The sequence below is a fragment of the Chionomys nivalis genome, chromosome X (genome assembly GCF_950005125.1).
Source record: "Chionomys nivalis chromosome X, mChiNiv1.1, whole genome shotgun sequence".
Taxonomy (NCBI): domain Eukaryota; kingdom Metazoa; phylum Chordata; class Mammalia; order Rodentia; family Cricetidae; genus Chionomys; species Chionomys nivalis.
Window position 1 is genome coordinate 14,622,473 of NC_080112.1, and position 72,089 is coordinate 14,694,561.

The window sequence follows — 72,089 nt, forward strand, 5'->3', positions numbered from 1 at the left end:
CTGACAAAAAGCAAGTGCTTCAGCAAATGCTCTTAACCACTGAGCCATCTCTGGAGCTCCAGCTAATATTTATTGGGCAACTGCTATATGCTAGTGCAGTAGGCATTAGTGGTAGTTCATATACTTTTAAGAAACTTTTCAAATGCAAATATACCTATTTCAAAATGTAATCAGCATTATTGGTAATGCTACACAGGGAATGCCTACTTGAATATTTGTTGAAGGAATGGAGAACAAAAAACTACACATTCTTAACATCTCAAAGGCTTTTGAACATGGTCCTCTCAAATTCCCTCATACAAATGGAGATATTAATTCCTCAAAGGGTATTGTTGCGGAATTCCCCTCTGTATGCTGTGAATACCATTGGCTAATAAAGAATCTGCTTTGGCTCTATTGCAGTGAAGAATAGGGCAAGGTGGAAATTCCAAGCAGGTAGAGGAGGAGAGAGTAGGTGGAGTTAGAGAGAAACCATGTAGTGAAAGACAAGACAGACACCGGACACTGCACAGAACCCTTACCTGTAGGACACAATAGATTAATAGAAATGGGTTAATTTAAGATGTAAGAGATAGCTAAAAATATGCACAAGCTAATAGACCAAGCAGTGTTTTAATTAATACAGTTTCTGTGTGATTATTTTGGGTCTGTGCAGCTGGGAAATGAATGAGCAGCTTCCACCTACAGGGTATGTGACTTATCCAAGGACATACACATAGTTCATTAGACCTGCAAGTGGATTCAGGACATTGTTCTCTTCAGATGTAGAGCAAATCTCATGAAGTTGGGGGACATTGAAGCATAAAGACAATATTACATATTTCATCAGATGCATTCTTTTCAGGGTTTTGCTGATTGTGTTCTTTGGGCTATGCCTCTAAATGATTTAACAAGAAATGGAGAAATTTGGAATGATGTTTATTGATACTTCTTGCAAGACAAAAAAGAGGCAGTAAGTAGTAGAACTTAAGTAAAATCGGCAGTAGTGAGTACGGTTTGTTTGGTGGGAGCAGGCGGCAGTGCCAAAGGGTTCAAATCATGCTTTTGACATTTGTTCCATTTATGCATCATTAAGTAGTCAATATCAAATAAGTTTATACAGAGATCTAGATAAGAGTTAAAATACAAGTTCATTAAGTCACAGGTGAGAAACATGTTGGACTGTCAGCAACCCTCTAAAAATTCAATATAACAAGATTAATTATAGTAACAAAGTTCACAGGTGAGCTGAAAACCAGAAATGGGCCATTTGGTTGACCATTTGCAATGACTCCCATCTTTGAGCCTGCTGCAGGAGACATGACACTTATACTGGTTGTTTCGCTTGGGCAAGTTGTCTTGTTGATTGGCACTGGAGAATGCTGGAGACACACTGTTAAACTAGTCCTTGAACCCTCAGCTAGTTCTAGGCTAAATATGGACTAAAGCACTGTTTTAAGATCAATTTTGCATGTTTTCTCAACTTCCTTGTTCAATAACTTCATGCTAATAGCTTGAAGTCTACCAAAGTAAGGGGATTTCTACAATAGAAATGAGCAATTGTTACAAATAAGGTTCTGAGGTATTTTTAAGAGATCTTCTTGCTCAGATATTTACCAGTATGCTACTATACACAGTGTAATTATATGGCTAAATTTATCATTCACTTTTTTTCTTTCTTGTTCGTTTTCTTCAAGATAGGGTTTCTCTGTATAGCCGTGGCTGTCCTGGAATTCACTCTGTAGATCAGGCTGGCCTCAAACTCAGAAATCCACCTGCCTCTGCCTCCTGAGTGCTGAGATTAAAGGCATGCACCACTCTGTCTGGTTCATCATTAACTTTCTATTACCGTGAATTTTTTTTATCAGATGGGGGCAATGTATTTTGATCAATGTTGTTGCTTTTTATACTTGCAATGACATGTAAATTTGCCTTCTCAGAACCATCCCTGGTCAGGCCTCCATAATCACCAATTATACATTCTTAGGGAACTATCCTGGATAGTGTATTAAAGGGAAAGTTCCTCTTATGATTTTAGTCAGTGTACCTCATCCCCATATTATTCAAAGTAAGTTTGAGACCAATCTGGAAGTAAGTATGGGGTTGGTGGTAGTGTATATATGTGTACGGCATTAAAAAAGACTGTCTTCTTTCTCCAAAGGCTGGGTAGAAGAAGCGTGGGAGTGGGGGAGGGGAACATTGATTTGGGGGTTGGGAGTTTGGAAAGATGCAGTATCCAGGGGGAAAAAAAGAGAGGAAGTAGTGCATTTGATGAGTTTTGACCTATTAGCTGCTCCTGTGTGCTGCTGGCCTTAAATGGTCTAATGATTCTGGATTCACAATCAATAAATTTGAGAGAGGCAAGGGATCTCTAAAACATAGATTGCTGCTAAGAAGGAGAACAGGATAAGTCATCACAGTTGAGGACTAGGGTTCCTGCTGGGCACCATGGAAAACATCACTTTCTCATTTTACCAAGGGCTGGACTTAGGGAAACAGTAAAATCTCTTACCAAACTATTTCTTTAGTGATTACATTTGATAACCTACTCGATCTAGTACAATATAGATTCTAGATGGGTTCTTCCTCTGCACAGAGAAACCAGTATTTATCAAACTTATATATTTAACAAGAGTTGGAAAAAATGACTAGTTAGTAAAGGGCTTGGTCTATTTTCAATCCCAGTGAATTTCCTTTGTAAATAGGTTTTTCATTAAGTTAGCTTTGTTTTTTCCTTAATCCAGTTGACATACCGAGAAACTTTAGTATATATTCCATATTTTCCTTTTATAGCACACTCTTCACCCCAGCTAATAATGCCAGTTAAGAAACTGGTCCCTTCCACTTCAGTAACATGGGGTCCCCCGCTATCTCCTTCACAAGAATCTTTGCCTCCCTCACGGTAACCAGCACAGAACATGTTGTTATAGATGCTGAATGTTGTGGACCGAAGGCATGTGGCTCGGTCGACCAGTGGAACTCTCAGGTACTGAAGAATGGAAGCCTGTCTCCCTTTGTTGAAGACTTTCCCCCAGCCACTTACATAGCCAGAACCAAATTTAAGGAAGATGTTGGTATATTCCCTATTGGCAACACAGATAGGTGTTACATAGCTGTTTAGTAGTAAAGGCTTATCCAGCTCCAGCAAGGCGATGTCATGGCTGTACTTATTAACAGCTGCATTGTAGTGGTAATGAGGGATAGTTTGAATCACATTTCGCCTTTGCTCCGTGTCTTCCTTTTCATCAATGTTATAATCACCTGTTGAAAACAAATCTCATAGTTTATTGTCTTTTGCATAGACACATTTCCTATGGGTCTACATTTGGCTTGGGGTCAGTGAACACTAGCAACCAAGTCTCAATGATCTAATACAGTGGGTGGGAAAATTCATGCACCAATAAATAATTGTACTATGCTGAGAGTGCCTTATGGATTCACAAAAAGAAATATGGGGCTAGGAAGGTGGGATAAGTTAGAATTTGAAATTATGACCCTGCTACCATTAGCCCAATTTATTCAGTAGCAATCCTATTGGACCTTTGTACAATAGGATCTGTCCATCATAATGCTGATGTTGCCAGTTATTATCTATTTTGTTTCCTTACCTGCAACAACCTCAATTTTATCACCAGGTTTAAGGCAGTGGGCAGCAGTTACCACCCATTTTTCATTAATGATGGCACCTCCACAGAATGCCTTAACCTCACCATTTAAAATGACCTGTGGAAATAAAATTAAGAATCTCACTGCAGATGGTATCTGATCCAGAGAAAAGTGAATACATATGCTGTTTTTGGGAGTGGGTAAAAGTTGGCTGTTAGGTGCTGGCAGAAGCAGAGGATTTCTGGAAAGTGTCGGTTCTGCAGATGAGTTAGTAGTGTTTCTGGAGCACAAACCAAACTACTGTTTTAGTATTGATCTCGAAGTGAATGCAGAATGAGAGCTAGTGTGGCAGGGATAGTGCTCGGGGTAAGGCAAATCTGATGAGTGGCTATTTTGTGTGATGTGGGGCCCTTGAGTTCCTTTTACCATGCTATTTAGAGCCTCCTGGTACAAGCTTTTCAAGGAGCTACAGTGGATATGGGAGAAAATACTAACTCCGCAGGATGAATAATCAGTATTGAGTCTCTTGCCTTCTATGAGGACCTATGAGGACATCTCTTTGCTACAGGTCACTTGAAAGAAAAAAACTGACCAGTTTCTCAGGAGTTGTTTCAAGCCTCCCAAATGAGAATGTTATGAAATGAGACCTAAGGACTCCACAGGGGCTGCGTTTCCTAGTCACCTAGGTGCTGATCACCAGCAAGACTCACACGTTCCTTCCAGCTCCCTTAATCACAGCCAGAGTCCTCTGGGTAGAGATGGAGGCTGTCCTTGTTCTAAAAAGTCTGCTTTGCTGTGCTTGACTTTGAGACAATGTGGACAAAAGTATCTGGAATGTGACCTTAAACAGGGACGTTATTGGATAAGAGGCTAATCCATTCTTTCTTGTCTACATTCACAGCATAAACAAAGAGGACCATCAATTTTTTCTTTCTCTCTCTCTTCCTTTTCTTTTTCTTTTTTTGCCACATCAATGTCTAAATCAACTTAGAGAATTTCAGTTCCAATGTAAACAAAGGCATTTTTTGGTCCTCACTTTCAGAGGTAAAGCTGAGAAGTGTGGACACTAGAGGGCACACTTAACATTCAGTAAACTCTTTGCAGAAGCCCACTAGCCTCTGTGAACTGATGCCCTTAGCCTAAGTCTTAAGTAGTTCTTCAGTGAAACCTGTCCCTAAACACGACAAAGGGGTGGGGGTGTTGGTTCCTTTGCATGTGGGGCACAGATGGTCCTTTTGAAGGACTTGTTCTGGGCCCAAATTCAAGTTACTTAATGGCCACTGTGTCCTGGACTCTGAAGCACGAGCTTTGTAGCTAAAGTCCTGAGGGGCTCACCCAACTGTCACAACCCTCTGACCCCTTTCCCACTCTCAGGCTCTCTGGCTCTTTTTAGCTATTGCTTTACATTTTGAAAAATTGCAAAAATGCAGAAAAAAACAATAATGATATAATAAACACCAGCATTTCTACCACCCAGATTTAACAATCTTTCTGATTTTATGCATTTATTGAATGATTATTTGAGGCTAATGATTGTATTACTTATACACATTTGTAACTCAAGACACAATCATTGTGAAATATTACTCTGTACATGCTCAATGAGCAAACTGAAGTTTAAAAATACATAAACACTCATGCTACTGAGATGACACAGTGGGAAAAGTGCTTGCCACCAAGCCTAGTGACCTTAGTTCAGTTCCTGGGACCCGATTCCTGCAAGCTGTCCTTTGACCTCCACGTGTGTGCTGTGGTGTCACACACATTTGCCTGGTGGCCCCAGTGTTTATGTTCCTGAACATTCAGAATATCTTAGACGTGGTCTGAGAACCAAATGTCAGAGAAAATCCCAGTTTCTTATAAAAACAGATTGGGGGAGTCTTAGAGATTTAATGAGAATATTTTGTGGGTAGTGCTGGAGAAAGTGGAACTCCATTCCTCGAGTGCTTACATTTGAGAAGTGTTACATAGCTAGTGAATCCAGATTCTCATGGCTTGGTAATCTTTATGGGTTAAAAATGTTCACTCAGGCTGGGAACATGCTTTCTAGGGTCAATGGGAAGCAAAAATATGATAAAAGCCAGGATAAAACTGCTGTTGAAGATATTGAAATAAAAAGTGTTCCATTTTCTTCTAGGGTAGCTTTTCTAACCCATCATTTAAAGCTTATTTAGTGCTATCTTCCTTCCAGCATGGGGATATTTGCTGGCTGACTCCAAGCCTTCACATGTGGTCTTGATATCCCACTGTCCACTAGCTCCAAATGATCCACACAGTCCTCACACCACTCCCAACAAGGGCAGGGAGGCCAGTCTTCCCTTGATAGACTACCACACCCATCAAGGGAGGTGATTCCCAAACAAATGCACTTCCATATTAGAATGTGGATGGGCCCTGGAAGCTCCTGCTTCCTCTTCGAATGTGCTGGGAGAGGCATATTCTGGGTCCGGAGATGCAATGGGATTATGCATCTTTCCACAAATGATATAAAGTATGTGCACTTGACCTCAATTTTCCCTCTGCTTGTGCCAACCACGTTAGGAAGGGAGCACAGCCATGGCATTTGGGTTGAAGCACTGAGAAGAAGTTTTCCTGAGTACCATAGGTTGGGGGTTGGCAGTGGTCCTGGGTAACTAGGCTCTATGAGGCACCATGGGTAGGAGAATGGGAGGTGAAAAAAGATGTGACTGCAACAAGCCAGGGTCCCAGGCCCTCACCACATGTTCTATTGTCTCCTTAGACTTCTGTTATGGAGAACAAATACAAGCCACTTAAACCTTTGATGTGAGACTCTTCTCATTATAGAACACTGGACAAGTTCAAAAGATGAAGTGGCTGACTCTGGTTCCAAATAATTTTACCATCAAGGAAATTTGGGTAACATGGTTCTATCCTGAATATTACAATCCAACATGTCTTTCTCTGGAAGTAGAATTAACATGACAAAATGTAATGTTTTTTAGGTACTAATGTAGGATTACTGAACACTTCCCAGCTAGTGGGTTAGGGTAGGTCAACGTGAAGGATAGCCAGTCCCTGGGCACATAGACAATAACATGTTTTATATGACTTTCCCAAAGGGATGCTGCCTAGAGATTCTGCTGTTTTCCAATGCCTGACTGAGAAATATGGTTGTGTCCTTTTAAGCCTGAAGAGCGTTCTTTGCCAATTCCTAATTGGTATTAGAAATTTTAGCGAACACCTTTGCCAAGAAAAAGGAACTAAGATATATTTACAATTAAAATATTACAAATGCATGGTTTGGAATGCTTGCTTGGCCACCTAAGGACCATAGCTATCTCAATATTAGCTACTTGGAAGATGAGCTATCTGCTGAGCCAAAGAAAAGTTCTTGCAACACTTCGGAGAATGATGGGGAAAAATAGGAAAGCATATATTCTGAGCAAAACATCTGAGTTCTGATCTGTCAATTATTTTCATGGCCACAGTCTAGAGCCTTCTTCTGTGCATCACCGCCCCCTCTCCAACACACCTATATACAATGACAAAATACAAAAGTTTGTACTTCTGTTCTCCATGGCAATGGCAGCCCACAATAGCAGCTGTCTCATTGTTTGTTCTCTTTTGCACCTTTAATTTCAGCCTAGCCTTTCCCTGAGTTCACTAAAACCCTTATTCTCTTTTGTCATCTGTTCTAGCTTTTTAATAACACCATTTATTCTAATTTTCTATTATACAAAGTAAAATACATGATGTACTGTTTGCTAGCCTATGGCTGTTACTCACCAAATTCATGGCAATAGGTTATTTTGTTGGGTACATAAGGGATACTCACTTTGGTTTATAATGGTTAACTATAATCATTAAATACAATGGCCATTGATATGTACTTCATAAAATAATACTGCAGGTTAATAGCTCAAATGGTCTGTTAAAACTAGCTTCGTAGATGTAGGTGAGATTACACGTGTTATTTTCTTTCTTCCCCAAATTGGAATTTTATCATCTGAGCTAGGAATAATACAAGATTGTCTTTTCCAGGTAAGACATTTCTTTTAGTTATTTCTGCTTTTCTTTTCTTTCTTTTTCTTTTTTGAGACAGGGATTCTTTGATAGCCTGGTTGTTCTAGAACTAGCTTTGTAGACCAGGCTGCCCTCAAACTCACAGAGATCCGCCTGCCTCTGCCTCCTGAGTGCTGAGATTAAAGGTGTGAGCTACCACCACCTGCTCTTGTTTTGTTTTTGAGACAGAGTCTCTCTATGTAGCCCTGGCTGTCCTGGAACTTAGTATGCAAACTAGACTGGCCTCGGACTCACAGATACCCATGTACTTCTGCCTCTCAAATGCTGGGACTAAAGGTGTGCATAACCACACATAGAGAAGTAAACCATTTCTGTAGAACTATGATCGTCATGTAAAAGAAAACATCTCTGGCTTATTCATATTTTAAGTTTGCTGTTTGTCATGGGGTTGAAGGAGTAGATCTGTGCAGGTCACTTCAGTGATAGCTTGGGTATTCATCTGGGGAAGCTGAGAATGGGGAAATGAAGGTATTTAAGGAGAACATTTATGCCAAGACTACAAAACCAAGATAAAAATCCATCTTTTAAAAAAGCAGCTATTTCTTAGGTGGAGCTAAACAGGCCTTAGCAGAAAGCAGAAGAGATTTGCGCATGCTCAGAGCTGTCAGCCTAGCCATGACTGTGGGAGAAAAACAATGAAATTAAAGCTTTAGACAGGCACCTTTTTGTTTTCTCAAACCTCTACTTTAGAGTTGTTGATGAAAGTGATCTAGTAATATAGGCGTTACAGTTTGCCTTTCCTGCCCCCTAATGTTCCAAAGCTTTTATTCTTTCCTATATAGCTGTTTTAGTTTCTCAGTCGGCTAGATACCGTCTTTAAGAAAAATGTGTTTCTGTTACCGTGTGGTGCACTTAACTCTCTAGCTTCCCCTCTTACGCCCTCAAGTGCTCCTTCCAATCCCTGCTTCTTTTCCAAGGAGCTCTGATCCCCTTGCACAAGAACCAAAAGGAAAGATCTATTCTGCTTGGTTTGTACCTTTGGCCTGGGTGGAGAGGAAGGGAGGATTCTGAGCCTGAACTGGGTAGCTGCGCAGCTCAGGACCCCTAGATTTCCAAGGGAGTAATCCTGTCAACCTGTCCTGATAGGTCCCTTAGGCTCTTGCCGTAGGCCAGGCAAATGAAGTGGAAGCCCGGGAATAAGGTGAGAAATGAGAGTGACATGGTGACCAGGCTCCCTGAGTCCCCTAGCCTGTGCCCATGGATTTTCATCTGGATTGCTGCTCCTGCGGTCAGAAGGGCTCGGCCACTCAACAGTTCCAAAGCATTTGCTCAAACAAGTCTCATGTGAAATCTGCCCAGCTAATTTGAAGATTGCAGTGTCAGCCAAGCTATCGGTTTCTGACAATAAAAGTCCATACTTCAGTAGAGACAATATTTTGGTGTGAAGGATCATTAAAATCATTGAAATCAGTACCAAATTTTGATCATGGCCTAAGGGGTTTTAAACTAGACAAAACTATGACCTTTTCTATCCACCAGAGATACATGCAACTATGGAAATATTCTCTTTATACCTACCTTGTCCGGAATACTTGTGGCCACTATTCCCTGGAAGTGTGGCAGAAATGACAGAGGAACTGAATCTTTTTAGCCAGTAAATTTAAATGACCACATGTGCTGATTATGGGCCAGTCCAATTTCATGTAAGAAACTGACTAGCTCCTTGTGTTGAGGTGGGAGGAGTTGGCCTGTCTCTCCTCACAGATGGAATCACTTAAGCTTTGGCTAAATGTATAGTTAAGTCCTGGGTTTGCTACTAATCTAACTGTTGGTTATATATATATTCAGGGAATACTGTATATGCGGTTTGTGTGCAGAACACACTTGGAGGGCTGAGTAGATTGAGTCGATTGTTTGGCATTTGAGGGGCTGGTTTCTGTATGCTTCCTTTAGAACCATGGTTTTCCAGGCTACAGTATACACCAGAATGACCTGGAGTGCTTCTTTGACCCCAGCAGCTTGCTGAGCCCCTCCCTCTAGTGGTTCGAATCCAGTGAGAACTGGATGAGGTATGAGAGTGCATAGCTAACAAATTCTTGGTGATCTGGACGTACTGCCAGTCTTGGAAAAACGTGGCAATAGATCAGGCCTCATATGTTTATTCCAGGAAACTAGGTTTTGCTTTCACCCTTTCCATGTGAGTCCTTTTCTCTATTCCCATCAGGTTGTCTGGGCCTAAGGACTTCTTTACTATTTTCCTCCCCCCAGGGGCTGAAGGTATTTGGTGAGTCCCAGTCCCAGTGTGTGTGTGTGTGTGTGTGTGTGTGTGTGTGTGTGAGAGAGAGAGAGAGAGAGAGAGAGAGAGAGAGAGAGAGAGAGGGAGAGAGAGAGAGAGAGAGAGAGGAGAGAGAGCTCATTTGTAAGCATTGCTATTGCTGAGCAGTTTTCAGAATCCTACTGTGCTATTTGTTTGGTACTGAATTCCTTTTTGACCCTGTCTGGTAGCCATCCCCGGACATGCCTTCCACCAGATGCTTACCTATAGGGGCTTTTCTTTTGCTGAGTGGTGAAATCTGCCTAAATACATCTCACAATCCCCACAGGTCTTTCTAATGTCCTAGCACCGGTCCTCATCTGGCCTCTCTCTTGCCATCTGAGCTCGAGCTTTTAAGTGCACTGTCAATAGAGAGTACCTGCCAAGGGATTTGACCTGGTTTGGTGTTTTCTCCACCAACAACTCGACGGAAGTCATCAAATGGTTCACTATTTTCAGTGACATTATCCAGAATGGTGCTGTTAGTGAAGTCATCCAGAAAGAAGTCAGCCTCAGTAGAGTTTTCATAGTCCATATCAGAAAAAGTAGTCTCTACACGGGTGAACTTAGAACCGTATGAAACAGAAACTCTTCCACATGGAAATGGAACTACAGAAATAGAAAAAAAGAACATTATTCTGATATTTCACAGTAGGAAATGGAACTGCATTACAAACATTGAGAAGGAAGCTCATTCGTTGCTGTCACTTTGGAGAAGCAGGCCCATCAACGCTGAAAGAAACTAAAAGGCTGACTGTATTATTTTTTATACAAAGTTTTTAAAGCTTCCATGGGTGAGAGCATTCGGCTCTGGAATCCACCATCTTTATGGAAATAAAATAGGTGTTCTGAAATCAAATCTTATTACTGTCTCCCGAGCTTCTTAAAGTCTTACTGTCCTCTAATGGAAATCCGGAAGGAATTCTGTGTAACTTTCCTTTTAGGATAAGGTGAAAGGGGCTTCTACTGATTGCTATTAACAGGCTTTCTTTTGTAGACCATTAATGCACCAGAGATTCCAACATGGAATTTTTGAAGAGAGCTCATTGTGATTCATTTGTGTTTGTCAAAAATTTACCAAATGGGTATAGGTTACAAATATGATAACCAAAGCTATATTTACTTGGATCTGACTATCTTTCCCCCCTCCCCCTGCTTTCATTTATTTCCCAACAAATCAGCTGCTGATACACTGGGGACCACCAGAATGGCAATTTTTTAGTCAAACAAAGTCACCTCACACTTCATTTTCATGTTTTCCTCTTATTCCAGTTACATCTCTTATACCAGCTATTTCTATAGCAATCAGCCATGGTTAAGTATCATGAAGACAGTTTGTGGTTGAAAAAATAGAAAATTAGTTTAAAATACATATGCATAAATATACAGGATCAACAATGTCTTGAGAAAAAGGACTGTTATCTTTGAAAAGGCAGAGCGGCTTATTTTAGGGTTGGCCTACTTACGCTGCTAAAGTAAGGCTTCATTCAAATGGAACTCTTAATAGTTGGAGGTGCTTTTCAATCTTAATTTTCCTCTCTTAGAACATAGAAAGGCTTCTAAGGGCTAAGCTTCAGTGCCAGCTGCCTTCATTGGAAGTTAGCCTTTTAAATGTTAATTGCACGCGCGTGCACACTCGCGAGCACACACACACACACACTCACTTCTCCTAAGGCAAGCTGTGCATAAGGCAATGTATGTGAAGAAGCAGGCAGAAGGTGAAGCATCTGAGACTCTCCCCTTTGCTTGTAGCAGACACACTCTTGTATGCTGGGCCTGTCTTTAATTTCCTCTGCCTGGTACATTGCTGAGATAGGTATCAATCCCACATTTATAGAGAAATGGTTCATAATTTAATGTACCAATTTAATAAAAGATCTTGCTTTGGAAATGCAAGAGAAACTGTACCTGGCTTGCTTCAAAATTGTTCTTCTTTTTTTTCATTTGTGGGTGTGGTATATGTGTGTGGGTATGAGTGCCCAAGCCTGCAGGTGTGGAACTCAGAGGTGGACATCAAGTGTCCTCATTTATTTCTCGGCTTTATAAATTACTTTTGGAGACTGGGCCTCTCACCAAACCTGGAGCTCACTATTCCTGACTGGTCCTATCTTTCCCTTCAGTGCTGGGGCCGTGGCTTTACACTGCCTGGCTTTTCTGCACTGGGAATCTGAACCCAGGTCCTCATGTGTGCACACCAGGCATTTTACTTTCCTTCTTTTAGTCCTGTAAAGCTTGTCTCCCTCCTCCCCAAATCAAAATTATGTCTTCAGAGGTGACCAATGAATGTGGAGCTGTTTGAAACACAACAATTATCTGTCAACATGGTGGCACGCTCACACAACTATGAAACATTACTTTGCCCTTTACTGTAAAGGCTGTGTGGCTCGGGCTAGGAGAGCATAAACTATTGCTGGATCCAGTCTGACCGAAAGTATAGAACCCCAGTTTATGACTCAAGTCAGGAAGTAATTTTAATAGATGGAACTAAGTGGCCTCCAACAGACTTAGACTTAACACTTAGTATCTTTTCATTAGAAATTTACTAATCAGCCAAGTATTTATATGACTTTTATGCTATGGTAGTATATTATTAGTTAGATCTGCTGAATCTCAAATATTGCACATAGATGTCACACATGTCAATTTCTTTGTGATACAGAAATCAGAGAAAAAACATGGTCCCAGAAAAGAATTCAGGCTGTACATAATTATTGAACTTAAGTGATGGTGCCATTTGGAAAATTAATTTGTTCATGTCAAGCTACTAATCTTTTGTTCAGTTTCGAAAAGGAGTAGATACAAGTAAGTATTGAAATAAGGTGTTTGGGGGGGGGGCTGAAGAGATTTCTCAGTGGTTAGGAGCACTGCTTCTGCAGAGGGCCTGAACCTGGGTTATAACTAGAGTTATGGAGGGTTAGTGAAGCACCTACGTGTTAACTCACTCAGTCTCCATAACTCCACTTCAGGGGATCTGATGCCCTCTTCTTACTTCCATGGGAATTGCACACTTGTATAATGCATACATGCACACAAGACACTCATATATATAAAATAAAAATAAACAAATCTTTTTACAAGTCTAAAATAAGATAGTTTAAGTGTTAAAGATTCAAACACAGATTTTTGTTAAACAACTTATTTAGAGTTTGACCTGCTGGTTCACAAGACTTCTGGTCTTCTGCAAGTTGGTATCCCTCAGTGCAGGAACAAATTACCTTGTTATTAGCACCATTTTTACAAAACTGCGTGCACCTGCCATTTTTAATGTTACATGTTGCATCTAAAAGAAAAGAAAAAAAAAACTAATGTCTTATCTGACATATATTTCAAAAATACACAGAACTATTGGCTCACGTGTAGGTTAAACATTAGTTGAAATAATCTGGTAGCCTTGAGCTAAGAGTAGAAAATGAGGTAAAATAACACTCTCAGTAATTCATGAAGATGGTGTTGGCAATATTTTGATTCTGCATATGGTCAAATAATTCGATATTGTACTTTGACTAAATCATGAGCTACGACTAGATGCTTATTTATTTACGTATAACACTGGTTCAAATGCCACACAGGTTAATGCATATGGCGTTATCAACCCACACAAGTCCCTTAATGTTCCCTCCCAATCATACTACCCTTCCTCTTTTAAAGACTCTATCACTGCTTGGGCTTCAAACATGGTAAATAGCTTTGGTAGTTCATGAACTTCTTGTAAACAACATATATATTCTTCTCTTTTAGCAATGTATTTGTGTGATTCATCTATATGCTTTTGTACATCTTTCTTTTATTACTAAGCACTTCATTTTCACTCTGTTCCACAACTTATTTTCCATTTATTCTGGCATAAACACAACTGGTATTTACATATTGCTTCCATATCAGCATCATTTCCATATGTTTATTTATTTTAATTGTTTAAAGTTCATGTGATAAATAGTTCATAGTGCTTACTGGTAGCCCAGTAAATCAGGAGAGGAAAATAAACTGTTATCGGGGAAGGGAATAGAGGAACCAACCTGAGATTTTGTTTTTGCTACCAGTAATCCACTAAGTGCATGATAAAAAAATGGCATCTGGTCTTTTGCATTTAGTTAGTTTTTAGGACCTTTTCCCTCATGAATGTTGATTGCATCTCTGGCTCATTTCCTGTTCCTAGCTATCATATCATTGCTACAAAGCAATACTAAAGTGTTCAGCCAAAATCAAATACCACTTGTAGAGAATGTTCCATCAATAGGAGATTGTGATAAGTTAACAGAGGTGGGTGGTGAGAACAGACTAGTTGCGTCCAGGGCAAGTGTGACGGGAATGAGTAAACTTGGTGTGATTTCTCCATTCTGCTTCTGTGTCCTTGGTTAAGCAACCAGACCTCTCAATCATTTCCTTATTTGCCATTGCCCTTTCTGGCAATGTGTGTTGCTGCTGTTCTTGATCCCTGGCCTGGTTGGTGCACATGGGGGGATGTGTTTGCTGTAGCATCAACGGTCTTTTGCCTGCGGCCAAAGGCTCAGGAGTCTAGAAATAGAATTATAGCACAAGACATTCTAGGGGAGAGGTCAATAGAGCGAGACCTAGGAAAGAGCACAGAGCTCATTCGTCAGCTACTGAGCACTTAGACGGCAAACACTAGGTTGGGTATTGGATTTTCCTTGGTTTTGACAGCATCAGGTTGCCCGCCAGAACCTTAACAAAATTTTGTTCTGTTGAATAGGTTTGCCAGAAAACATGATGCTATTCAGCTAAACAAAACATTTTTCCTATTCAAAAAAAAAAAAAAAACCATAGTAAACGAGAAAATTGGATCTGTGGTGTCCTGCAAAAATTAAAACAAAGCCAAAAACAAACAAACCCCAACACCATAAAAAACAACCTCAGAGAATATTCTTTTGTTTGTAATTTTTTCTTCCCACTCTGTTTTTCTGTCGGGAAATGTTTCTTGTATTCTTTAGGAGGAAAGGGTGGCTAGAGTCTCAAAGACCTTGATCTTCCTGATAATGGGTATTTGGATTTCTTCTGCAGCAAAGGAAATCCAGAGATCTTTATTCTAGCCAAAGGGAGCCAGTAGCCAATTAATTCTTGTTTTTTTTTTTTTTTCTGACTAGAAGGCATGCCCCAAATGTTTGCTCCCCACTCTCCTGACTAAGAGCTCTGATAAACGGGGTGGGCGGGGGGGGTATTAATCAAAAAGCCACACTAGTGGAAATCCAGGCATTTCCTAGGCAGGGTGAGGCATAGGCCCACACACCTGGCTGCTGTGCGGCCTCATGACTTCTCAGGGGCGCGTTCAGTCAGCTTGAGGCGAGAAGCTTAAGTGGGAGTTTGTATATACTTTGTTGCTGCTCTCTTCTAGTGATGAAGAGCATTCTGACAGAATTCCCATTTTGTTTCTGAATCAGCTGAGCTGAATTTTTTTTTTTTAAACCCTTTATCGAATTGGTTGGATCTGATCAATATACCCCAGAGGCTAAGTGCGGTGCTGGCTGTAGTACAGCTACAGAGCCCTGGCCAAACAGAAACGTGGGAACCGAGGGGCATTGAAATGTTGCCAGCACTTTTTCTCTATGGACCGTAACCTCTTTCGTATTGTTAGAGCATTTCTGAACTTATGTTCGTATTCCTTGAGGCTGTTCTTGTCCTCCTTTTAAACTGTCTGTTTTAAAACGAGATAGAGAACCGGAGAGCTGGCTCACTGGTTAAGAGCATTTGCTGCTTTTCCCGGGGAACCAAGTTAGGTTTCTAAAACCCACGTGGATGCTCACAGCTACTTTTAACTCCTGTTCCAGAGGATCCTCTGCCACCTTCTGGCTTCTTTGGGTATTGCATGGACATGGTAACCAGTTATTCATGCTGAAAAAACATCCTTAAGCATAAAATAAAAATAAATATATCAAGTAGATAGACATGGTTTTACAATTATTTCATCACTATGTTTTTATATGCATGGGTAAGTTTTATATGCATATAAATTTATTTACCCCTGGCATATCTGAGCCTGCGGATACTGAAGAAGTACAGCTACTTGTGAGACACCATGTAGGCTCTGGGAACTGAACAGGTCCTCTAGAAGAGCAGCCAATGCTCTTAACTGTTGAATCATCTCTCCATCCCAATCTTTATGCTTGCAATGATCATCTACTACACTGTGTCCTTCAATTATAACAGACTGAGTTATCTATTCCCTTCACTCCAATAGTTTCATCATTTGAGGCAATAATGAGTAACTACTCAAAGTATTCCCGTATATACCTGGCATAGGAGGACTAAATTTCACTAAGTAAGTCTGAATTTGAAATTATAATCTTTCAGAACAAATGGCACTTTAGAGATCTTGAGCCAATTAACACAGCCCCAGGAGGGGAAACCCAAGCTGTGGTTTATTGCTACACCAGGGATGCTAAACAAATGGAAGTCCAGCCTGAGCATTTTAGTTCCCCCGCGTGCATTCATTCTTTCTTTTTAAATTCCTTTGTCCTTTCAACTTTTCTTTTCATTCTGAGATCTTTCAGATCTCAAAGGAAGATGATCAATGAACTTTCCCGTGGTCCTGAACAATCTTCCAGGGACTTTTATCCCCTTTCTCAACAGGACAAGTGCAGCTGCCGCCTTTCATTTCATCTCCTGCCTTGTTCATCTGTCAGAGAGATGGCTATATAGCCTTAAGAGTGTCCTGATACTTTTCTATCCTTTATCCTTAGCCATGAAACCTGTGCTGTTAAATTCCTTCCCTCAGATTGCACATCTATTCTCCTAGGGTTTCAGAGAACAAAGTCTTTTCTTGGTAGCACATGCTTTTCTCAGTCACAATGTCTGAAATACTGCATCCAGAGTAATCAGCAGGTAAAGGACTTTGGGGTTTACTGCTCAAATCACAAATATCTCAAAAAAAAAAGATTCTAGGCAGTTAAAAGCTAAATAAAACCTTACATTTGCAAATTACTTTTTCCCTGTTACTCTTTGATATAATCAATACTGTTGAATTGAGGAACAATCTCTGATTTTTATAACAAATTTAACATATAAAATGCTTTATCCATCTGGAAGAATTCCTATTACGTTGGAACCTGTCATGCCCAGATCTATATAGACTATCTACTTCCACAGCCTAGATCAAAAGCAACTCAGCCACAAGTTCAAATCATTTTATAGATGCAGTTTTGTGCACAGTTCATCTGAAGTTCACTTCCTGGCTTAACCATTTATACCTCTTCTGTTTATGCTGTAGTCTTCTAATGTTCCTTAAATGGGGATAATAATGGTACTGAGCACATATGACTGTATTAAGGATTAATAAGTAAAGGGAATGGAACATTACCACTCAATACTAGACTGAATTCATACCCTGAAAACTGACTACAGAGGACATGAATGTTTATAAGTTTTGAAAGTTTGTTTTAGGAGAAATGTGTGGTACATAAATATTTCAATTTCCTGTTTCATCTGGTTTAAGAAGGAAACTTTGAACCATGAATAATAAAAATGTTACTTACCTAATTCACAGTTCCTTCCTTCAAATCCAGCTTGGCACCAACATTCATAGGAATTAATATCATCCTTACATTTTCCACCATTTAAACAAGGATTTGACTCACACTGATCTCCATCTTTAAGACAGGTTAGAAAATGGAATTATCAGATAAATTGCTTAGAATGCCCAGTCCTCCCCTGAATAGATGTCTGATTTTAGGGTCAGAGAAGAACCACCGTGCTGCAAGCTAATTGCATATGGGCAAGTGATGCACTTGTTTTTCTGAGCTTCTAAAATCCACTGAAGCAAAGGCCAGTGCCATCCTGAAAGTTGCACATAGGGAGACACACACAGTTTATTCAGTCCAAAGGAAGAGGGGAGATATGTTTGCATGGTAATTACTATATGAGCAGACAACAAGAGAGATTGTTCATGTTTCTTTATGGAATGGAAACAGGTTAACCGCAAATCAATCAAACTCATCCACTTCAATAATTACTATTTATATTTCATATGAGGACATTTTAATGCAGGTATTGCAGAGCAAGCTGTGTTAGACAATAAAGATGTTTTCACCCAAGGAACTGGCAGCGCAGGTACAGGGCAAATGTATCAACTTACCTATCATATGAAGCAAGAGTCTGTGAGAACAGGGAAGGTGTCAGAAGCTTAAAGATAGTTGTCTGCCTACCAGTTAGGTTTCAAGTGGACAACCATGGTCAGAGCATCATCAGAAACTTAAAAGTACTGTTGGGTGTGCTTTATGAATGGATTTGCTGTCTCCATTCTGTTTTCTGAAGTTTCTACATTTATGGTCTTTGAAGACAATGACAGCAAAACAAAGAAACATAAAACAGGAAGAAGGAATAGGCAAGAGGGGAGCAGAAGGAAACCTTTAAGTCTTCTTCCTTAGTGTTGGGCCTCCATTCATACTATTAAGAAAGCTTCTCAGGGAGAGGGTGAATCCAACCAGAAGGAGAGAGTTATGCATTTTGAACTATAGAAAAATTGCGAACAACTCTTGTAGGACTCCACATATGAGAAGGAAACAATGAGATAAAATGGTATCAAAGATCAAAGAGAGAAAAAAAAGGAGGAATCAAAGAGAATTTTCCAGTTATTAGTCATTCTTATATATAGCCAAACTCCTGGGTACATAATTGTGTAGGTTCTCATATTCTTTCCCTACTGTCTGATAGCAGCATGTGTCTATTGTCTATGTTCTGTTGACTAAGGGAATAGAATCCTTTTCAGAAATAAACTCTCTGGAAAATTGGATTGCTGTAAAAATTAGACCTTGCCCTCTCTGCCCCTTGATCCAATGTGCTTTTTCACAGATACTGCAATTTGTTCCAATTCTATGAAAACAAAATACATTATCTCTGGTTTATTATTATTGATGCTCAGAACTGGTCTAAAAACGAGCTACATTTGCACTTTATATTATAGACCAATGAATCTGAATTATTTAGGGTGTTTCAGTGGAAGGGTCTGGGCTTGCAGCCAGCCACACAGGAAACTCATTTGCTGAGACATATCTTCAAAATGAGTGTCATTATATTTTGCATTTAGTCCTCCTTTGGGTTCCTATCTTTGTGTACTATAGACCACGAGAAAAACCATAGTTAGTAGGGGTCAAAGACAACAGGAGACAAGACAAGACAAGACATGTGAGATTCTCTTTTAATTCTGCTGGGTTTTGGAGCTGGAGAGGTTGTTCAGTGGTTAAGGACACTTGCTTCTTCTTCAGAGGACCTGGGTTCAGTTCCCGCCACACACATGGTTGTTTATTACAGTTTATAACTCCAGTTCCAGGGGATCTGATGCCACTTTTCTTGCCTCTGTGGTTACCAGGCACACGCATGGTACAATACATACATACAAACAAAATACTTACGTATATCAAATGAAAAGAAATAAACCCACAACAACAACAGCAACAGCAACAACAACAGACTACTAGGCTCCTATTTAATGAATAAGAACCTTCAGATTCCAATGTTGTGAGGTGTTGTACTGAAAGAAAGGGGTTGGGAAGAGAACTTGGATTTTCTTCCAGGTATTGTGACTCTCCAGCTGGGTAACCCAAGGCAAATCCCTTACCCCTTCTATGCCTGTTTCCTTCTCTGTGAAGCAGAATTCACAGCGCTTCACATGTGGGAATGTGTGAGGGTTAAATGTGCTAGGCATTCTGTAGACTGCTTCTGTGAGCTGTACTCTACAAGGTGCCTGAGAGACGCTAGTTTCCTCAGGCTCTTTGTCTGCTGAGGCCATGTTAGAGAATGACACAGCAGTAAGGAGCCCGGGCCCAGGCTATTTCTGAGTAGCACAGGCTAGTTTTATCAAATCTTAACTACATGTGAAAACAGGCATGTTTTTTTTTCTGTGCTTGTTTGTGTTTAGGTTTTGGTAGTGACAGAAGTATGCCCTTGATGTTTCATGGGTATTTCATGCTATTTCAAGGTATAGCAAACATTGCATCTAGCTCACCAAGGAAGCCATTGCCCAACTTCATAATATTTTGCAGGGACTGGGACAGGGGCAGGGGTTGGCTCTGGGTCAGGGGCTGGGACTGGGGCAGGAGCTAGGGCAGGGACAGGGGCTGAGACTAGAGCAGGGACTGGGACTAGGGTAGGGGCTGAGGCTGGGACTGGTTTGTATGTTAATTGGCAGCGTGAAGGAATCATAAAAGTTCAAGTGTAGCTAAAGTAAAGGCTGATATGAGTTTTGCTTCTTTGGTGTGCGTGTGTGTGTGTGTGTGTGTGTATGTATATATGTATGTATGTAGAAGTCAATCCTGGGTGATTGGTAATCTTTTTTTGATTATTACTGCTAAATATAATGCATATCCAAGAAAAAATATTTAACTACAACCTACTAGGGCCTTTTCTGTTCTTTGTATGTATGATTTCAGGTTTATTAAACTAATAGATCTTAGAAAAGAATCTACTATTGCCACTTTGCCGGACGAGAAAAATTTCTAACTTTATCCTAAATCATTTCTTTAGTGTAGTTACCCGGCAAGTGTGGCTACCACCCTTCATCAAAGAAGACTCTCTGTATAGCAAATGGGGACAATCACAGAAAACACCACTGGACACAATGCAGAGATCAATGGATCATGGGGAGGGCAGACCCAGTAAATACATTTGTATCACAGCCTCAGTGAGCATCACAGAAGAGGGAACAGAAAGACTGTAAGAGCCAGAATACCAGAAAGTCTGCTGTGAAATAGTCTCTCCTAGAAATGGCTACATACACAAGATCTAGACAATGGCAGTATTAATGGACATGTTAATGTGGGAGGGGGAAAAAGTCTCCATCTTAGACAAAGACTTACAGGCAACTGCCGAGAGAAAGAGAGAGAGAGAGAGAGAGAGAGAGAGAGAGAGCGCTCTCTAAGAATCGTCCTTCTTTATTAATTATCTAGTACAAAATGGTCAGTCCTGAAACTGTACCAAATACATACAAATAACAAAACTGGTTGGTGATGAGAATTAAACTCAGGTTTTCATCTATGCTGGCTGAATATTTTGTTGTTTGTTAACTTGACAAAAGCCAGTGTCATCTTAGAAAATAAAAATGAGAAAATCTCAATTGAGAAAATGCCTCCATCACACTGGCTTGTGGGCAGGTGTGTGGGGCATCTTCATGATTAATGATTGATGTGGGAGGGCCCAGCTCCATGTGGGTTGTGTAAGAAACATAGTCGAGCAAGCCAGTAAGCAGTTCTTTTCATTGCTCCATCTTTGGTTCCTTCTCAGACTTCCCTCAATCTGACCAGTAAGTAAAAGTCAAATAACCCACAAATACCAATCCCAGAGAACCTGGACAGCAATGAGGACCCTAAGAGAGACATACATAGATCTAATCTACATGGGAAGTAGAAAAAGGCAAGATCTACTGAGTAAATTGGGAGCATAGGGATCTTGGGAGAGGGTTGAAGAGGACGGGAGAAGCAAAGAGAGGAGCAGAGAAAAATGTAGAGCTCAATAAAAATCAATAGAAAGTGAGGGAAAAAAGAAAGTCAAATAACCAATTTCTTCCCCGAGTTGAATTTTGGTTATATGTTTATTAAAGCAACAAAACGTACTTCGCTAACAGAGGTATCACTTCCCCAAGCCCATGGTTTGCATTAAAAAACAAAACAAAAGAAAAACAGAAAAACGATCCATAAACTTCAAAGTTTTAACTTCAGTGTAAATAGAGTTTGGATGAAGTTTTAGGGGCAACTCAGAAAAAAAGAGCATGGCAGCATTCATCCTCGAGAAGGAGGAAAGACAGAGTGAACCTCTTTCATGACTTCAAATGGGACATGGAGAAACAAGAAGGAATTCTGAGGGTATGGAACTGCCTATTTTCCTCCACAAAAGGAACTGTAGAAAAATCAAATTGGACCTTAAGTCGGTGGAGGTCAGTGAATAGGCATCCCAGTTCATTTGTTTCTGTCTAAGCAGATAGTGTGAAGGAGGTGAACCTGTGAAAGTTCCCTCAAAATTCTACATCTGGATTTAAATTCTTTAAAATTTGTATTTGCAGGCAAAATTTCAAAATGTACAAAGATATAATGTAAGAAGCTGGTTGTTGTGCAAGCATTACATTTCTTTCAGATATTAACTGCCTGCCTCCATTGTAGATACTGCTGTAGGTGTCAAGACCCATCCAGAAGTGAGGTTAGTTCTTAACAAAACTAAGCTTGCATTCTATAGGGTGGGAAAATGGACAATAAATTGGTGTTGAAAATGCTGCAGGTTGAGTAGCCTCAATTTCAAAGCTCAAATTCCAAACCACGCCAAAATCTAAAACTTTTGGGGTACCAACGTGATACTATGAGTGGAAAATCCCATGCTGTAAAATTGCTTCATAAACAAAATTATTAAAATTATTATATGACATGATCTTCAGACTACATATTTAAATACATTTGTTTGCAAGTATGTTAGATAAGGGGTACCAAACCTGTAGTTAAAACAAACAAACAAACAAACCAGGGCTGGAGAGATGGCTCAGCGGTTAAGAGCATTACCTGCTCTTCCAAAGGTCCTGAGTTCAATTCCCAGCAACCACATGGTGGCTCACAACCATCTGTAATGAGGTCTAGTGCCCTCTTCTGGCCTGCAGACATACATGTAGACAGAATATTGTATACATAATAAATAAATATTAAAAAAATCCCAAAAACCAGGACACAAGTGTCTAAAATGGCAGAGCTGCCAGGGAACAGGTTGAATTATTAATATATGATAAAGGGAGAACTCATTTAGTTGGAGGAATTTGGACAAGGTAAGGAAGTGAACCTAGCAGAAGCTGGGAAGAGTCAGCAAACAGGGATAGCAGATAACTAACTCCTGTAACATGGGAACACTGCTAGCATGTGCGGTGGGGGGGGGTTGTGGAGTGAGAGTAGTAGAGGTGGGTCAGAAGGGCATCAGGAAGGGCTGGACAGTCAAGCCATGGAGGGCATCGAAGGCCATCCCAATGATTAGGATTCAACATAGAAAGCATTGGTAGTCAGCATCTTTAACTCCACTAATGACAGCGAACTTTCATTCAGCTCTGAGATGTAATTGTTTTGCTTTCTTTCTATGTTTGTAGTTTGTTACTGAGATTTTACAACCTCTACTTATATAAAGAAAAAAAGCACAATTCTCAAATGTCTCAGATAGCAGCTAGGAAATAAAATGAATTGCTTACCAACGTACTGCTTCCAAAACTCAGTCTGTAAGAAAAAAAAGAGGACAACTTAATGATAGTGTTTAAAGAATTTTTGATGTGGATTCATTTTCTTTTATAACATTTGTGCTTTAATATGTACTGATATTTTAAGATTTCAAATACAATTTTCTATCTTTTAAAATTGGTTTAAAATAGTTTTCATTTTATTTTATGCGTATGGGTGTTCTGGCTTCCGCATACATGCACTATGTGCATGCAGTACTCACAGAGGCCAGAAGAGGGTGTTGGAGCTCCCAGAGCTGTAGTTAGAGATGTTTGTTAGCTTCCATGTGGACACTTGGAATCCCACCTATGTCCTCTGGAATAGGACACAAAACCATCTTTCAAGTTCCCCATTCCCTTTTCAAAATGAAGGTTTCCATATTTTGCTTGGGGACGTATTGTTCTGGTATGATGTGGGTATACTCACAGTTTTTTCAGTGTTTTCAAAAACTTCTCGCGCTTCTTCAAAGCTACACCTTTCCTCTACACATTCTCTCTCAAGGTTTCCTTGAACAAACTCTTCCAGTTTCCCTGAATTATATCTTTTTGGACGGATAAGAATTTTGGTGGCATTTTCACGATCAAGGAAAACTGAAATTTAAAAGAACCTTTCTTTAGTTTTAAGAGAGAGAGAGAGCACTCTGAAAATGAAATATTTCTTTTAAGAAAACGTTTATTTTCAATCCAAGTAATTCTATAGCTAATTTCTCTTTGGGGAATGGAGCCAAAATCTTCAATGTTCTCACGGTACTATATACACATTGAGATTTAGCAATTAAAATTCAATTTTACTTTTAGTCAGTAGAGCTCTAATAATCAAAGGTCACATTTTCAGCCATATTTGTATTTAACTTTGGATGAAAAAGAAAGTTCTCAAATAAGCAATAACTTCACACTTCGTCATCACTTGCAAATAGCTCAGTGCGGGATCCTTGCAAGGTGATCTATCATCACCATGACTGGGCTGCTTCCAGGACATAGTCTCCCAGTGACTTTGCAACAAATATCTGGTGAAGAACAGAAGCCTGTCTTTATTTGTTTTGATTTTTGTTTTGTTTTGTTTTTGTTTTGGGAGGTAGATAGATAATAAATAGATAATAGGTAGGTAGGGGGTAGATGAGAACACTAAGCTGGAAGTTGGGTAGATAAAGAGATAGGGAGGATCTAGGAAGAGTTGGGGAGGAGAAAGATGATCAGAGTATTTTATACCAAAATATATTAAGCAGCAACATCAACAAAATCCTAACTGTAGGCCAGCTGCAAATGGGACCCCAGTGCCTCTCATGGACTATTGAGAAACAATCATGCAGTAATTGAGTTTATCTTCAGGAAGATGATGTTTTTAGTTGGTATATGAATTCCAGTGCTGGAAACATTTCACTGAAATTTATGATGTGGTTTCTTTTAGGTATGGATGCCTGCCTACTCTGTAGGACACTTCTGGGTTTTTTTTCTTTTTTTTTTTTTTGATTTTCGAGACAGGGTCTCTCCGTAGCTTTTTGGTTCCTGTCCTGGAACTAGCTCTTGTAGACCAGGCTGGCCTCGAACTCACAGAGATCCTCCTGCCTCTGCCTCCCGAGTGCTGGGATTAAAGGCGTGCGCCACCACAGCCCGGCTTGGGTTTTTTTTCTTTTTTTTTCTTTCTTTTTCTTTTTTTTTTTTTTTGAGTACTGAAGACTTTGAATTTTCTGCCTTCTTCCCTTTCCTTCTCCTTGTGTCTTTGTATCTATTCCTATTTCTCTGTATCTCTCCCTCTGCATATATACATGTATATGTGTAGGCATATATGTGTATATGTTTACATATGTTGATGTATGTATATAATGTACATAATCAATAACAGGAACCCGAAAAGCTGCTTGGAGTTGCTCCTTTCCTTAGCAGCTATACTGGGGCTAGAGAGATTATTCAGTGGCTAAAAACACTGATCTCACAGAGGATCTGGGTTTAATTCCCATCACATAATCATCACATCACATAAGTATTTGTATCAGGTAGCTCACCACTACCTGTAACTCCATCCAGTACCAGGGGATCTGATGTCCTCTGACCTCTATAGATAGGTACCAGCATGGATGTGATGTACATAAACTTAATCTCATACGCAGGCACAAATAAAAATAATAAATAAATCTTAGAGACAGCATCAATGTAGCTGATAATATTTCAAACTGAACTCTCTAGGGCATTTAGTACTAGGTTTTCATTAACAAAAACAGGGAGGGTAGAAGAAATGGAACTTAATTTTATTACCTTATTTTTTTTTGTGGCAGTAATTTCCTTTATGGAACATTCTAGTCCATTGACATCCTTGATCTCTGAATCCATTTGGGAACACTTCTCCAATCCCTGAATTTAAGTATCTTCCTATCATTCTTCCCTTGCTAACTTCCCCAACTCATTTCATTCCTTGTTAGCACTTTTCTTGCCAGGCAGTCTCGAGGCGAGGCAGGTTTGTATTTCACAAAATTGCCTATGGGTACCTTTGTGTATTTATATCTAAGTTCCCACCTCAATTTATTTGCTTGGTTCAAGTCATTCATATAGAACATCTGTGATGGTACTAATTTATAATGTGGACGAATGGAAAAACAAGGTTTGCAATTAGATAGGACAGGATTTGAATCATCATGTATCTGACTTTTTTTTTTTTTTTTAACTGTGTGAACATAGATAAGACATATAATGCCTGGACCTTAACTTTCTCAAATATAAAATGGGTGTAGCAACAGTGTAGTGTGTACTCATCATCATGTTGACAGGATCTCTGAGATAAATTATAAGCCAGTGTATCCCTGGTTACTCTCTTCCCCCCATGTTTCGCATGCTGTTTTTCTTTTCCTCTGAGTTTTCCTCCTTTCTCCAGCTCTGCTACACACTTTGTAGTGCCTTTACTTCCTCCCTGCCCTCTGTGCAAGGAAATTATTATTGTCATTATTGGTAGCAATCTTATAAAGAATCGTTTTGACTTCATGTATTTCCTGACTGCTTCCTGTCACACAACAGAGGATTAGCCCTGGATTTCGAGTCAAAAGCCAGACTACAGACCCTGTGCTGTGTTGGTATCAACACACAGCACTCGACCCTTCAGATCCTCTATGTATGTCTCCTAACCCTTTCGTGAGCATGTGGCTATTGAATCACTTCAGCTGTTTCATTATTACCACTTCCGTTGTCCGTCTTCTTTCTATGGCTACTGTCCAGATTCTGATCTTTTGATTCCTTTGGATAATTGTAAGAGACTTAAGGTTGGACTCGCTAGCCTGGAGCCTCATCAGTTCTAGAGTGTTGCCAGACTGAGCATTGTAACACAGGGAGGGGTGTGCTTCTTACACTTACATTTGTTACACATCCACATTGCTCTCTACTGTCCAATCTCTTTAGATTAGGACCCTTTTTAAAAAGTATTATGATCTAGTTCATCTCATTTTCTTGCCTCACTTCTAACAGTTAATATTCAAACTAGACAGAACATCTGGAATACTTACATTACTGTGGATGTGGCTCATTCTGTGTGAGGGTTACTATCTACATAAAATGCCAACATTAGTGATTATTTTTATTGCTCTCTCTCTATGATTATATATATATATATATGATGTTATACATACACATGTGTATGTGGAGTGTGTAGATGGGTGGATGTGTGTGTTCTGATTAGTTTTATATTAACTTGACAAAAAGCTAGAGTCATTTTGGAAGAGGGAACCTCTTTTGAAATATACCCCCATAAAATTGGCCTGTGAGCAAGCCTGTGGGGTATTTTTTTGATTGATAATTTATATAGGAAGGCCAGGCTCACTGTGGCCTGTGCCACCCCTGCACTGGTAGTTCTGGGATGTGTAAGAATGCGGACGGAGCAAGCCTTGAGGAGCAAGATCGTCATGGTACCAGGCACCTTAACAATAATGAATGTCTTAACATACCTGAATGCATGAAAGACAGTTTCGATTTGTATACTTAGTAAAATCAAATTCATTTCACAGACTAATTTTGATTTCCAATTCTAAATTGGCACACTAAGGCACTAGTCATGAACATGCAGCAGCTCCATGACAGTTTAACAGAAGACAGTGCTGCATGAATACTGTCCACCCCAGGAACATTTCCCTGGCTTCCTGACCGCAATGATGCTAAAATCCTGTTGCTTTTCTCCTTAGTACATCTCTTTAGGATTATCTCTAGTCATCATTGTTGCAGCTCTGAAATCTTGACTCTTCTATTATCTTACCATTATCCAAGGTCTTCTGGTGGGCAGCAGTCCTCTGACGCACAGCATCCCCTTAGCACTAATTTATAAGAAAGTGTTAGGTTCTTTTGTCCTCACTTAGGTGTGTTGAATGACCTGATTTTATGATCCATGCAATGAGCTGTCCAACATGTATTTTTCATCTCTTACTCTACCCACTTTGCTAGAGCAGTTTAACCTTCACATTTTCATGTCATCACTTCAGTCTTTCAGTCTGATTCCACAGTTGACATCATGTCTGGAGTGGGAACCAGAAGAGCAGCCTGTTTTCTAGGGATGTCCAGGGTTGGCACCCCTGATCCTGGCACTGTCAGCTGCTGGAGTTGATGTTACAAGTAAGCATGATAAATGCATCTTGAGTGAGCAGGCTGTTTGTCTAAATGGAGTAAGTTTTTCCCTGCGCGCCTCTCCCTGGGGAGGAAAGTCACTGTTGTTGCAAAAAGGAAACCAAACAAAAACCCACTGTGTTGTACTTTGCATGAACTAAGTTCCTACTCCTTCTAGCCATTTGTATACTTGCATTGTCCCCTAGGGAGGTCGCTAAGTAAGTACTAGGGTTCTCTAAACAACAGCTCTGAGACTTGTGAACTCACAGAGGAGCTTATTTATTCCCATCCATGGAAAAGCTTAATAAACAGATAACTTAATAAAGGTTGATCTTCCAATTTTAACTGAGAAATTCAACAGTAAATATATACTTTTATACATTCTAACAATGCCTTGCCATCTACTTCTAAAGCATTGAAACACATGTAGATCAAGAAATACTTTTTCTGTAAATAAGACCACTGTGGTTTTGATGTTTCCCCTTTTGATTTCAAGGTGGTGTGTCTAAAATCCCCAAATAACATGGTTTTCTGTTTCTTCAGCAATTTCTTTGTTAAGAGATTTTTCCACTTTCATTTTTTTAAAACCAAGGACACAGAAATTTTAAGAGAAATTGTATTGTCAAATAATCAGAATAACTGTATCTATTAAATACAAATGAATCATAAGCACTGTAAATGTAGTTCATTTTTAAAAGGAAGGTGAAGTTACCAGACAGCCAATATTTGCCAGCTGACATGCTGCCTGCTAGAATCGAAACTATAGCGTTAAATCACGGAATCTTGGTTAGTTGAAAACAACGGTTCTAAATATTTCTATATCTGAAAGAGAAGCAGACTCAACATAGCTTTGAAAAGGAAACAAACCTGCACATTCAGCGCCGAGTAGATACCCCAAAAGGAAGACAGTGATGAGGCCTGGTGATTCTGCCATGATGGTGTTCAGGTGCTGCATGACCTTTGTTAGTGGATTGTGCAAGTGTCGGGGCTGATCAATCATTCCAAAGTACAAGTTGAACTGGATTTACTTCTGGGAAATTCCTGTTCAGATCCCTCAGTGGGCCTTTGGGCTCTTTCCAGAGGTTTCTTGGGTCAAATGAAGAGAATGAGCAGGATTCATCATTGAAGCGCACCTTGGGTTTCATGGACTTCTGTCACTGGGGCAGGGCTACTGTTGGCTGACAGCAAGGTTTATCAGTTGGAAATAATTTTATTTTTGTCATAGAGCAATACTATAAAACTTAAAGATTAAAAGGGAATCTTTTATTTGATCCTTTATATTAAAATATGTTAAGTATGTTTATAAACTGAATTTACAAATTATAATTCTGAAAGATCTTCTGTTCCCTTTATTGCAATAATTTACAATCTTTCTTGTGCCATGTGCCAGTATAGTAACACATATAGATCCTGTCTCTGAGCACATGTATATGTACAGGTGTATGTACTTATGTAGAAATATACATGTATATCCATACAACATCCATGCAATCCCCATCAAAATTCCAACACAATTCTTCACACATAGGACAGTTTTCAGCTTCAAATGGAAACACACACACACATGCACACACACACACACACGCACACACGTACACAAACTCAGGTTAGCTAAAACAATCCTGAATAATAAAAAACTGCTAGAGTATCACCATCTCTGACTCAGATTGTACTACAGAACTGTAATAAAAATAGTATGGTAAACATAGACATATTAATACATGAAATCAAAGACCTATACATAAATACATACACCTACGGATGCCTGGTTTTTGGTAAAGAAGCCAAAAATAGACACTGGAAAAAAGACAGCCTCTTCAAAAATCGGTGCTGGTTAAACTGAATGGCTGCGTGTAGAAGAATCCAGATAGATTTATACCACACAGTACTCAACTTCGTATGGATCAAAGGTCAGATGCACTGGAGTTGATAGAAAAGAAAATGAGGAATAACCTTGAATGCATTGCCACAGGAGATGACTTTCTGAACACTCAGATCAACAGCTAATAAATGGGACCTCCAGAAACTGAAAACCTTCTGTAAAGCAAAGGATACTGTCAATGGGACAAAGCAACAAATTACAGAGTAGAAAAAGATTTTACCAACTCCACATCTGATAGAGGACTAATATCCAAAATATATAAAGACCTCAAAAAACTAGACATCAAGAAAACAACTCAATTAAAAATGGAATACAGATATAAACAGAGAATTCTTAAAATAGGAAACTCAAATGGTCAAGAAAGACTTAAGGAAATGTTCAATGTCCTTAGTCATCAGGGAAATGCAAATCAAAACTACGTTGAGATTTCATCTTACAATGTTCAGAATGACTAAGTTTAATAAAACACCTCATGCTGGTAAGGATATGGAGTAAGAGGAACACTCATACATTGTACATTCACCATGAAAATCAGTGTGGTGGTTCTTCAGAAATATGGAAATCAATTTACAACAAGAGCCAGTGTTGAGGGAGCTGCGGGCCTCTTCCCACAGCCCAGCTCCCGCATGGTTAGCTTTATACCCAAAATAACAACACACACATTGTATTCTTTTAAACACTGCTTGGCCCATTTCTATTCATGTGTGTAGCACCCCAAGGTGTGCTTACCGGGAAGATTCTAGCCTATGTTCATCCTGGGTCGGAGCTTTATTGCGTCTGCCGGGGAGAGGGGAGCATGGCGTCTGCTCCAGAGAGCAGAGCTGTCGAGTCTGAGCTCACTTCCTCTTCCTCCCAGCATTCTGTTCTATTTACTCCACCCACCTATGTTTTAACCTATGAGGGCCAAGCAGTTTCTTTATTACTTAACCAATGAAATCAACAGATTGATATATGACACTCCCACATCAAGCCAGTTCTTGGACATATACCCAAAGGATACTTCTTCTTCTTCTTCTTCTTCTTCTTCTTCTTCTTCTTCTTCTTCTTCTTCTTCTTCTTCTTCTTCTTCTTCTTCTTCTTTCTTCTTCTTCTTCTTTTTTCCACAGAGACACTTGCCCAACCATATTCACTGCTGCTGTATTTCATAAGATCTAGAAATTGGAAAAAAACCTATATGCCCTTCAGCAGAATGGATAAAGAAAATGTGGTTCATCTATACAATGGAATATTAGTCAATCATTAAAAAAGAAACCATGAATTTTACATATAAATGGATGGAACTAGAAAGAAACCATCCTGAGCAAGGTATCCCAGACCCAGAAAGGCATATATTGTATGTATTCACTTACATGTGGATATTAGCTGTTATGCCAATGATAACAAAGCTACAATCCATAGAGCCACAGAATTTAGGTATAGAATAAAGGACTAGGGAGGACAGATAGTTCTCCTTAGGAAAGGAAATAGAATAGATAGTTGTGGATAGATTGAGGGAGTGGCCAAAACAGGAGAATCAAGTTGGGGGGATGGGGTGAGGGAGGGGGAATGTGGAAAGATACAGTTAAAATTAAGGGCCATTTGAGGGGTGGTATGGAAACCTAATACAGTAGACACTTCTTAAAATGCATACATATATGAGGGCAATATAAAGAAAATTGCCTAATAATGGGGGAGCCAAACCTCCAACTGGACATTTCTTATCACCAAAGGAAACTTCAAGTACCAGATTACCTCTTATTGAGTTGTTGGCCAAAGAGGTCGCATAGGAAGCCCTGAACAACCCAGACTGTTGCCACTCTCCACAAGCGGATAGTATGCTCAGTTGCTGAAGAGAACACCTACATAATTCTTTGACATATATAAGTTGAGCCTAACTACAACCTTCACACCAATGTGCTAGTGTCTTTGGTACAGGAAGGTACTCTGCACCCTAACAAAGGGGAAAGAAACACCAACCCAGTCACAAACCATTTGATCTACAATGGTGTTCTGCCTGCTAGATGAGCCAGTGCAATGGCGGCACAAAGGTTATGGATGTAACCAATCAATATCTGTTTTGACTTAAGGCCCCCTCCATGATATGGAACCCATTCCTGACACTGCTCATGTGATCAAGAGCCCGAGACTAGACAGCCTGGGGGCCCAGGGTGGATAAAAGACTGTAGCAACATGTGACATTCTGCTATTACTCACAGATCAGTGCCTTGCTCACCCATCATCAGAGAAGCTTTCTCCTGCAGCAGATGGGAAAAAACACAGAGACCCACAGCAAGAAATTACATAGAGAAGGAGAGACCTTAGAACACTCAGCCCTAAATGGGATGTCTACAACAAGTCCCTTCCGTGACAGCTCAGGGAACACTGTGTAGGCAAAAAAAGTTTAAGAACTAGAGGTGATGACACTTATTTCTAACAAAAAAATCTCAGAAGACTATATTTCAAATTACCTGTATTTCTTTGCGGTATTTGTAGTCATATTTTATTTGTATTTTAATAAATAAAGCTTGCCTGAAGTTCAGAGAATAAAACAGCTGTACCGATCAGCCTTACAGTGGTGACACATGCCTTTAGTCGCAGTAACCACACTAGTTTGCATAGAAACCAGGTGGTAGTGGTACATGCCTTTAATACCATCCCTAGAGAGGAATATAAGACAGGAGGAGACAGGTGTCAGTCATGGTCTAATTCCCAGATTCCTGGAGGTAGGATAGCCATTTTCGGACTGAGGTAGAGGTAAGAGCCAGTGGCTGGCTGTTTTGTTTTTCTGACCTTCAGGTTCAATCCCAGTTTCTGTCTCTGGGTGCTACAGGTGTTTTTAGAAACTTATTTTTATTTTAAGTGTATGTTTATTTGCTTGCATGTATGTCTGTGCTCCATGTGTGTACAGTGTCCAATGGAAGCCAGAAGAGGGTGTCAGAGTCCCCTTAGAACTGGAGTTACAGACAGTTGTAGGTTATTATCGATGTGTTGGGAATTGAAGCCTGATTCTCTATAGGAACAAGTGTTCTTAACTGCAGAGCCCTCTCTCCAGCCTCATGTGATATTGCTCTGATATATTTTACTTCTATATATTTTAGAAATCTTAAATTATATCATTTCAACTTTTGCTGCTTGTAAACAGCTAACAGTCTTTCAAAGAAATTACAAATGAGGGAGATCTGTTATGTTTGAGCAGATATCTCCATTCTGGAGCTTTTATGTATGGAAGCAAAATCCAATCAGCTGCGCTATTTCCATCACTCTGAAGAATTTTCATAGTGTAGGAGCCATGATACATTTTTCTCAGTTTGTGTATATTTGAAAATGTCTCTGTTTTACCTTCATTAAAATACTTGGATGGTTATAGAATAAGGTTGAGAAAGTTTCTCTCATTCAGAATATTAAATAAGTTATTGTCTTCCAGCAGGCATTATTTCTGATGAGAAGGTGATAATATTTTATTACTTTTTTTTTCAGAAAATGACTATAATAATATGAGGTGTTCTTGAGATTCATTGAGATTTGTGGACCTGTGGTTTGGTATTTATTAAAATGTGGAAAAATTTTAGAAGAATGGAGATCATGTGATAGAAAAATGTTTCCTTTTATGAGACACGGATTCTGTGTGTATGTGTGCAAACACCTGTGTATACATGTGTGGAGGCCAGAAATTAAATTCAGATGTCCTCCTCTATTACCTTTTTAAAAAATTTATTTATTTTTACATATCTACCACAGTTTCCCCTCCCTTCTATCCTCCTGTTCCTTCCACCACCTGCTTTCCACCCCACAATCCACTCCTCGAAGGGGTAAATCCTTCAATGGGGAGTCAAAACATCCTGGCACAACAAGTTGAGGCAGGACCAAGTTCCTCCTCACTGCTTCATGGCTGAGCAAGGCATCCCACCATAGGGAATATGTTCCAAAACGCCAGCTCAGGTGCCAGGGACAGATCCTGGTCCCACTTCCAGGGACCCCACAAACAGACTAAGCTACACAACTGTCATCCACATGCAGGGGGTCTAGGTCAGTTTCATGCAGGCTTCTCGGCTGTCAGTCTAGAGTTCTTGAGCAGAAGAATCTCAAATGGCCCAAAGGCATTTAAGGAATTGCTCAACATTCTTAATCATTAGGGAAATGCAAATCAAAACGACTCTGAGATACCATCTTACACCTGTCAGAATGGCCAAGATAGGTGCATATCATCATGCCTGGCTTTTGTGTTTATTTTTTTATTCTTTGAGAGATTTCCTATACGTATTCAATGAAATAAGATGAAATAAGCCACCATTTACCTTTCCACACCCTATCACTAACACATTCCCTTCTCAATTTTACATCTCAAATTTAGATCTTCCAACTTTGTCTTTTTTTCTTTTTCTTTTTTTAAAAATATTTATTTATTTATTATGTATACAATATTTTGTCTGTGTGTATGCCTGCAGACCAGAAGAGGGCACCAGACCCCATTATAGATGGTTGTGAGCCACCATGTGGTTGCTGGGAATTGAACTCAGGACCTTTGGGAGAGCAGACAATGCTCTTAACCTCTGAGCCATCTCTCCAGCCCCTCTTCTTTTCTTTTTAAAAATATCTTACGAAGTTCAACTACTTCTGTGCTTTTGTGTATGGAGTTGGGATCAATTACGTGTGTGAACTGTGGGAACCCTTCCAGGAGGACTGCTTTTTCATATGGGTGAGTACTGGGATCTGAAGTTACATCTCCACAACCCCAATCTGTCTTTCTGCATTCCTCACAGCACTAAATGAGACTTCCTCTTGCACACTTCCTTCCAAATACTTGGTGTTGTCAGTATTCTGGATTTTGGCCATTCTAAGAGGTTTATGTAGTGATGCCTCATTGTTTCCATTTGAAATTCCTTAGTGACAAAATGCCCAACATTTTTTTGTCACCTGTGTATCTGTGGAGAAATGTGTCTTAAGGTCCCTGTCCCATGTTTTAATGAGATTCTTTGTTTTCTTGTTATTGAAGTTTGAGTTCTTTATTTTGGACAATGGCCTCTGTTCAGATGTTTCTTTACAGGCATCTTCTCCATCTTCTCCCACTCTGTGTCTTTTCACTTACATTTACTTGACAATAGGTGTTTTTCCTTTCATGAATTTTGTCTTTAGTGTCACATGTAGAAAGTTTCCCCCAAACCTATCTATGACCATTTGTATTTTCTCCTATATTATCTTCTAGGAGTTTTGTAGCTTACATTTAAGTCTGTGATCTTTTTTAAGATGAAATTTTCAAGTGTATGAAGTATGTATTTAAACTCTTCTTTTTTTGTTTGTGATTGTTCATTTTTTCCATCTTTATTTGTTGAAATATTTGTTCCTGTGTCAAAGATCAGTTGACTATATTATGTAGAGCAGTTTCTAGGCTCTTTGATTGTTCCATATATCTATTTATATATTCTTTCAAGGGTACCATACTTAATGACTGCTGTAGCTTTACAGTAAGCCTTGGAGTCCAGTAAAATCAGCATTTGGGCTCTCGCTTCTCTTTCTAGGTCTATTATGCTTCCATATAGCCTTGATAATTAATCTTTTGACAGCCATAAAATGGCTTGCTGTTATTTTTAAAATATGACTGACCTCCTAAGGTCCAAATGAGGAGCAGAAGGAGGGAGAACATGAGCAAGGAAGTCAGGACCGCGAGGGGTGCGCCCACCCACTGAGAAGGTGGGGCTGATGTAATGGGAGCTCACCAAGGCCAGCTGGATGATGGAGCATGAGATCAAACTGGACTCCCTGAACGTGGCTGACAAGGAATGCTGACTGAGAAGCCAAGGATAGTGGCACCTTGTTTTGATCCTACTGCATGTAATGACTTTGTGGGAGCCTAGTCTGTTTGGATGCTCACCCTCCTAGTCCTGGATGGAGGGGGGAGGATCTTGGACTTCCCACAGGGCAGGGTACCCCGACTGCTCTTTGGACTGGAGAGGGAGGGGGATGGGGATGGGGGGAGTGGGAGGGAAATGAGAGGAGGTGGAAAATTTTAATTAAATAATAAAAATAAAAAAATATGAATTGCAATGAATGTATAGATTGTCTTGGGAAGAACTGACATCTTGACAGTATTGAGTCTTAGTAATGAACATGGAATATCTCTATTTGGTTCCTTGATTTCTTCCATCAAAGTTTAGAGTTTTCTTCATAAAAATCTTGTAGCTATTTTGTTATCTTTATATTTAAGTATTTTGTTTTTGATGATGTTAATCTGAATGGCCTTTTGTGTTTTAAATGCCAGATTCCACTCACTCACTGCTACTAAGTGAGAAAGCAGTTGACTTTTATATTTTAGCCTTGTGTCCTGCAACCTTGCTCTAATCACTAATAATTTACTCTAGGGGTTTTTGCTACTGGGGTTTTAATTTATGTTTTCACATATTCAGTTTTACTAAGTAAGAATCCAACTGTTTTTTTAAAGGAAAGAAAGGCTTATTCTGACTCACAGTTTGAGGGGATAAATGCATTTCTATCATAGTGCCTGGCTGCAGGAGGTCAGCTGGGCATATTGTATCAACAGTCTGGAAGAAGAGCCTAATTGATTTTTACCCATTGATTTATATTCTGGCCTTGCAGAATTTAGTTATTAGTTGCAGGAGACATTTTTTCCTTTTTGAAAGTTACTTAAAGTTATCAATAGATAGACATATTACTTGCAAAATCCTTTTATTTATTCACGTGCAGTTTATATGCTATTATATATATATTCTTGCTTGCTCAGTTACTAGCTTGCCCACTACTATGTTGAATTATAGTGGTGAGAGCAAAATATTCCTTGATTTTTCCTGGTCTTGGGGAGACTATTTAGTCTTTCTATAATAAATATGATGCTAGTTCCAGACTTTGGATAGATTTGTGTCATGCAATCAATACAACTATATTTTTTCCACCTCCTTACTAAGGATTGAATCTTGGGCATCACATTTACCAGGCAAGTTTCTCAGACTCATTTCTAAGTATTCATTTTAATAGAGCATCTCTAAGTTACACAAGTTGATCTTGAATGCACTCTGTATCCTAGAACTTCTGATCCTTCTGCCTTATCCTCTTAAGTAGCTGGGAGTATAGGCCTAAGCTATCAAGTCTTATTTTTTTTAACTTCTTGAAAATGTGCATTTCATTTGATTGATTACTGAATATTGTTACATGCCTTGGAATTCCCCTTCTGGTCAGGTGCATGAGTTTGTACATACATACACACACACACATATATGCCTCAGAATCATGCTTTTTAACATTACTATAGCTCTTTAGTATTAATTGAAATCAGGGATGGTAATATTGGTACTGTTTTCATTGTTTAGAATTGTTTTGGGTATCCTGGATCTTTTGGGTTTTCATATGAAGTTTAAGATTTTTATTTTAAATTTCATTGGAATTTCGACAGATTGCACTAAACCTATAGATTGCTTTTGGTAGAATGACCATTTCACAACATTAACTCTACTGCTCCACGGGCACAGCGGTGTCTTTCTATCAGTTTCTTTCTTCAGTGTCCTTTCTTTCATTGTACAAGTCTTTTACTTCCTTGGTTAGATGTATTCTAATATTTCTTTGAGGCTACTATGAGTGGAAATATTTCCCTGATTTCTTTCTCAGTATGTTTGTCATTGGTTTGTAGGAAGGGTACTGATTTTTCTATATTAATTTTGTATGCTTTTACTCTGATGAATGTATTTATCAGCTGCAGAAATTTTCTTGTGGAGTCCTTTGTGTCTTTTATGTATAGAGTTATATCATCTCTAAATAAGGATACTTTGATTTCTCCCTTTCCTATTTTATTCTCTGTATCTCCTTCTATTGTGTTATTGTTCTAGCTGAGACTTCAGTGACTATATTGGACAGGACTGGAGAGAGCAGACATCCATATATTGTTCCTAATTTTATTTTACAACATCTTATTTATTTTTTAATTATATTTTTATTATTTGAGATTATAGTATAATTATATAATTTACCCTTTCCTGTTCTTTCCTCCAACCCATCCCATGTACTCCCTGCTGTCTTTCAAATTCATGGCCTTCCTTTCTTTAATTGTTGCTATATACATACATATATATAAATATATATTTATAAATATATAATTAAGCCTGCTGAGTCTGTTTCAAGTTACTTGTATGTATATGTGTTTTAGGATAGACCATTTGGTATTAGATAACCAATTGAGGAAATGCTTTTAGTTTTTCTCTGTTTAGCTTGATGTTGACTTTGAGCCTGTTTTATATTGCCTTTATTATGTTGATATATGCTCCCTCTTTTCTTAGATTCTCTAGGACTTTTATCATCAATTTGTTGTATTATGTTTTAAATTTTTATTTCATTAATTTAGGCCCGCATTTGGGTTATCTTGTCCCATCTACTAGTTTGGGGTGTTGCTTGTTCTTGTTTTTTTTCTAAAGGCTTTCATGTGCATAATTAAATTATTAATTTGAGAGCTCTCATTTTTTTGATGTAGGCTGTAAACTTTTCTCTTAAAACTGTCTTCATTTGTCTTACAGATTTTGATCCTTTCATTTTGTTTTTAAACTTTTTTAAAAAACTTTATAAGTGACTTGATATTTCTTTCTTGCAATTTTTAATATCCTGACTTTGTTCTGTGTTTTTAATGTTTTGACTATAATATGTTGCAAGAATTTAATTTTTGGTCTTGTCTACTTGGTGTTTTGTAGACCTCTTGTAACTGAATGGGCATTTCTTTCTCTAGGTTTGGGAAATTTACTACTATGATTATATTGAAAGTATTCTCTATGCCTTTACTATAGTAATCGTCTATGTCTGTAACTGGTTTTTCAAGACGTTTCTGTTTCTGCCCTGGGGCTTCCACATCTGGAGTCAGATTGTTACTTGATATCTTTCTTTCTTACTTTGTTTAACCCTCCCTCCCTCCCTCCCTCTCTCCCTCCCTCCCTCCCTCCCTCCCTCCCTCCCTCCCTCCCTCCCTCTCTCCCTCCCTCCCTCCCTCCCTTCCTTTCTTCCTTCTTTGAGTGGAGGTGTTTACAATGTTAAGGAGAGGATGTAGTCTTAGTAGGGCTGAGATGCCAGTTTTTCTATGTTTGGCTGGTTGTTATAATTTTTGTGAACTTGGCAGAAACCTAGACATACTTGGGAGAGGGAATCTCAACTGGGAAAATGCCTCCATCAGACTGGCCTGCAGGCAAGTCTGTGGGGCATTTTCTGACTGCTGATTGATGTGGGAAAGGATAGCCTACTGGGGGTGGTGCTATCTCTGGGCAGGTGAGCCTGGGTTGAATAATGTGATTCAGCAAACCAGTAAGAAGCATGGTGTCTGCTTCAATTCCTGCCACCGGGTTCCTATCTTGAACTACTGCCCTTTCCTCTTCAGATTGGTTTTGGTCATGGTATTTGTCACAGAAATAGAGAAGCAAACGAGGATACTGGAACAGGAAGTTCTCCAGTGGAATAGGTGCACCCAAACAAGGCGAGTTAGAGTCTCCTACTTACCGCAGGATGATGAATGGGCTGTGCTCTAGGAGCAAATCCTGGGCTCTGCAGAAGGCTGGAGCATGGTTTCTGGGCAGTATAGGTGGGCCTAGTGAGTAGAAGGGTGCAGAAGGTCATGAAGGCTGGGCTTTTGGTGCGGGAAGTTCTAGGACAAGCCTCAGCAGGGGATGCCGGACAGACACACCTATTTGCAGCAGGAGACTGTGACAACTGGACTCCTCGAGCAAAACTTCTGGGAGCTATATGTAGATATAGGCCTTGTGCAGGAGGCTGACAGCCTGGGAATTGGTTTCCAGAGTGTGTAGGTGGGCCTAAGTAGGGGATTTCTCACACGGATCAGGAGGCTACTGAGCAATTCGGGTACCCCTAAGCAGGGCTAATTGGGATCCCTTACTTCTTATTTGTCTTCTTGCACCTCTAGTTTTTACTGTCTGCTTTTATTTCACGTATTTCTGTGGACGTTTGAAGATTCCATTTTGTTTTATTTATAGTTTTTAAAAGAATATCTTATATAATTTTGAGGCAATCACTGTGGGTATTAAAATATTGTTATGTCACTTGCTGTAGTCTGTTGTATTAGTATTTTAACACTTCAAGTGAAGTGTGAAATCTTGCTTTGATTTTGGTGCCTTAACCTTCCCCACTCTTAAATACTATTTTACTGGTAAGCAGATAGTGTGTTTTAATTTTTATTTTGTTTAGTTTTTATTAGTATGCAGAGTAATAGGTAGATAATGATGCTTCTAGAAACCATAGGTTATTAAATACAAATCCTACTTTAAGGTTTGGAAATTTTTCATATGAATTATTAGTCAGAGCTGTTTCAGAGTCTCCTGAAACAAAATAGGGCTTTGCCATTGCCCTTAGTTGCTCACCAGAGCTAGATAGCAAGATCCTATGCCTAAAGATATCACATATTTTGGCTACAGGATATAAAGAAATGAAGCTGGAACTAATCTGCTAGCTAGTTTTCACAGTACTGGAAGGTGCTATACAGGTTCTAATGGGAGAAAAGTCAACAGTCCCCCTAGCTCCTACATCTTCCAGTATTTCACTCATGTTTTCCTCTAACTGTTTCACATTCTAAATGAAGTCTTTGATCCATTTTGAAGTGTTTTTTAGGAAAGTGACAGACAGAGAGGGATATAATTTTATTCTTCTGCAGATGAATATTGAATTTCATCAGTGAGGTTTATTGAATGGGCTCTTTCTCCATTTATATTTCTGATATGTACTGGCTAGTTTTATGTCAACTTGACACAAGTTAGAGTCATCAAAGAGGTGGCAATCTCAATTGAGAAAATGCTTCCATACGGTCAGGTTGTAGGCAAGCCTAAAAGGCATTTTATTAATTAGTGGTAAATAGGGGAGGGTCCAGTCCATTGTGTGTAATGCTGGACTTGGGCTGGTGGTCCTGGGTTCTATAAAGAACTAGGGCGAGCAAGCCATGGGTACAAGCCAGTAAGCAGCACCCCTCCATGGCTTCTGTATCAATTCCTGCCTCCAGGTTCCTGCCCTGTTTTAGTTCCTGTTCTGACTTCCTTCAATGATGAACAGTGCTGTGGAAGCCTAAGCTGTGTAAACTCTTTCCCCTGCAAGATGCTTTAGTCATGGTGTTTGGTTGCAGCAATAGAAACCTAAGGCACCATATATGTATGGGCTTATTTTGGGGTCTTCTCTTCTGTTTTTTTAGGATACATCTGTTTTTCTGTCCCAGTACCATGCTGTCTTTGTCACTATAGCTTTGTAATATAATTTGTGATAGTTTGTACATCTTAGTTATTACTTATTTTCATTATTCGTATTTATTCATTTGGATGTATATGTGTGTATTGGTGTGCATGTGTATAGTGTAGAGTTCAGGGACAACTTTTAGGAGTTGTTTTTGTCCTTCAACCTTATTTTTTGGAACAATGTATGCTAGTTTGAATGTAATTGTCCCCCATAAGCTCATAGGGAGTGGCACTATTAAGAAGTTGTGACCTTGTTGAAGTAGGCATAAACTTGTTGGAGGAAGTGTGTCACTGTAGGGGTAGGCTATGCTCAAGATACCACGCAGTGTTACAGTCTGCTTCCTATTACCTTTTGATCAAGATGTAGCCAACACCATGTCTGCCTGAATGCTGTCATGCCCACCATGATGATAATGAACTAAACCTCTAAAAGTGTAAGCCAGCCTCAATTAATTTTTTTTTTTTTAAATAAGAGTTGCCATGGTCATGGTGACTCTTCACAGCAAAAGAAATCCTAACTAAGACAGAAGTTGGTACCAGGGACTGGGGTATTTCTGTGAAAGGCCTGACAATGCAATGTTTTTGTTTGGAGGAATTTGGATTTTGGTACTTAAGGTTTGGAAAGCAGTGGAATGCTTTAAGCACAGCTTAATGGGCCATACTAGCAGGAGCCTGGAAGACAATGCTCCTAAGAATGATTTGGAATATGTGGGGCTGATTCAAGAGAGTTCAGAGGAGAGGAATTTTAGCATGTTGCTTAGAGATTGGTTTTGAGATTGTTTCAGTGAAGAAAGTGGCTGCTTTTTGCCCTTGTCTGGACAGTCTTCCTGAAGCTAAAGTGATGAATTTTGGATTAATTCCTTTGGAATGTTTTGAGGAAATCCTAAAATAGTCTAGTATAGACTCTTATGTGGTTATTAGTGTTAACTTGATAAAGATTTTTATAATGGAAAGGAGCAAGCTGAACAATGAAAAATATTTGAGGAGAAAAAGAGCACCATAAAGTGGAATGGAGCTAAGTTTCTTGTCTAAGAAGATAAACAGATTAAGAAATGGAATAAAAGGAGTGGTGACCTCAGGGTAAGATCCTACCTAGTTAAGTTTCCAACTTATGAAAAGGAACTAAAGAAAAGCTTAGGGCCAGGTGTGGTGTCTGCCTTTAATCCTAGTACTGGGAAGGAAGAGGCTGACAGATTTCTGTATTTGAGGCCAGCCTAGTCTACAGAGAAGTTGCAGGACTGCCAGGCTTAGGCAGTGAAAGATGGAAAGCTTATGAAGATGTAGTTGAAAAGGCAAGCAGTGTTCCAGACCCAGCAAGTAGCAGAACTTGGTAGAAACTCTGGCTAAGTGGTTCTGCCTTTAGAATTAAAGATAGAAAAAAGAGGCTATGGAATTTTCCTCCATACCTAAGGAAAGCTGTTAAGGTCAGGCATCTGTCAGAGGTGTCCCTGAATGGAGGCCTAGAGAGTTCATTGTATGAAGATGTGAAGTTGAAGCCTAGATTGCCTTGGAGACCCCAAGATATTAGAGATTCCACAGTTATGGGATACCTGCCAAAGAGAGCTGCTAACAGGGCATGGAACCAGCCCAAGAGAAAGTGTGTTCCAGTTAACACAACTGCAGGAGTTGGAGATCTGAAGAGGACTTACAAGTCAGACATGAAGATGCAGAGTTTGGAGTTTGCTTAGCTGGTTTTCAATCTTGCTTTGGTTCAGTATTTCCTCACTATACTCCTTTTCCCATATTTTGGAATAGTAATGTATATCCTGTGTCATTATATTTATTTTACAGGGGATTACAATTAAAAGATTGCATGAATCTCAGACTCTTCTTTGAACTTCAGACTTTTAAACATTGTTGTGACTGTGACAGACTGTGGGGACTTTTAAAGTTGGACTAAATGAATTTCATATTATGATATGTTTATAAGATTATGGGGGGCAGGGAGTGGAATGTGGTAGTTTGAATGTAATTGATCCCATAAAACTAGGTAATGGCACTATTAGGAAGTGTGGCCTTTTTGGAGTGTATGTGACCTTGTTGGAGGAAGTGTGTTTCCACGGGTGTGGTCTCCATGGTCTCCTATGCTCAAATATTGTCAAGTATCACAGTATACTTCCTGTTGCCTTCTGATCAAGATGTAGTCAGCACCATGTCTGCTGCATCCTGCCATGCTCCCTACCATGATGATAAAGCACTGAATATCTGAATTGTAAGCCACCACCTCAGTTAAATCTTTTCCTTTGTAAGAGTTGCTGTGGTCATGTTGTCTCTTCACAGTAACAGAAAACCTAACTAAAATCCAAGGTCTCTCTTATTTCTGCTGTGCTACGGACTCCAAATTCAGTTAGTACTGACTGTATGAATGGGGATGTGTCCATCTACTAGGTCATGGGCAAGCTATCAAGAGCAACATCCTCAAAGAAAGGAGACTTCCTCCTTAAAGAGCTATCAACTGTCAATAACTCCCTCCACAGCTAGAGGTGTATCCTTGGGAGCCCCTCTTCCCTCCAGACTAAGTTTTAATTGGCTTGCTCTTACACAGGTCTTATGCAGTATGCCTATATTTCTTAAGTTAAAAAAACAGTATTATCAACTTAATAACCATTTTTATTTCTATATGCCTATCTAATGAGTCTGACTATTGTCTGGCATGTATAATACCGCAAATTTTCAGTAATCAACACCCAAATTCCAAAATACTGATTACTTCTTATGAGTACCTTGAGAGGACAGTGTGGTAGTCTACATGGGGTTTATATCCAGTAACACAGTACATGGTACAAGTACAGTCAATTATTTATCTTTTGAGACTGGGTCATGCTCTGTAGATCAGGCTGATCTTGAACACATAGAGATCTCCTTGCATCTATTTCCCAAGTGCTGGAATTAAAGGTATGTGTCACTATCCCAAGCTATTTTCTTCTATTAGTACAGTTATTGTACTACCTTGTCTATATATTGCCAGCTGCTGCTCTCCAGATTGGCTGTACCAGGAGTGAATGTAGATTTTTATACTGCCCATGCCTACCAATTGTTGTTATTATCCTTATTTATATTTTTTTTGATTTAAAATGGATTAAAGTGGTAGTAGTTTAAAATGAGTTTCCCCTTTTGCATGTTAGCATATATTTTTGTATGCTTTTTATACTTTCATGTTTTCCCTTTGGTGAGTTGTCTGCTATCGTCTTTGCCCATTTTCTACAAGTTCTCTTGATTATGAAAGCACAAAATAATTGCCTCATAGGATATTTATTGTAGTTATTATTGTAGTCCCAAAGCACAAATACACAAGTATCCATCAAACAGACAAATGGGTCAGAAAATATGGCCTCTCCATGCAATAGAATATAGTCTAGGAACAAATAGAAATGAAATATTTTATTTATTTATTTATTTATTTATTTATTTATTTATTTTGGTTTTTCGAGACAGGGTTTCTCTGTAGCTTTGGTGCCTGTCCCGGAACTAGCTCTTGTCACCGCCCGGCGAAATGAAATATTTTAAAATGCTACAACATGGGTAAACCTTGAAATAATTATTCTAACTCATGGAAGTCAATCAGAAAAGAGACATATTATGTCTTTCAAGTTATATACAAGGTCTGAAAGAGGCAAATTCACAGAGACAGAAAGATAAGTGATTACTAAGAACCTAAGAACCAGGAAGAAAAGGGGCATTGATGCTACTGATGGTCAGAATGTTTTTAAATTCATTATAATAATGGAATTATTAAGGTGTTAAAATTATTAAATTGTATACATTGTCCTGGTTATTAGTGTAGAATATGAACTATGGTTAATAAATGCTTACAAAAATCTAAAAATAATATAATTTCCAATAGCCTTGAACTGGAGCAGTTGTTTTAATTTCAAGAAAGCTTAACAACATCTGAGATTTACAAAATAAAAATCTGTGGATAATAGATTGTATACATCAATACTTAAGGTATATATACACATATACATAATACATATGTATATGCATATGACATGAAGTAAAGGGGAGACTGAGAGGAGGAAGATAACTAGTAAACAGGGAAAGGATAGCCCCTCTTCCCCACTCCCACCCTCCCCTGCTACCTGTGACAGGAGGGAGAGCAGTCCCAAGGGTGAGAGAGCAGGATAGTTGGCCTTGCCCCTCCCCTTCAGCTGCCACGTGGTGGTGTGGGAGAAAGAAAGATGCTCCTCCCTTGTCCCCCACACTTATCTCTTGCCACCTGCAGCAGGCAGGAGAGCTGGCCTCGGGGGACATAAGAGCAGGAGAGCTGGTACTGTCTCTCACGAGCTGTAGCACTTGGGAGATCAGGCACCTTGCACCTCACCTGAGCAACACAGTAGAGCTGGCCCTGATGGTGGTGGTGGTGGTGGTGGTGGTGGTGGTGGTGTGTGTGCCATTGAGCTGTTGGAGGACATAAGAGTGAGAGAAATGGCCCTGTGCCTTGTTGCCTGCTACATTGTGTGAGCTAGCTGAGACAGTGTTGGAGAGCTCACCCTGGTGGTGAGAATGAGGGAGAGCTGGTGGGTTGGTTAACCCACTACCACCTGGGGCCCAGAACCAGGACTCTGAGTTGGCTCACTCCAACATGAGCTGTTGGAGCATGTGAAGGGGCAGCTCCTGCAGATCCAAAGTTGCAGATCTCCACAACACAGGGCAGCAGCTGGATATCCAATAGGAGTTCCAGTGAGCATACTGTATTAACAGTGTAGCAGAAGTCAGAGACCTTGAACCAGACTAAAGACTCATTGTAATCTATGAGAGATTTTTTTTTTTTAACTTTGTATTTTAGGCGGAGGTTGCAAGGGCAGAGGGAGGATATGAAGGGGCAGAGAGATAATTGGGATGGGGCACATGATGTGAAATCCACAAAGAATCAATAAAAAGTTAAATGGACCCAGCAATACCACTCTTGAGAATATACCCAAGAGATGCCCTATCATATGACAAAAGCATTTGTCCAACTATGTTCATAGCAGCATTATTTGTAATAGCCAGAACCTGGAAGCAACCTAGATGCCCCTCAATGGAAGAATGGATGAAGAAATTGTGGAATATATACACATTAGAGTACTACTCTGCGGTAAAAAACAATGACTTCTCGAATTTTGCATGCAAATGGATGGAAATAGAAAATACGATCCTTAGTGAGGTAACCCAGACCCAAAAAGAAGAACATGGGATGTACTCACTCATAATTGGTTTCTAGCCATGGATAGGGGCCACTGAGTCTATAATTTGTGATCCTAAAGAAGCTAAACAAGAGGGTAAACCCAAGGAAAAACATATAGATATCCTCCCAGCTATGGGAAATAGACATGACTGATGGGCAAAAAATTGGAATCTTGGGGGTGGGGTGGGATGGGGATGAGGGGTGATGGGGAGAGAAAAGTGTGAAGGAGAGGATGAAGGGAACTGGGGGAATTGGGGTGATTGGGGATAAAGGAAGGTTGGATAGGGGAGCAGGGAAACTCATACCTTAGGTAAGGGAGCCACCTAAGGGGTGGCAAGAGACTTGAACTTGGAATGGCTACCAGATGCCCAGGGCAATGTCCCCAGTTAGTTCATTGGGGCACCTGAGGATAGGGAACCTGAAATGAACCTATCCTATAATCATACTGATGAATATCTTGCATATCGCCATAGAACCTTCATCTAGCGATGGATGGAGATAGAGCCAGAGACCCACACTGGAGCACCGGACTGAGCTCCCAAGGTTATAATGAGGAGCAGAAGGAGAGAGAACATGAACAAGGAAGTCAGGACCATGAGGGGTGCACCCAACCACTGAGACAGTGGGGCCGATCTATTGGGAGCTCACCAAGGTCAGCTGGACTGCTACTGAAAAAACATGGGATAAAACCGGACTCTCGGAATGTGGCGGACAATGAGAGCTGACGAGAGGCCAAGGAGAATGGCACAGGAACCTTCTTCTGGCGATAGATCGAGAGAGAGACAGAGACCCAAATTGGAGCAATGATCTGAGCTCTTAAGGTCCAAATGAGGAGCAGAAGGAGGGAGAACATGACCAAGGAAATCAGGACCACGAGGCGTGCACCCACCCACTGTGACAGTGGAACTGATCTATTGGGAGCTCTTCAAGGCCAGCTGGACTGGGACTGAATAAGCATGGGTTGAAACTGGACTCTCTGAACATGGCGGACAATGAAGGCTGATGAGAAGCCAAGGACAATGGCACTAGGTTTCGATCCTAATACATGAACTGGCTTTGTGGGAGCTTAGCCTGTTTTGATGCTCACCTTCCTGGGCCTGGATGGAAGTGGGAGGACCTTGGTCTTCCTGTAGGGCAGGGAATTTGGACTGCTCTTCAGTATCGAGAGGGAGGGGGAATGGACTGGGGGGAGGAGAAGAGGAGTGGGGATGGGGGAGGGGAGTGGGGGGAGGGGGCAATGTGTGGGAGGAGGGGAGGGAAATGGGAAACGGGGAGCAGTTGGAAATTTTAATTAAAAAAGAATAAAAAAAATAGGGGGAAAGGAGAGAAAGTATGAGAGTGTGGTTATGGGAAAACATATGAAATACATGATATTCTTGAAACATTATATATAATGAATGTATACCAAATCAAAATAGAAGGATGATAGGAGGAATAATAGCTGTTAGAAAATATAATTGCTAAGTGAGAAAAAAATCATCATGTTAATGTAATTATGATCTCTTTGCTTATATAATTGACTTTGGCAAATTCATGTATATTTACAAGTGTTCTTTCCCCCATTCTAGGGTATTATTAATTATTAAGTGTGCTTTATCACTTGTATCACTTGTTCATTAATTTTTTTTTCAACACCGTGTTTCTCTGTAACTTTGGAGCCTGTCCTGGAACTAGCTCTTGGAGACCAGGCTGGCCCCGAACTTGCTGAGATCCATCTGTCTCTGCCTCCCGAATGCTGTTGTTCATTAATTCTTAAAAATTGATAAGGACTATTTATTAAAATAACCAAAGTAAAACTACCAGAGCTAACATACCTAAATACAGTACAGAAGCCCCATGAAGTTTATTCCTCACGCCTCCTATTGTTGCCTCTGCTCTAGGCAGGTGTGAGGAAAGATAAACCTGGTATTAATTTATAAGGAAACAAACCCAAAAACTAAATAGAAATCTCTGAGATACTCCTCTTTTACAGATGATGGAAGAATGGGGGATAATTGATTAACATGGCATGCATTGCCCACTGTGAACTGTATTACCCTTGGGCAGGAGATCCTTGTTGTATAAGAAAGCAGGCTGAGAACAAGCAAGGGGAATCAAGCCAATAAGCACCACTCATCCATAGTTTCTGCTTGAGTTCCTGCTCTGATTTCCCTCAGTGATGGACCATAACATGGAATTGTAAGAAAAAATTCCTCCCCCAAATGGTTTTTAGTTAATATTTTATTCCAAGAAAAAAGAAACCCAAGTAGGAAAGGGATCAATTAAAAAAGTCTTATCTCTTTAGTTGAAAAAATAATAGTAAATATTTACGGTTTACAATGTTATATTTTAATTCATAGTTCATTGTACAAGGATCAAAGCAGAGTAATTAATGAACCTATATCACTTTATACAATCATCTTTTCTTTATGGTAAAAGCATTTAAAATCAACTTTTCAGGAATTCTGGATTATTATATGTTATTATTATTATTATTATTATTATTATAGATTTATTTTGTGTGTATAGGTTTTTAACTTTTTATATGAAGAAAAGAAAGGCTTTAATTACAGCGTGGGAGGGAGATAAATACAGAATACAGGGAGGGAGGAGGGTCAAATAACAGTAAGAATGTCTGAAAAAATCAACAAGAATCATATTATTAATTACCTAAAATAATGATGCATGTAATTCTATGTATATATACACTATATAGTTTAAATGTTATTGTTTTCATTTGGGCTGACAATGCTCCCTTTAAGCCTGAAGACCACCTAACAGAAATCCAAATAGCGAACATGAGAAAACCTCTTTTGAGTTCTTGGAGCTTTCTAAGAGACTACTAGAACATTACAGACTATTTCTATTGCCATTGATTGTCCTGCAAGAGGTGGAAAGTAAGTCCCTATCATTTAAGATACCTCAACCCTTCATAAAGAACTACAGGCAAATAATGTAGGGAGAAGTAGAAATAGTCTCCCCCGGAGAGGAGCACATGAATTGGCTATCCATTATCAAATGATCAGTCCTGAATATGTATATACAAGTAACAGTATATAGGTTGAGCATGTTATGTACAGGAATATCTTTGTGTTTACTTATATAAGAAAAATGAAAAAAGAGGCCATGGATTTGAAAGAGATCCAGGAGGATTTAGAGGAAAGAAGGATAAAGGGAAATGATGCAATTATATTATAATCTCACCTATAAGGGAAATAATTATTTTATACAACATAATTTAATCATATTCTTTTCCTTCCCCCACTTTCTCCCATATCTCTTCTACCTCCTTACCCACCCAACTTTATGTTCTTTCTTTCTCTCTCTCTTTCTCTCAAAAAATATTATGGGGTGGCTGTGGTGGTGCACGGCTTTAATCCCAGCATCCAGGAGGCAGAGACAGGAGGAGGCAGGGGGATCTCTGAGTTTGAGGCCATCCCGTTTACAAAGCAAGTTCCAGGACACTCAGGCAGGGTTACACAGAAAAACCCTGTCTTGAAAAAAATGAAAGCCTAAACAATAATTTTCTTAAAATACAATAACTTGTTGATTTTTATTTTATATGTATTGATGTTTTTCCTCCATGCATGTCTGTGTGAGGGTGTTGGATTCCCCAAAACCGGAATTACAGGCAATTGTAAGCTCCCATATGGGTGCTAGGATTTGAACTCAGGTCCTCCAGGAAGAGTAGCTGCTGAGCCATCTCTCCAGCATCAACAAACAAAAACTAATAAAAAACCTAATAAGGCAAAAATACAAGAACAAAACAAGCACACACCTAGTTTGTATCGGCTAACTACTTCTGGGCCTGCTCTAGAATGTGGTGGATATATCCAGGGACATTCTGCTGGAGAAAATTGATTTCCCCTTCTCTAGCAGGTATTAGTATAGATGCTTCCTCTCCCCACTCCTTCTCCTCCTCTTCCCCCACCTCAGTTTTCCTTGTTTTTTTTTTGGGGGGGGGCAGAATCTCTTTATATAGCTCTGGCTGTTCTAGAACTCACTCTGTAGACCAGGCCTGGAACTCACAGAGATCTACCTGCCTCTGCCTTCTGAATGCTGTGTTTTAAAGGTGTGCTCCACTCTGGCTAGACCTGAGCAAATGGCTTCTTGGTTATAGGTGGGACTTTGTGTCTACTTCTCTTTCCCAGGGCTGGGATTTTGACTGGTTTGAACCTGCACAAGTCTTGTGCATGCTGTCACAATCTCTGTGAGTCCATTGGCACATCAGTCCTCTTGTATCTGGAAGATGCTGTTTCCTTGGAGTCATTCACCATTTCTAGCTCTTAGAATCTTTTTGTTTTGTTTTGCTTGCATGTATGTCTACGCACCACATGTGGGCAGTGCCCCTAGAGGCCAGAAGAGGGCTTTGGATCCCCCAGAACGGGAGTTAGAGAAAGTTGTGAGCTGCTATGTAGGTGCTAGGAGTTGAACCCAGGTCCTCTGGAAGGATGATAAGTGTTCTTAACCCCAGAGCCATCTCTCCAGTCCTATGACATGCTATATTAACTACTATTACTATGCTGTGAAATTCATCAGCAGAGCCCAGTCCTCCTATCTGAAACATTTTACCTTTTTGCTAATGAATCTTCTTTTATTATCTACCCCCTACTCTCCACTATGGGATAATTTAAAGTTAGAATTGTCAGGTCAGTGGATGAAAGAAGTAGGAAATAAAGGTTTAGAATGGGTGAGGGGAGTTGAAGAAACAAGTTTGTGAACAGTTTTCTGTCCAAGGTCGAATCCTGTCCCAGAGTTCTGGGTAGAGGCCAGCTAGAGCATTTCTGGGAATTGACATTTGAGACTTGTTGAAATTAGCTACGGGGTTGATTTCTTATTCTGCTTGCCTGACATCTATATCGTCTACATTTGGCCAACATGGGGCCTCTATAAATGGTTTTTTCAAATGTCACAATATGCTTTCATTCAGTAAACACAACCCCAAGGAAACACTATTGAAGCAGTTGTCAAATGAATAAAACTGAGAAATAACACCACATTCAATAAAAATAACACCATTTTCAAGGGTAATACTGAAAAATCCCGAGATAAAAAAATCTCATTTTATACTGTCTCTTATAGGATGATTTTGAGTTTTAATTTCTTTGCTACATTTATTTCTACAAACTAGTTTTTTAGATTTAATAAGTGATAAAGTAATACAAAACAGTTGTCATATTCCTATTAAATTGAGAAAGAGAGGGGGAAGTAGTCCAGCATTAAACACCTGTGTAAGGAACTTTATTTATACAACGTTCTCAAATCCTTCCAAGAGTACTGCAAAGAAGGAATTCCATTCCTCTCACAGATCATGACAGTGACACTCTTTAGCTGAGGGGTTTAGAGCTTGCCCAAGCTTGCATGGCTACTAAGTTGAAGAGTTAAAATTCAGATCCAGATGGCTGAGACTGTAAAGTTCTTGTGGTTAGCTCCTATGGTTCATACTGTCTCACAGAGTGATTGTCAGAAATGAACTAAATGAATTAAGAAAGGGAAAGTAAGATAGTTGATGAAGCAATCCAAGTAGTACTCCCAGTTGATGGTGGTAACGTGTGTGTGATCAGCTACTGCTGAGACTTAATTCAAACGTGTGCAACGTCTCAGAAATGCCTGACTATTGGAACCATACGCAGGTGATTTGCCATTTCCTTCACCTTATTTGCTTTTCATTTTCTTGACATTTTGATTTGAACTTGGTGTTTTTTTTTCTCTTTCTACTTCATAGATGAGGAGATGAGACTCAAAATGGTGACATACTTTGCTCAGTCACAGCTTTGACTTGGGTCCAGCTTTGTGTGACTCTTTTAAAGCTTCATCTTCACTTCTCTCTGTGACTTTAGCATTAAATTAACCAAGGCTTTAACCCCAAAGTAACACTGGCAAAACAATATCCTTCAAGCACTAGGCCACAGTTTATATGAGTTCACTTCAGGTTCCCATGACCAAGAGTTTTAGGTAAGATGGCAAATTGCCTAGGACCATAATAACTTTGATGTTGTCTGAGGCTTCTGTCCTACCCAGTTCCTGCAATTGTTAAGAAGAAGAAATAACACAGAAGTCTACATTAGTTATAAACTGATTGGCCCATTATCTCGTGCTTCTTATTAACTCATAACTTATATTAGCCCATTATTCTTGTCTATGCTAGTCATATGGCTTGGTACTTTTTTCAGCGAGGCAGTCACATTTTGCTTCTTCTGTGTTTTGGCCAGGACTACAGAGGAATGGGCTTCCTTCTTCCCAGAATTCTCCTGTTCTCATTGACCCGCCTCTACTTCCTGCCTGGCTACTGGCCAATCAGCATTTATTTAAAATATAATTGACAGAATACAGACCATTCTCCCATACCACTTCCCCCTCTTTTTTTTTAAGCAAAGGAAAATATACATAGTCCATTTTTGGAGAATGTGGGTATAGTATTCCAGGCTACTTCCTGCTGGTTGGGGGCACTGATAATCTTATGGGTACCTAAAGAAAATTTAGAATTATGATCACGTCCTGACTGGAGTATCCTGTGAGGCTTGATCATCTCAGGCAGCATCTTGAATCTGTTCTGGATGTAGAACTCAAACATCTGGGCCATCTGTTCCTACTGGAGATTTTGCAGGTGTTTTTCCTTGATCAAACCTGATTTTTCTTAACCTGGAATGAACCCACAGCCTCTCATTTCCTGTGAAAACAAAAGCAAAACCACTTATCCAAAGTAATATACCTTTTGACTTCAATTATGAAGTCAGGGTATTTTCAAAATACCTATCTTGGATTAATTTAACAGCATTTATAAACAAATATCTTTTAGCAGCTGTTGTTCCTTCCTCAGCATTCAAACAATTCAAAGAGAGCATAATAACATACAGTATCCAGAATCTCTGTGTATTTTTATCTTTATGTGCTTTATTTTAACCTCTATTTCTTTTATTTTCACTTTTAAGTTTTGGCTTTTTGAGATAGAATTTCTCTGTATATCTTTGTCCTGGAATTTATTTTGTGTACCAGGTTGTCCTTGAACTCACAGAGATCTGCCTGCCTCTGTCTCCCAAGTGTTGGGATTAAAGTACTCTCTTTTGTATTTTAAGGACTTTAACCATTTTCTTTACTCTCACAGGTTTGCATATATTTTTAGCATGCTGTAAACCATTTAGAGGTTTTTTCATCTTTGAATCTCTCTTTACTGCATCTCTCTCTTTTTGTGACCACATGAGTCTTTAATTTGCTAGGAAATATGGAGAAGATTAAAGCCGTGGCTTTGATGGCTGGATGCAGCCCATTCCTTAGCTTTCTGAGATTCCAGGCTCATGGCGGAGGTACCAGCTGTAGCCATGTTTATTGTTATAACTCTATGGCATTTCCAGGTCCCTGCCACCAAGCAAGTTGCAGCAGTCTGCTCACAGACCACACTCAAATGCTCTGTAGCCAGACCTCTTGCCTGAAAGAGTCAGAGTTTGTGCTGGCAGGATGGCCCAGAAAGCTGGCATTTTAAAATGGCACAGCTTTTTTCCTGCTATAGCTGAAAATCAAAAAGCATGCAGTCAGCTTTTCATCAACACCATTTCAGTGTTTAGTGGCAGGACCTCTTAAAGAGCTGCATGGTTTTGGAGCTAATGCTGAGTCAGGAAGCCTCTCTTAAATGAGAGCTCTTGCCTCTAGCGAGCAGAGCCCACCTGAGAAAATGCTGCTATCAATAAACCATGCTTAACTCTATTTTTTTTTCTGTCTAGAATTACTTCCCAAACTCTGTCAGGCTTTATGTGGATGCAGTTGTCTACGTGGGCACCATTTGTAGTCTGAGGTTTCTGTCCTATCCAGTTCCCACAATTGTTAAGTCCCAAAGAAATCACACAGAGGTCTACATTAGTTATAAACTGATTGGCCCATTAGCTCAGGCTTCTTATTAACTCTTATAACTTATTTTAGCTCATTATTCTAATATATGTTAGCCACACTTTGATTCAGACTAATTGGTTTATAGGAAGATAGAAGTTTAAGAATATTAAATATTTGCATTAAATCCTTGTCAACTACCAACTTGATCTTTTGACATAATTCAGAAACTGATTTGTGTACCATTGTTAGAACATGCTCAGAGTTCAAAGGAGTACCCCAAAATATGATCTATAGAAGTTTCCATATTGAGCTTTTAAGAATGATTTATATATTTATGTATATGGATGTTTTGTCTGTATTGACAAAATTTGCATACCAGAAGAGAATATCATATCCTAAGGAACTTTAGTTGTAGACAATTGTGGGACACCATGTGAATTCTGGGAATTGAACTCAGGACCTCTGGAAGAACAGCCAGTGCTCTTAACTGCTGAGCCATCTCTCTAGTCTGTTATAGTGAGCTGATGACATAATTCAATACTAAATGGTAGGCAGTTTGAGTGGTAAACAGAATCAACTCCAAACAAGAGATTTTGGATTAAAATGGTAGGTAAATGATATGCCCCCCCCAGTCTATTGAAGAAGAACAATGATCAAATACAAAGATTACTAAAGTGAATAGATAGTTTGTTTTAGAAGTTGAGAAAGCAATCAATGAAAACGGCATGAGAATAAATGTGTAATGAGGAAGAAATTGTATTCATTATTTTCCTCTCAGATTACCTCAGCCAGGCATAATATATATATGTGTGTGTGTGTATATATATATATATATATATATATATATATATATATATATATATATATATATATAATTCTAATGCACAGTGTACCTGAAAAATAAGACTGCTTATCAAATGACTTCTTAGTTAGCAAGAAAAACCAGTATTCTCCAAATTTAAAGTCAAAATGTGCCAATGAGAAAAATATGAATTCTTTGGGGATGGGACATTGATAGAGTACTTGCTTAGCATGCAGGAAAGCTATGGGTTTGATTTCCAGCACCTCATATCTACATGATATTGATATAAGATATTGACCTCTTACTATTATAAAGGTATTGAAGGATTTTGATTTCTTTTTAATATTCAATCTTGTCCTTTATCTGTAATAATGAATATTGGTTTCTAATTTACTTTATTTGATATTTACAGAATTATGACAGCCAGGCTTCCTTAGGCTAATGTTTGAATGATTTATTTTTCCATCTTTTTATTATAATAAAGTTCTATTTTTGGGTCCCTTTAATTTTTTTAAATTATAACATTTGTCTATTTTGTGTGCATGTGTGTCTGTATAGGTCAGAGGACAGCTTGTGGGAGTTGGTTCTCTCCTTCTATCATGTGGGTGCCAGGGACTGGGGATCATTGGCTTAGTGGTAGGCACTTTTACATACTGAGCATCCCATTAAAATTTTATTATATTATATTTATTTAATTTGTGATTGTATATGTTCATTTAAAAATATAAATTATAATAGTTTAAAAATCATAACAACATTATTGAAATATAATTTCCATATTATGAAATTCATTCTTTTCATGTATTCAGTTCAGTGAATTTTAGACTGATTCAGAATAGGGAAACCATCATTGTTAGTTTTAGAATATTTGTGTCACCTCAAATGGAAACTATACTCATTAACTTATTTTAATTTTTCCTCCAGTGCAAAATCCCAGAAAACATCAAGTTATCTGCTTCTGGATTAGGCTATTTTGGCCAGTTAATGAAGTTTGGTCTTTAATATGTCTTTCCCTTAATGTGTGTAATGCATTTGAAGTTATCTTGTATAAAAATATACATTTTGTTACTTTTTATGTTAAAAAGTTACCAGTGGATGGGCATAACATTTAGTGTTTATTCATTGATGGATGAACATATATATTGAATAATGGTACTACACTTACTTTCATTATGTGTGTGTGTGTGTGTGTGTGTATGGATGTTTGTTTACCAAAGTCAGAGGACAGTTTGTTGGACGATTCGATTCTCTCCTCCTATCATGTTCATTTTACAAATTGAACTCACAGTACCAGGAGGCATGCATCTTTATTGGCTAACCCATCTCGCCAGTCCTGAAAAATTTACGTTAAAGGTATATGTTTCTAACTCCTTTGGGTATATAGCTAAGAGAAGGACTGCTGAGATTATAGGTGGTTATGTTTACTGTTTTGAAACGTTGACAGACTGGTTCTCAGTTGCATTCCATTCATCTCTCTGTACATCAGCATTACAATGTCTTAATTCCTGTGGCTTTGAAGTAAATTTTATAATTGGGGAGAATGTCTTTTAACTTCATTTTGTTTTTTGAGAGTCATTCTTACTGTCATTTGGATTAATTTAAGAGCATATTGGAGACTAGTTAGATAACTCAGTGGCAGAACAAGCTGTAGGGCACAAAATTCTAGGTTCATTCTCTAGACTCCTTTTCTCCCAAGTTAATACTGATCAAAATAGTAAAAAGTTCATTTGCCTACTGATACTTTCTTATGCATTCTTTTTGTTTGTTTTAAGACAGAGTTTCTCTGTGTAGCCAGGACTGTCCTGGAACTCACTCTGTAGACCAGGCTGCCCTCAACCTCAGAGTTCTGCCTCCCTCTGCCTCCTGAGTGCTAGGATTAAAGGTATGTACCACTACTGCCCAGTGATATGTTATACTTAAGAGGTTACCCTAGGTTTTCTAACATGCATGTGTGGATTATTTTACTGTAATAAAAATTATTATTTTGCCATATCCACATAGAAACCTTAGGGCATTTTTGGTATAGTTTTTGTTTTATTATTTTTATTTAATATGTAGTCTATCAGGAAGTATTTCTATTGCCATATGAAGTGAATATTTATTGATATTACCACACGTACGAGTCTATTCTCTTCTTCATTTCTTCCTGAATTTCTGTTGCTATGTAGTTTCCTTTTCTCCTGTCTGTAGAGTTCCCTTTATTCTTTTGTACATTGCAGGGCTTGGAATGCTTGCCTATTCTCTAGAAGTTTAGTTCATCTAGTCCCAGTTGTACCAAAGCTCTCTCAGACAGGCATTTAAAGTATCATTTTTATGATGTAGTCGTGTTTAAGTAGTTAATACTGCAGGAGTCTTTCTTTGCTGTGACTTATTGCATTGTACCTACAAGAAGAAGTAGATGATTGTTTTAAGGCATGTGCCTTTCACATTTGATTACAAGCTGTGTGGAGGTAGGAGCATCCTTTATTTTGCCTATGGTCAATTATCATTGAGTAAGTGATTGAGATAATGTCTATGACTATGAAGTCCCTTTCATTTGGTAAGTATTCAATAAAATGTTACTTTTCTTTAATAATCTTAAAACATGGATCTTTGTTGAATACTTAGCGCACTAGAGTTGAAGCTAAAATTCACAATTATTATGGAGTCTTGTTGAATGTTTCTGAGTGGAGGGGCCCATAGCCATGGAACTTCCTCAGTGCAATAGTAGTGGTGGGGGGAGGAGGGTGATTTACAGCAACACCAGGTTTATAGGAGCTGGGCTCTGCCAGGGCGCTTAGACCTTTCATTTTTATGGTTTGGAAAAGGAGGGTTGTATCAGTGGATGATTTGAGGAGGAAGCACACTCGCATTTCAGCTGCAGAGACATGTTAAGCAGTATCTTCTCTATTTATAAATTACAGGTATAGCAACCATTGAATATGATCAAAGACCTCTGTAAGAATCTTCATGTGAACAAAAGCACACAGAGAAAACAAAGCAGAGTAGCTCGGCATAAAGTGACTGCAGAGATAAAAGGGGACACATAGGTCACCGTTCTATACAAGTTAAGTCTCAAGATTTTTGACCTAAATAGCAGTAGTATGCAAGTAGCCTGACTGGACATGCACCTCAGGCTCTTAAAAATGGTTAGTTGCGGTACCCTGTGCTGTGGATTCAAGGGTCGTATTTGAAGGGTATGGCCAATTACAAGTCAGCTAGTTACTCAGGCTCAATTACTGTGACACAAATGGAGAGCAAAGCATTTATGCCTGAATATTAAAAAAAAAAAAGATCTAAGAGAAGCCCATTAGCTTTTCTGAAATTCTTAAGTTATTCTCCCTCAAAGCTGTGGCTTAGAAGATAAGTCTCATATTGTTTCCAAAGAGATAACAGATAAGATGAAAGAAATTTGTGAGCCGTTCAAAACTTAACACCTTTTCTATAGTTTAGCAACTGTATTTGCTCCCCAGATTGGGAACTAAGTCAAAGCCCCCTACCTAGTGCTTCTCTCAGTAATGTGACATGTAAGGAGAGTACTTCATAACCGAGCCACATGCCACTCATTTCTGTATTTGCACCTCCCAGTATCATTTGGGATGGACGACAAGACTCTGGGTCCTCGACAGTGTTCCCATCCAACCACGCCACCTCAGCAGATATGCTATGTTTATACTTAGTATTTGTTCAACCATTTTAAGCTTCTACCTTTAAAAAATTTGGTTTGCTAGAAATGAAATGAATACGTATTTTTTTGTGTGTTTTTCTGGGTCAAAAGACATTTTTTTTTCTCAAATCTTTAATTAGACTTGTGTGTGTAGTAACCTATCTTGAACTATGCTTTCATCTGACAAATTCTGTTAGAGTAAAGTATGTCTTGGAATAAAAGCATCAAAAAGAAAAAAAATGCAGGTAGAGATGAATTTCTTGGCTTAATTTTTTGTAGAGATAACTTTTCCAATAAAGTGACAGAAATGAGTGGCAAGGATAGCAAGACTTTAGAGTAGAAATGACAAACGTGATTATGCATCAATTGCTGAGCCACATTTTCCTACTATGGCATCTATCATTTTCCTTTTATTGAGTCTTTTCTGTTTTTATTGGTGATGAACTACCAGATAAATAATTAGGCTTGGTAATTTTGTTTATTTGTATAATTTTTGGTATGGAAATTAAATTACCAATAACACATCACCATAAACTTGGTAAGTTGCTTAGGCCTGCAGAATTGGGCTTTGTTTCCTTTGTAGAGATCAAGGTTCTGGGGACACAGCCACTCAGATAACCCTTTCCCATTCTTGACTTTATTGCTTCAGTGCTAACAAGTTTTCTTTTTTTCTATCTTTTTCTCAATTTGGATAACTTAACAGTCCCTTGAAGATTCATTTTATTAGATGTTTTTATCTTATGTATATACATATTTAAAGATTTATTTATTTTTATTTTATGTGGGTGCTTTGCTTTTACATGTCCGCGCACCGTGTGAATGCTGTTCCTGAGGAGGCCAGAAGATGGCGCAGGGTTCCCTGAGACTGTACTTAAAGATACTGAAAGCTGGGCTGGAGAGATGGCTCAGAGGTTAAGAGCATTGCCTGCTCTTCCAAAGGTCCTGAGTTCAATTCCCAGCAACCACATAGTGGCTCACAACCATCTGTAACGACGTCTGGTGCCCTCTTCTGGCCTGCAGACATACACACAGACAGAATATTGTATACATAATAAATAAATAAAAAAGCTGTTATGTAGGGATTGGGAACCAAACCTAGGACCTCTGTAAGAGCATCAAGTGCTCTTAATCACTGAGCCATCTCTCCCATCCCTCTGTATATATACTTTAATTGACTAATTCATCTGGGGAATCTAATCCATATGTTTATTGATTATTCCTCATGAGCTGGGTATTCTGGTCTAGGTGCCTAGGATAGAATAGGGAATAGGATGGACATAACTCCTGATTTCACAGAATAGGCCAATCTTCATATGTCAGGGGAGACATTTTAAACAAAATATGAAGATATAGTGTGTTAGTGGTAACTATTGTGGGCTAAAGGTAGCTTGTGGGATGGAGATCTCATGTGGCAGATGGGAGAGGGTATCATTTGGTAATCAACAGCAAAGGGAGACCTCGCTGATAGTGGACCATTTCAATTGTGAAGTTCAGGGACTGATACAAGCAGATACCTAAGGAAAAGAACATTTCAGACTAGGTATGATAGTCACAAAGGCTCTGATTTGGGTCTCTGGTAGCCAAGTTTTTGAGACAATGTGTCTAGAGGAAGGGAGGCAGAGTTTTAATAGGAGATAATGTTAGGAACTGTATCATCATGGTCTAGATCACAGAGAGAGTTACAGGCCAACACGGGGACTTGAGTTGCTGTTTTGGGAAAATAGGGAACCACTAGAGAGGTTTTTGCAGGGACGTGATACATGCTCTAGCGATCAATCTGACTGTTGCACAGACTGAGTGGTCAAGAGCAGAGATAGGCCAATGAGCAGGCTGGCCATAAACTATAGTGGCTATACCAGGAGATATAAAGGAGGCTATGAAAAACAAGGGGATTCTAGTTGTATCCTGAAAGTAAGGAAAATGCATTTTTTACAGATTTTCTTACTGATGAAGCATAGAACATGCAAAACAGCTGTTAAGCGCCTATTGATATATTGAAGTAGAAGTAATGAGGAGGTAGGTGGAATCATCTGCCTCCTAGACAGTGTGTCTCTGTTTGGGAGTTGCGTGTTAGAATTGAAAGGCAGGAGACAAAGGAAACTGCTGAAAGAAAAGCAAGCATGAAACCGAGTCTATAGTTCCGTGGTAGAGCACTTGAGTAGTGTCTGTGAAGTCTTGGGTTTGTCCGTATCATGAAATGAAACAGAAGTAAAGAGAGAAGATGTCCAAAGATTGGGACCCTCTGATTCTTTAAAGGACAAAGGAATTTGGAATAGCTAGCAGGGCTTATTGAAAAAGAGCCCTAATGGAAACAGAGGCAGAGACCCACACACAGCCGAACACAAACATTGGGCAAAGCTCAGGGAATCCTATGGAAGAGAGGGCGGAAGGATTGTAGGAGCCAGAGGGATCAAGGACATCACAAGAAAACTCAAAGAATCAACTAACCATGGTTCACAGGGGCTCTCAGAGACTTAACTGACAACCAGGGAACCTGCATGGGTCTGACTAAGCCCTCTGCATACATGTTACAGTTGTGTACCTTGGTCTTCTAGTGGGGCTCCTACCAGTGGGAACAGGGACTCCCTCTGACTCTTTTGCCTGCTTTTGGGACCCTTCTACTCCTACTGAGTTACCTTGTCCAGCCTTAATGTGAGGGGCAGTGCTGTGTTTGGTTGATATCCATGGGAGGGCTGCCCTTTTGTGAAGAGAAAGGGAGAAAGAGCAGATGGGGGATGGGAGGGATGAGGGGAAACCTGGGAGGTGAGGAGGGAGGGGAAACTGTGGTCAGGATGTAATATATGAGAGAAGAATAAATATTTTTTTTTAAAGGGGAAGCCAGTTTGGGGCTCTGAGAGGCCCCAAGTGTGTGCTAGACAGTGAGATGGACACAGAACACAAGTCCCTCCAGTTTATGAGGCTTTGACCCCTCCCTGGGTTGGGAGGTCCTCGCAGTCAGCTGTCTGTTAGGGACTCTCCACTTGTCTTTTAAGTTTGGTGGGAGACAATCTCCTCAAAGTTTGCTTGACTGCAAGAAGTGAAGGAGAGAGTGAGCCGGGGCAGTGTGTCACAGCAAATATTACAATGGAGGCAATTTCTGTTCCTGGAGTGCAGTATTTTATAATAAAGACAGTGCTGATTTCCATGCTCATGACAGGTCAGTTCAGGGTGCTGCCTTTTTCTGTGGTGTGGGGGAGGAGCAGTTGGGACAGAAGAGAGATAGAAAGTTTTGCATTGGGGGTCAGGGACAGCTAGCCATTTGAACATGTGACATCATTTATTCTGACATTTAACAACAGGTTGCATAACAGTGGACGTGAGTGCTACCTTTCCTTTTGTCACCATTAAATGTCATGTTACCACTGACAACTTAGAAGCAGATTCCATATATCTGCTTGTCTGAAGAGCTAGTTTTGATATACAGACCTATTTGAAAGCAGAGGGTTAAGACCAGGTATATTGTAGTAGCCCGACTCTTACTGCTGTGCTCTTTGAGTTTTGCCTTTCCTGAGCTGACCTGCCAATATCTGTCACTTGTAAGAATCAACTTTAAAAATAGGAGAGATAATGCACTGTGTGAGCAGGGCTTCAAAACCCAGCTGAGCTTTCACAAAGCACAGTGGAATAGCAACATCCTTGCTGGTACCTAGGAATAGTACTAATTAATTTTCACTGACTTTCTCCTTCTGAGAATTTTGCTCACAAAGGCCCATTTTGAAAATATGGCCTGGAGCAGCTTTAAGCACAGCCATTTAATTGGAGCAAGTAAGCAACAGTTGGCCTCTCAGAATTGAGTTCTTCTGTGGTTAACCAGAGTGCATAGAGACATCACTAATTGCCTCTCAGCTCCCAAATGGGGCAGAGCCACGAGGGCTGATTGAATCATTCCAAGCATTGTTCCTGGGATTTGTTTCTTCGTGTAAACCTTGCTTTGAAAGCAAAATACTGGAATGAAGAATAGGTCATGTAGCAGTTGGACTACATAATTTTTAAAATATAATTTGGTATTAATTTCCCCAAATCCACTTTCTGTGTATAATGCCTTTCAGGGAGAAAGTTTAATCCTTGATCCTGTCAGGTGTGGTGAAGCCTTAATTTTTTTTTTTGGGCTAGGCATATGAAATTTAGGCACTTTCTCCTTTACCTACTGAAATATTTTCTTGGTTATTTTTTATGCACTCACAAACACAGAGTGCTGATTAATGAGAACTTTTCTGTCTAAGAGATAACAGATAAATTAGTGGAAGAATAAGATGTATAGTGTATGTGCTCCCTTAGAAGATGTCACGGTGGAATGAATCATACTCTTAGACAAGTAAGCTATATATAAATTCCTCCATAAACACATGCTATGATGAGTCTAAGGGAAATTGTGATGGGAGAAAGAAAGAGAGAGACACTGATGATGTCTTCCCTTCTGTGTAGTAATGTATTCATAGTTCTATTTTCATTTAATATTGAGAGACAAGTTGGACATTATACAGATTGAGCCAGTTGTATTTATGTGTTTATGAACACACACAATCATACATATGTATAACAACCTTTATATATGGAACAACTCAGTGTAAAAGATGCCATGAATTTGAAAGAACAAAGGTGTTGCTACATGGGAGGTGTTGGAAAGAGGAAAAGGAAAGGAGGACTGATATAATTATATTATAATCTTAAAAATATTTCAAAAGTTATTTTAAAAGGTGCATGAGAATGGACATACTCAGAAAATGCTATTTCTCTTTCAGAATAACCTGAAATCTTGTTTATTTCTTTTGCACTAATTTTCTTTTCCTTCTAAACTTCAGAAAGTAATTCTAGTTGGGGGTACATTTACTTTCTCTTTCTTTCTCTCTGATGTATACACATTTATGTAGATATGTTTGTTTATGTAACATGTGTGTGGAGGCCAAAGGTTGATATCAGATGTCTTTATATCTCACTTGTCCACCTTATTTTTGTGAGACAGAGTTACTCACTGAATCTGGAGCTCACCAATTGACTGGACTAGCTAATATGTACACTCTTAAAACTCTTAAAATTTCTGTCTCTTAATTCTGGAATTAAAAGCACATACAACTATGCAACCATACTTGGCTTGTTTTTGTTTATTTTGAGCATGGATGCTCAGAATCTGAACTCAAGTCTTAAAGTCAAATCCTCATGCTTGTATAACAAAGCATTTTACTGAGTTACCTTCCAAGCCCCGACTTTCATTTTATAGGTTTATTAGTGTTTGCTTAAAATATATACCCATGTCTTAAGTGCTAGTACTTACAAATGTGAAACTTAGAAGAGGAGCTTTTGTAAAACATTAATTTAAGGATCTCATGATGAGATCATTTTGGATTATCTACCAGAGAAAATATAAGGACAGGTGTCTTTATTTCGGACAAAGAGGGAAACAATGGGAACAGTGCAGGACAAAGACCTGTGAAGATGGAGCTAAATTGGAATCATGTGGACAAAAGTTAAGGCATGTTATCAGAATCTAAACCTGGCAAAGAGGAAGTCATCTATAAGCTCTACAGGAAGTACATCCCTGGTCACATCTTGTTTTTGAATTGCTGGCCATTTAATTGTGAAAAAGTATCTATTTTTTCTGGTTTTGAACTTTGTGGTAACTAATCCTACCTGTCATGTGCTGGGTTGTCCATTGGTTTCTCACTGTACTTGCGCATCTGCCTAGAGGTGGCTCTGTCTTGCTTTCCTCATTGCTGCTCCACTGTATCCACCATCTCCAAAGGACCATGCTGAGAGTTCTGCCTCCAATTCACTGTTCACTTCAGAGTGGTTTGTCTCCTCCTTCCAACTCATCTTGTCTTTGTTCCCATTTGTGAGACCTTCCTTTTTATCACTCCACCTGTAGTGACTTTACCTGTCACGTGGTCTACCTGTCATATGAGAACTTGTCTTTTAGTTTTGACAATTGAACACTATTATTTGATGCATTCCTAGAAGGACCTAAGCTCTCTGTCCTTTCAAAGGACATCAAGTGACTTTGATCATTTAAAATGTCTTCAGTAACTTAAGAAATACCCAAATGACACTGGTACCCAGACTACTCAGAATGATTATTATCCCATTAGAGGAGAAAGCAACATGGGAAGAAAATATTTCCCAAATACTAGTGGTAGAGAACTTGCATGTATTTTGTTGTTTTTATTTTCTAAGGAACCAGGGAACTGACACAGTTTATCATACCAGCCTTGTGTTCTGTGTCTTGGCATCCCAGAGATCCATATGTGCTTGTAGGAGGAGGCCGCTTGTTTGTTTTCCGGCTGCCCAGACTCCCGAAATAACCACATAGAAACTGTATTAATTAAATCACTGCTTGGCCTATTAGCTCTAACTTCTTATTGGCTAGCTTTTAATCTTAATTTAACCCATTTTCATTATTTTATATTTTATCAAGAAGCTTGTGGCCTACCAGCAAAGTTCTGGTGTGTCTGTCTCTGGCGGAGGCTCCATGGCTTTTCTCTGACTCTGCCTCCTTTCTTCTCCCAGCATTCATTTTAATTTTCCCTGCCTAGCTCTACTCTTCTGCCCTATCACAGGCCAAGGACTTTTTTTTATTAACCAATGGTATTCACAGAATACAGAGGAGAATTGCACATCATGTGCCATTGGTTATTTGCTATTCTTCACTCCAGGCCTTTGTTCCTACTCTCTTCTCTGCTTGGACTAAGGTTCCCCTCTCTCCTGGACTGTGTAACTGATTCACGCTCTTCTACTCCCTCAATTTCCTAGAGTTAGCTTACAAGATATCTGTAAGAACACCTTTCTGATTCCTAAGTCTATAGATTTAGTCTCAAGCCTGTTTGCTTGTGTTTCTATGGCACCATAGCCTTCTCTTTATCTCTGATATGCTCTCAATGGTAAGTGTGATTTCTTCATTAAAATGGGGCATTTTAAAGTTTGTGTTCTTTTACAATAGGGTTTTCACAAAAGAGAAATGGAAGAAAGGGAGATGAAATTAACTAAACTCTTTACAAATGGAATATTTTCTGTGGGTGTATAATTCCTGTAAAGAAAGGATATAAAAAAGTTACTACCTTGGAATTACTTTGTTTTCTGCATACTGGATCTGTATGCAGAATTCCCTAAGTCAAACTATAATTTCCTTTGCAATAAAAATGGCAAAAGTTGATAAGATAAATAGAGATCTCTCAAATATGAAGAAATTCTTGTTTATAGTGGTTATAAAAGGAATAGAAATTATTTATTTGATACTTCTCTACTATGCTCTAACTACTTGTAGCAGGAAAGATCTGGATTCCCTGTGGTTATTGTAATGGTTAGATCCTTAATTATTTGTGGAATGGACAAGAGAATGTGCCCCTCCTGACCCCCTGTTTTTGATTCCGGAGCTGTGAGGCCAGAAACAGAACACATGCATTGGAACTAGATCTGCCCTTTGCCAGGATTAGTGTCCTGGAGCCCTGTAGACAAGACCTTCTTATCACTCATCTCAGAAACATAAACACATGACAGGATTTTTAGCAGTGGAGAATGGGGAAAAGCAGATAATGCTAGCTTTTTTTCAGTCTAGAAAAAAGTATCAATAAAAGAGCTGCATGCTGGGAAGTGATAAGGATACCACACACAATGGTGGCAATCAATGCAAAGCCCCTCTATGGTCAATAACCACAGAGGTGCCAGAGGAGATTTTGCTAAGGGACCAACCAATTAGCTTTGGTCTCCACAACCTTCCACAGAAAGACCCAAAATTTCAGGAATAACTTATGGGAGGTTGGGCACATGGGCACTTTCAAGCTATATTATGTTAAAGCCATATTATGTCATGTTAAAGGAGGCTGGCAGCATTTTGACCCCTGAGCACAAAATTGGAAAGCAGCCCCATAATTGTTTGGTCCCTAACAGAAAAAGGCCAGAGCACTCATTTCTAGTCTTGAGGTCCTGGGGCCACCCCAAATGTTGTCTTAGATCTGAGTCTAAGAAAGTTGTGTCTGGAAGAAGAATATAATTTATAGCGAGGGATGGAGAAAGGGGGCTAAATAACCAGAGTATTGATCAAATAGGTCGGAACCCTGGAAGTCAGTGCTGTTTGAAAGCTAGATAAGCATGCAGGACAAACAAATAGGAGAAAAAGATACAAGAAGTTGAAATTAGTGCCTCAAATAATTTCTTTAGTACAGTCTTCCTCTGCATTCCCTGGCATGCTTCACTGGGCAAGAAGCGTGCTCTTAAGGCTACTTGTTCTCAATTCCCTGGTTGTATTAGCTCAGGGTTAAAAATTATGAAGAGTTTAATGGTTCATGTTGAGAAGATCATAGAATGTTAAAGGGCGAATCTGAAAACTAATGATGCATCTTTTTATAAAGTATGGAGTACCATACACTTCAATTCAACAAATATCTTCTGAACTGGATTTTGTAAATTTGAGATATTCTAATTATAGCACAGAGGAGTGCAAGCTAAATGCTGTATCACATGCTCTCAGTAAATACATGGCCTCTCATCTGAAGAAATGAAGGCATAGGAAGGGACTGAAAACTGTGGGTTACATTTCAGTGATAATTAATGCAGAAGAAATGAGATTGGAAAGACAAGTAGAGGTAGACTCCAAAGCTAATCAGACAGCGCTCATTGAGAACATGCATGTGATTGCATCCTGTACAACATCGTGGAAATGTTGAAGGGAGTTAGATCATTGTATTTGAGTAGGGATTATGTGTGGTAGTAAGGCAAGAGAAGCAGTATTGACAGATGTATCAAGAGAGTGCTACTGATGACTTGGTAACACATGAAATGTCGGGGATAAAGTGGATAGGAAACAGATTACAAAGAGTTTGCAGGCCTGGGTGAAGAGGAGAATATATCACTCATAGAAATCCATAGCATCATTGATTCACAAGGAGATAAGGATTTTTTGTGTGTTTTTTAATGTTAGTCTTGTAGTGTTGGTTAAATTTCTGAGTGAAGATGTCAAAGATGAAGTTGGAAATGTGAAAACAGAACAATCATAGATCTTCACTGTAGCATCTCCCATACACCCATCTACTCTCTCTCCCCCAACATTTACCTCCCTCAATGTGCACTATTTGTGCAGTGAGTTTCTCTTAGCTCTTTGCTAAGAAAGACCCTTGAGTAACTGTAAAAAAAAAATCAAAGGTTTATAAAACTTATGATTGGAAGACAAGTGGATCACACTTGGAGAGGGGATCATGTTATTCACTGAGTGAATATGTAATACGAATGGTACTTTTATGAGAAAGGATAAGTATGGAAACAAATACATAATTGTGAAGAGGTACATAACCACACCAGTCAGAGGAGGGTGGAGCAGATTTTTCCTCAAGTCTCAGAAGTGATCAACCCAAGAGCTGGGCAAATGGATTGGTGAAGAGCTGCATTTACTATGCAGGCGTGAAGACATGAGTTGGGATATCTAGCACCCATGTGGAAAAGTTGGGTATGGTCACATATGTTAGGAGTGGATGGGTGGAGACAGGAAGCTTGGTGGGGCTTTCTGGGGCTTGCTTCTTGTTCTCGGATCTGTTAGGGAACCATTTTCAAGACTGTTACTATTGGAATGAACATGGTAGGAAAGCAGAAGAAAAAAAGAAGATAGCACTGATTGGAACTGGCAAGGTGATGTTGGGCTCACAAATAATGCCCCAGGACAAGGAATATAGTTTAGTGGTACAGCACTTGACTAGCTTGTGTGAAGCCCTAAGTTCAATTGCTAGTACCACCCCCACCACTTTCACAACAACAGACCCACCAAACAATGCCCGAATATGAGTATTATAATATGCAGTCAGATTTCTCACTTACAATTGTGATCATTTTAACCTGGGAGAGAAGTCTCTGCTTGACTTAGAAATGTGAATCATATTATTATATTGTCTGGAACACAAAGAAAATGAGTACATTGGTAATTCATGCTTGCTCTCCTTAGCTTCCGCCACCATTTCCTCTCCACTCACAATTCATAGGTCAGAAATAGCCACAGGAGCCTACCAAACTGCAAGAGTGACACACATTTTGTGCATCAGGAAGAATCAGCAAACTGGGTACTAGTGGACAAGTACTACAGAATCAATTATGTTTGCGTGGGAAGTAGGTAGCTTAAGCCTGGAAGAACACTAAGTGTATGAATAGGTCAAAAAAATATAACAGAGAAAGAAAAATTTTAAAAAGGAAAGAGAAGAGTGAGAAAAAAGAAACCCAATAGAGTGAAAACCTTGAAGAGGAATGTGAACAAAAGAAATGAGTAGGGTGAACTTAACCTTGGGAAGGAGGCAGGCATTGTTCCCTCTAAGATGAATATGAGCAGAAGAGGGTGAAAAGAGCGTCTATGTAATATTGTAGGGCAGGAAAATTCCTTGTGATCATTATTAGCAATATTATTCTGAGACTTGACCTGTCCTTCCCTTCTTTTTTTCCCAGATGTCTATTTACAATTCTTTCATATGAGAGTTCAGACGGTTCCAGTACTTCCAAAATTAACACAAGATGATTACTCAACAGGACCGAATTAGCTTTCAAGAGTCTATTCCATTCCTCCCTCCTTAAAGGAAAAGTTCAGAGTTGAATCAAAGTTCATATTTCAGTGCCAACAGAGTACCACGGCTGGCTGGCCCCATTTTCCCTTGGAACTACATCATCTTGTTAATGTTTCTTTTTTTTTTTAAATGTTAGTAATAGGGATTTTTTTTTTATTACAAATGGGGATACATATCAAAAAACCAAAGAGGGAAAATGTTACTCTACCCACCAAAAGGAAAACCCCTAAGTATTTGATACACATGTTCAGGACCCCTTTCTATATCTGGCATTGTGAGTCCTGCCATATAGAGTGATGGAGAGGAAGGAAGTCAGTGGGCAGAGTGGAATTGTCTTCTGAAGTATTTTTGAGAGGGGAAAATTGAGATAGCATGGAGGATTGTTTTCTTGCTTCATGTGCGCATTATTTAGCAATGAATGTCTGTCTACAACAATAGTTTTCTGTGTTGTAACTGATAATCTTTATACTATTCTACTGTGTAAAGCCTACTTCAACCAAATTACAAGTTTCTTTTCAACTTTCACATATCTAGAAATGTCTGTCATAAATTCTATTGTTGTTTAAATCTGTACATAAAAAGTGCAAACACTGATCAAGGATAAGGCTCCAAAAAATGGGGGATTCTGGTTTATTAGTGAGAATCTGACTATGTGGCAGTATGGGGCAGAACCACCACACTAACTCTGACCTTATTTCAGATGTAAATGTTCTCTGCCCTTATTTCATTCACTGGGCATCTCAAATGAAGCCTAAATATCCTCACTAATAAACCAGAATCCCCCATTTTTTGTTAATGTTTCTGAAGTAATAGTTCACCTGTCTATTAGCATAACATTATACCTGGAATATTGACTCTACTGGCTTCCAGACAGAATGATGCCCTTGCTTCTCCTATATTTATAGCTCAGAGTCATGGGACTCAGGATCCCAGGATTTCAAGAGAACTTGACTGAGGACCATAAAAACTTACCAAAGTAAAGGAGATCTCCCCCCCACCCCCGCCCCGGTTTTAGAAGCATGCACCAAAGGTTGATTATCCAGTCACTCGTGTCATTCTACTGCTATTTTCTTTAATTGTTAACCTAGTTTTCTCATCTCTTCTTTGAGATGTCTGTCCTATTGTTTTCTTCAACTAAAGAGTAAGATTTAAGGAGAAATTCAGAAAAAGAGCATTGTTGAGCACGGGCTATAATATTACAAGCCATGATATAGATGAAGAATATGATTATAATGTCCTACAGCCTTGATTTAAAAGTTAATACATATTTTCTCTTTCCTATAAGTGTGTCAATTTTAGGACCATATAATTAACAAGGTACTAAGTCAGTCTTGGTGATTTTCAAAGAACTCATGAACTAGAGAAAGGGCTAGGGAGAAGAAGAGGGGTGGGGAGAGAGAGAGGAGAGAGAGAAGAGAGACAGAGGAGAGAGCGATTATTTTTCTTCTGTTTCTCTCTATGTGAAACCCCTAACGGTAGGTACCAAGAATAGAAGAGATTAAGAACCAAGAAATGATTTTGTCTGGAGCTATCTGGAAAGCTTTACAGAGCATGTGATAGTTGACTTTGGTCAGAAAGGATGAGTTAGGATTCGAGGATTCTACTTTCTTCAGCCCTCTACATCTTGATGACTCGTCTATTTCCTTCTTTAATTTTATAATCACATTCATATTCTGGATCATCTCATCTTCATGCTTTATTTTGGCCCTTATTATTAACACTAATCCAATTCTTGGTGATGGCCAATGGCTGGTTCTTCTTTGGATTTTCCTCTATGGCCCCTGCATCTTTACCCCTGCGCTGGAGATTATCTTTTGATCTAAATCTGCTTCTCCTTTGCTGAATTTCTGCCTATAGCTATTGCATTCTAGTGCTAGGGGACCTTCACTATCCTCATATTCCTCATTTGGGGCTTTGTACAGCTGATGTTACTAAAGCTTTAAAGGTGTAGAAGGGAGACAGGATTGAAGAGAGAATGGTGGTTTAAATCCACCCTATGAACTACTCAACAAGCCTCATGTATTAACCTGGTCTTGAGAAAAAAGAGTACTTTTTCCTAATTAGCCTGAACTCTGTGGGTCATTGGCAGTGTAGAGAGAGGTCTGATACTATTCCAGCTGAGCAATCTCAGCTTGAGGGTCTAAAAATATTTATCATTTCTATTTATGGTAGGATCATCTGATCTAGTGAATAAAAATTAAGGATATTTAGCAACACTAGATTTTCTGATAAACAAAATGTTTTTGCTATTAAGTTTGTATAACTCAAGCTATATTTAGGTCTTACTTTCACTAAAAACTCATTTCTATTCACTTGGAATTAAAATACAAGGTGTCCAGTTAAGTTTGACATGTCAACCCTACTACCTAGGGTGTATGCCCTAGATGTACTACTCTTTATGTTCATGATATAGCTATCCAAGGATGCCTGATTTCTTGCTCATTCTATCTTTTCTCTTTTTCTTTCCAGCTCATTTCTTTCCAACCATCCAGCCTTTGAATTTCCTTATGGCAAGTAGTTTATCTCTGATATCTGATTTCAGCCAAGACTATTCAGGCACTGCCCAGGGGACTCATCTTTATAACCAAATATGGTCCCTGTCCCAAATTAAAAAGAGTTATTTCCTCGAGAGGAGTTGGCAGCTAGTTCAAAGTAGCAAGGCTACCTGTTCCTAAGTATAGTTACATAGGGAGACATTGAGTAGATGAGGAAGTGTATTCACAAAGGAGGGTTGACTAATTTTAATTTCAGCAATCAACCTATCCTATATTCCTTTTTATTTAGTTTTCTTTTTTTATTGTTTTTATTGAGATATATATTTTTCTTCACTCACCTTCCTTCCTCCCCACTCCCCTTGTAGTCCCCATGCTCCCAATTTACTCAGAAGATATTTTCATTTTCTACTTCCTGTGTAGATTAGATCCATGTATATCTCTCTTAGGGTCCTCTCTGTTGTCTAGGTTCTCTGGGATTGTGAATTGTAGACTGTTTTTTTTTGGCTTTATGTCTAAAAGCCACTTAAGAATGAGTACATTTGATATTTGTCTTTCTGGGTCTGGGTTACCTCACTCAATATGATGTTTTCTAGTTCCAGCCATTTGCCCACAAATTTCAAGATTTCATTATTTTTTCCGCTATGTAGTAGTCCATTGTATCACATGTACCTCATCTTCTTTTTTCATTCTTTGGTAGAGGAGCATTTAGGTTGTTTTCAGGTTCTGGCTATGACAAATAATGCTGCTATGAGCATAGCTGAGCACATGTCATTTTAGTATGATAGATTATCCTTTGTGTATATACCCAAAAGTGGTATTGTTGGGTCTATTTTCTTATGGTACATAAACATAGACCCATGTTAACTTTTGTTCAGGAAGGCAGTGCTGTTCATACACTCAGATCTTTCAGTTGATTTGTGGAGCTCAGAATATTG

At 39.1% G+C, this 72,089-nt stretch overlaps 1 protein-coding gene across 2 annotated transcripts; it reads right to left on the reverse strand.

Annotated features, from left to right (window-relative positions):
- Positions 1-2,692: 2,692 nt before the first annotated feature.
- On the reverse strand, positions 2,693-28,596 carry F9 (coagulation factor IX). Of its 2 annotated transcripts, XM_057760416.1 has the most exons (8): positions 28,509-28,596; positions 23,494-23,657; positions 23,043-23,067; positions 17,371-17,484; positions 13,035-13,163; positions 10,263-10,492; positions 3,588-3,702; positions 2,693-3,240 (listed from the first exon to the last, which is right to left on the reverse strand). In XM_057760416.1, exons 1-8 carry the CDS (start codon positions 28,594-28,596, stop codon positions 2,693-2,695), a joined length of 1,413 nt encoding a protein of 470 aa, XP_057616399.1. The 2 variants fall into 2 exon arrangements, with proteins under 2 accessions (XP_057616399.1, XP_057616400.1); XM_057760417.1 differs by lacking the exon at positions 17,371-17,484.
- Between the last annotated feature and the right edge of the window lie 43,493 nt (positions 28,597-72,089).

Excerpts from the sequence above, each read along its gene's own strand:
- F9 (XM_057760416.1), bottom strand. The coding sequence starts at position 28,596 with ATGCAGCACCTGAACACCATCATGGCAGAATCACCAGGCCTCATCACT. Across the intron at positions 10,493-13,034 it reads GAAGTCTTGTGAACCAGCAG|TTCCATTTCCATGTGGAAGA; the intron begins GTCAAACTCTAA and ends CTATTTCTGTAG. Across the intron at positions 3,241-3,587 it reads TAAAATTGAGGTTGTTGCAG|GTGATTATAACATTGATGAA; the intron begins GTAAGGAAACAA and ends TGTTTTCAACAG.